At 36.3% G+C, this 72089-nt stretch overlaps 1 protein-coding gene and 2 pseudogenes across 1 annotated transcript; 2 read left to right on the forward strand and 1 right to left on the reverse strand.

Moving 5' to 3' along the window:
* Nucleotides 1–24634: 24634 nt before the first annotated feature.
* Nucleotides 24635–50399, forward strand: LOC149246276 (cytochrome P450 709B1-like; annotated as a pseudogene).
* On the forward strand, nucleotides 34669–47543 carry LOC149246277 (adenosylhomocysteinase 2 pseudogene; annotated as a pseudogene).
* A 2062-nt stretch (nucleotides 50400–52461) lies between the features above and the next one.
* LOC149246278 (cytochrome P450 709B1-like) lies at nucleotides 52462–55039 on the reverse strand. Its single transcript, XM_089455654.1, has 5 exons — nucleotides 54722–55039; nucleotides 54291–54514; nucleotides 53640–53890; nucleotides 52990–53380; nucleotides 52462–52893 (listed from the first exon to the last, which is right to left on the reverse strand). Exons 1-5 carry the CDS (start codon nucleotides 55011–55013, stop codon nucleotides 52462–52464), a joined length of 1590 nt encoding a protein of 529 aa, XP_089311780.1. The 5' UTR covers nucleotides 55014–55039.
* Between the last annotated feature and the right edge of the window lie 17050 nt (nucleotides 55040–72089).

The following is a 72089-nucleotide window of genomic DNA, read 5'->3' on the forward strand; positions in this document are numbered from 1 at the left end:
ACTCCCCTCCTGGGATATATCCCGACCATTGTTCGCCTCATGAACAATTGGTACAGTTTTCATTTTCTTCGGGTCCGCGATTTGGAGATTATCCTTGCTATTCCATGGGTTCGGGACAAGAGTTTTCTAGCTTTACACAGATGGTTTATTGGTTTCAATCCCCTTCGATGCACTCCCCAAAACAACTATATCTGGCTTAAGCTGCCGGGCTTACCAATTGAACTTTGGACTAAGGAATCCCTGGCGAAAATTGGTAATGCTATTGGCCGTTTTATTTATGTTGATCCAAAATGCATCGGGGCCAAGGATAAGCGGGTTGCTTGGATCCTTATTGAAAAAGAATATAGAGGCGGCTTCCCAGAACTCATTGACCTTTCATGGGATATGTCAAACATTCAGCAGAGACTGGATTATTGGGGTGTTCCGTTTAGATGCTCTGCTTGTCATAAAACCGGCCATCTCATATCTCAATGTCCTTGCCGTCATGGTGGTAGACACAAATTAAAGAATCAATTTGAAAATATTATTGATTTGGCTACTAGGATTGTAGCTGAAAACCAGAATTGCTATAATCATTCGGAGTATTATCGTGGTCCTAATTTTTCAACTGCCCATATATCAATGCCTCGAGGAAATCCTAGGGGTCAATCTTCTAGTCTGCCTCACACACGCTCACTCTCTGTGGATCCTATCTGTCATCATAGTCCTAATATGGAGTTCAAAAGCCGTCCCCGATCTTCCTCCATCACTAAATCCCCGGACCTGACATATAGCAGCCCTCCCCTTCGATCGACAATTTTCTCCGTTATTCCCGCTCCTCCTGAGCTGGATTCGGAGTCTGCTATTCCTCCCCCTCCCTCTGTTCCCAAGCCCTCTCGAGATTTTCCATCTTCCTCACACATTACATATATTTCCTCATCCCCACAATCTCCCCATTCCCACAACCCCCCTCCCCATAGGATCCCATCTCCCCCCCATAGAATCCCAGGTATGATCCCAAAGGTAAAGCTCCCTGTATATCGATCACCCCTCTAAATTCTCTCGAATCCTCGCCCAAGAACTCTTTTGATTGTGACTTGGATCTCCTTCTCAAACGTGAATCCCTGAAACTTCAGCCATTGACTGTCCATAGACCGAACCGATCTCCATCCCCTATTATTAGCCCAAATTCGGCTGGTAATATCACTGTCAGGCGTAAACAAAATCGGGGAACTAGGCATTTCAGGGGAAGGAGAGGTAGGCAGGATGTGTCTATTCGGGACCTTTCCCTTGTTGACATTCCTATCTCAGAAATTGCTGTTGAAGAAGTCTCTGATATGGGGCCCCTTAGAGCAAGCAGGCTTGGGGTGGTGCAAAAATGATCGGTATTCTATCGATGAACATCCGGGGTCTCGGGGCAGGCCCAAAATTTCTGGCCCTCAAGGAACTTTTTCACTCTTCAAATTCAAAGATGCTCCTTATCCAAGAGACTATGCATGATAGTCTTGAATCAATTACATACTTTAGACGTATGTTCCCTTCATGGCATATGGTTGCGACAAATGCGGTTGGTCTATCTGGGGGTCTGGCAGTTTTATGGGATCCGAAATGGATCTCAGCGGTGGCTTTTCAGTGTTTTGTTGGCATCCTCCTACTTGCCCACTTTCGGGGTTCTCCGGGACCTGTTCATATATTAAATGTCTATGCTAGTCGCCAAGTGTTTATTCTCCCAACTCTGCCCACCAAATTTGATATATCTATCTTGTTACTAGTTGGATACAAAGATCGATCTCCTTTCTGGGATCTATTTCTTTCATCGGAGTTTCTCGAACTTGATTCCCTATTGATCGGTGGGGATTTAAATTGTACTCTGTGCAACGATGAAATATGGGGAAGCGGCAGGAAAAATGACCCAGTGGGGGTCTGATTCGTGATGCTATCATTCAGCATAACTTTGTCGATGTTCTACCAATAAATATCGAACCCACGTGGGACAATGGGAGAATGAATGATGTTTTTCTTGCAAAGAGACTTGACAGATTTCTCCTTCATGATAGATTGATTGAAAGATTCAGATCCCCATCTGTGAAGATTATTCCTTCCTTCATTTCAGATCATAGACCCATTTCCATACATTGGAACCATATTGGTCACAGATATGGTTATCCTTTCAAATTTAATCACACATGGCTTGAAGATGAACATTTCAACAAATTCATTCATGAATCATGGCTCTCTTCATCTCTTTCGGTTCATAATGATCACCCTCGACCATTCTTGGACCGTTTGTCTGCCCTTTGGATGGGGGTCAAAAGGTGGCAACGTGAAAAATCGATTTCTAATAGGCTGGCTTTGCAGGATATTTGCAAGAAATTGGAAAAATTATCTATGCATTTTAAAGCTCCCAGTATACCTCTTGCTATTCGTTCTCAAATATGGGAATTGGAGAAAAGAAAACAAAAATATTATCAATTGAGGAAGCTTCCTGGCGACTTAAAAGCCGAGCTTTATGGCTCAAGGAGGGTGACAAAAATACGAAATTTTTCCATAGATTTGCTAATAAGAGGCGGGAAGCAAATTCTATTTGGGAAATTAAGAATGAGGATGGCATATCATTTACATCTCAGGAGAAGATCTCTGAAGAAGTTGTTAAATATTTCAGACAGGCTTACAGTAGGAATGCTGGTTGTGATATTGATGACATATTTTGGGGCATTGATCCGTATCCTTCCATGTTTGATGCAAATCAGAACAGACTTCTATTTTCTGCAGTCACTGAGGAGGAGTTATTGGCTACTATGAAATCTTTTCAAAAAGATAAGTGCCCTGGTCCGAACAGGTGGTCTATAGACTTTTTCATACATTTTTTTGACCTTTTTAAATTGGATCTCCTGAATATGGTTGAGGAATCTAGGATTCATGGTCATATCAGTCGATACATTTCCTCCACATTTATAGCATTAATACCAAAAAAGAAGGATACCCTCACATTTATGGACTTCAGGCCCATTTCCCTGTGCAACATTCTATATAAGATCATCTCTAAAATTATTGTTGTCCGGCTGAGGAATATCTTATCTATTCACTTGACCCTTGAACAACATGGATTCCTTAAGGATCGGAACATATTGGAGGCTGTGGCTCTCACACAAGAATGTCTTCATTCCATGCATTCCAGGAAGACTGACGCTGCATTATTAAAAATTGATCTAAAAAAGCATATGATTGTGTAGACTGGGGATTTATAAGATGCCTCCTTGCTAAGATTGGTCTTGATGGCAATTGTTCCAGATGGATTATGGCATGTGTGGTCGATGTTAATTACGTTGTTCTTATTAATGGTATCCCAACTCCTTTTTTCACGGCTGCCAGGGGTTTGCGGCAGGGCTGTTCCTTGTCGCCACTGCTTTTCATTCTCGTCATGGACTCTTTGAGTCTTCACATAAAAAGGGCGATTCAAGAAAATAGATGCCGTCCTCTCCCTATTAGCAGAAGCATATTCATATCTCATAGTTTATTTGTAGATGACATCCTTCTATCGGCGATGCTTTGCAAAGCATCATGGTTATGTTTACATGGAATTTTGGGGAGGTTTCAAAAGGCTACCGGGATGTGTGTCAATGAGGGCAAATCGACCTTTCATGTTGAGAATATTCATGGGGATCTTATTTCCTTCCTTTCTCAACTTTTCAATATTAAAGCTATTCCTATCAAGCATGGGCTGAAATACCTTGGCTATAATCTAAAATCTGTTGGCTATTCCGTTGTTGATTGGTCATGGATTCCCGATCGATTTTACAAGAAAATCGCTGGATGGGAATTCAAATGCCTGTCCATGGGTGGTCATGTGATATTGACCCAGGTTGTGCTGGTTCAAATTATGGTCTACTGGGCGCATCTCTTCTACATTCCTGCATCCATTATCAACAGTCTTAACAGATTGACTGCTAACTTCATTTGGGGAGGTCACAAAGAACAGAAAAAATATCATTTAACAAAGCTCGCGATGCTGGCTCGCCCAAAAAAGATGGGGGGCTAGGGCATCATGGACTTAAATTTGTTCTGAAAAGCACTTCTTTGTAAATCCATGTGGAAGGCTGTATTGGGGGATTCTCTTTGGAGCAATGCCATCAGGTCTAAGTATATGGATAATAAAGACATCACTTTCTGGTTCAGGCAAGGCACCATTGGGTCCCCTCGGGGCTCTGCCATTTGGAGAAGTTTTCGGAAAATAGAACACTTCTTTCTTCAAAACCTGATTTGGAAATTCCAGTCCGGGAAAAAAATAATTATTGGGCTGGATGCCATCGCAGGTGGGGAAGGGTCAATTCCCATTTCTCATCAGTTGCTAGGGGCATTGCACAGTAGGGGCATTATTTTCTGGGACAAGGCCATTCGAAAATGGGAAGGTGCCATTCCTATATGGAAATCGGCATGTGAATTGGGTCTTAATGATGCTCTGGGATTTCAATGGAACTTGATCACATCAGCTATGCGGGACAGAGGTATCTTTCGTACAGCGGACGAGGACTTCCTTATATGGAAGGGGATTGGTGGCAGATCTTCTGTATATGTTAGGCACATCTATCAACTTCTCCTTCTTACTGAATCTGAACAAATGTCTCACATCTTCCCACTCTCATTATGGAAAACAGGCTGCCCCCTTAAGATCATATTATTTGCTTGGTTAGTCTTCCACAACAAGAATCTCACATGGGAAAACCTCCAAAAGAGGAATTGGAGTGGGCCCGCCATTTGTCCCCTTTGCAGATCAAACATAGAGAACAATCTCCATATTTTTCTTCTCTGTCCCCAATCACAGATGATATGGCAGCTTTTGGCTGCCCACTTCGGCCTCAACAGAATCTCTTTCCCCTCCATTACAGAAGCTTTTAGATGGTGGGGCGACATGAATATTGACTGGAGGCCCATCCCATTGCTGTCCATTTGGGCCATATGGAAATGGCGGAATGCGGCTATATTTCACTCAAAAATGGAAAATTATTTCACAATTTTTGAATCTATCCTCTATCTGCACAACGCACTAAATCTTCCCAAACATATCCGGGACAGAAGCGGGAGGAAGACTCTATCAAAGGATCCTACGGGCGTTCCGCGTGCCTATTTTGATGGGGCAACACAACACGGATTTTGTGCATGCGGAGTTTATATCATTCCTGTAGAAGGACAGCAGATCGAAATATATTGGAATGGAGGTGTTGGATCCAATAATAAAGCGGAGGTTATGGCTCTTGCTGGACTTCTATCCTTCTGTGATTTTCTCAACATTCAAGAGCTGCAAATTTTTGGGGATTCCAAAGTGATTATTGATCATGTTCAGTCTAAACATGTCATAAAAAACATCAACTTATCGGGATGGCTGAACAGGATTGAGGCAATATGGAACAACAGAAAGGATTACTCGATAGACCATATTGACAGGGAAAAAAACAAGGTGGTGGATGCTCTATCGAAGAAAGGACTTTCATCTCAACATGAAGTCTGGATGATGAGTATCACAGTGGACAACCAATCTTTCCAGATTCAGGAATTTAACATGCCGGGTACATAACTCTCATATCTCATTGCCATAAATCTGGTATGCATCTGGCCCCTACAATTTAGAATTTCTTTTTTGGATGATTTTTCTACAATATCCTGCCATGTCTATCTGATTGATGCCACATATTTTGCTTGATCTGATGCTGAACATTATGAACGTCCTGATGAAGGTCTGTTAGTCTCGGCATTACTTTGAACATCCCATAGATTTTGGCTTGATTTGCATATTTTAGCTTTATCATGCAATCTCCATATAATCTTATGTTGTACTTTTTTTCCGCAATATGGAATTTTAATGGAAATATAGCTTTTTTCGTGCTGAAAAATAGTTATGAAACTAACTTAAATTAATTTACCAATTATTTAATTAAAATATAAGTCCTTTCGGTAACTAATTAATTCCTATTAATTTAATATATATAACTAACTTACTAACTAATTTTATTTTTCCTATCCCTATCCCTTGGTCTAGTCTTGTTAGCTATTTCCCAGTCAAATATAGCCGTTAGAAAGTCTAGTTGTCGAGTCCAATATAGTCGTTGCCTTGTCTAATATAGTTGTTGGATGATCTGATCTTTTATTTAACTTGCAACTAGGATCTGGTTCTTCAACTTGTCCTACTGATGAACCACACTCGTTGGTTCGAAACGCGTCGACAACAATATTATAATGTGATTTCCACTGAAAAATCTTCTCATTAAAAAATATCATGACTTATCAATACCACATGTCTAATATGACACATGTTGATAGATGTGCATTATGTAGAGAGAAAAAAAAAATCAGTAAATCACCTATATCGTTATCCCTTTACTTTTTTGTTGAGGCATTTGGTTAACTAGAAATAATGATTCCAAAAAAAAATTAAGCATAAAACAAGAGAGAGATTAACGGGATCAACATAAATAGGGATAAGCTTTTGACTTATTTTGACAAGACATCTCAGAGAGAGTCAAATTTATGTTGTGGGGGAGCCATATTATTCCTATCTACAAGTCATTCATTTATTCTCAAAATGGGGCTTGGAGCTGGATCTAATAACTATGCAGAATTAAAGAGCCTCAATTTTATGTAAAAAGGAGTTCATTAGATACATATATTGCTCATTGTCAACTGGGTTAAAGAACTTTATAGATGTCACCATTTAGCTCTAATTCCTTTGGTAAACGAAGTTATTATATTAAAAGATGTTTTTAATCACTTCATTATTTCTCATATTTATAGGGAGCTCAATAGAGATGTAGACAATCTTTCCAAAGAAGACCTGCACTTGGGTTATGCACCTTGGTTGATAAGAGAGCATCATAGTGACCAATTCTATGAGTTCTATCATCCTCCTTTTATTGAAGACCTGCACTTGGGCTATGGGCCTTGGTTGATAAGAGAGCATCATAAGGACCAATTTTGTGAGTTCTATCATCATCCTTTTATTGAACTAGTTGAAGACTGAAGAAAAAAACAAAACAACTCTTTTTGAACATATATGATGTTTATTTTACAACATATATCTATATTGATACGTATATGGACTATATTTAATTTATTGTGGATAGTTCAAACAATTGTCTATGGATGATTTTATCACTGACTTTTGCATTTTGTTTAATGTCATTTTTGGAGATCATATCCATTTTATGCATTTTTTTTAGAATACATGCAAGACATATATGTACAAAACATGATTTTATACTTAAATAAAATTAAATCTTTTTGGGAAAAAATGACACATGTTGATATGACATTTTCTTTAATTAATATGAAATAAACTACTTAAAATAGAATAATTAAATTAAACATAAATCTTAATTTTTGATATATGAATATTATTATGAATATTGAAAGATATTTATTATTCATATTGAGAGATATTTTAAAACCACATTTATCAACTTAATTAAAAGTAATATTTATTATAATAAAATACAAAACTCGACCCAAAATATTAACACAAATATTAAAAATAATATTTAGTTTAATTAGATAAAAATTTGGTTTTAAAATAAATATTTAATTTATTAAGAAAATATAATAATGAAGTGGCGGCAGTTGAGCCATTGGGCTCTCAGTGGTTTTCAATACCACTAGGACCCTTCTCATTCCGCTTATGGTTTTGTACAATACCATGAGATGACGTCAGCGCGGGTAGTTGATCTATGGGTGGCAAGTGGTTTCCAATACCACTAGTACCCTCCGCCTTCCACTTATGGTTTTTTTACAATACATGTTACAACGTCAGCGCGGCCCAATGTTGTGAGAGTGGTGGAGCGGTAAGCCATTAAAAGTAAGACATGTGTTTTGTGGATCTTGTTTGTGTTTTGTGGATCTTGTTTGCAGATGGGATATCTGGGAGATACCATGAAGCATAAATCTGGAAGAAAATAAGAGAATCTCTTATTCTGTGCATCTTATGGGCTGGCATTTCGACAAAATCATTTCAATATCTATTTTTATCGGTAACCTGCAATGTTCTTCGTGATGGGATGTAATATCCTGACACAACGTTAAATATTTTTCCAAATATAACTATTCTAACTTAATTAACGTTACATATGGTTAAATCAAGAAGTGGTTAGAGTTATATTTCTTGGTAATTTTTTAAAAAGAGAATTTATATATATTATGAATATAGAGGATTTACTACATTATTTTCCTAAAAATGAGAGCTTATATATATTTTACTACATCTAGAAAGAGATTGCTATTTTGCTTGTTTTTATATAACATTGCATATGCTTTTTATGTAAGAAAAGATAGGATGCATGCTCTTTTTCTAAAAATGGATTTCCTACTGGTGTTTGAAACTATGATAAATCTAAGTTATCTTATTGGAAGTGAATATAACTTAAAAAGTGTAATTGGTGAAATATTTTTATGGGTGGCGAAAGATAAAAGAGAAAAGTTAATTAGATTATTTTTCTTGGAAAGTGGGATTTCCTTTGAAAAGTGTGGTTTTAATAACTACCTTACTTGTTTATAAGACAAGTCTTTGTTGAAAATAAATAAATAAATAACTATGACCTTTTGCTTAATTAGAATAAACAAATTTTGTGGTGTTCTTGAAAAGAACACAATGATTTTGTGGTTAATCATGGTACAATATTTTCATAATGTTGGAAAAGATTAGTTATTTAATAAATCCATAAGAAAGATTCTCATCGATTCTCATGCGTAAGAGAATTCTTTTAAAAAAGAATACTTAGTTATGAGAAAATATAATAATCTATGCATAGATGAAATGCACAGAGATAATATAAGTCATAGGAATCTTCTTTGGAAAGAATATGTTTTTCTTGTGCGTGAAAGATAAGTCAATTGTGTTAATTCCTTTGCAAGAGTTTGCAAAAGTTACATGTTTTGGTGACTAAAAAGGTAAATGATTTGTGTGGTTGCATATTGGATAGTTTGATTTAGTTGCATGGTTTAATGCATAAATGGTCACCATTATTATTATTATCTTAGTTCTTATGCCCAAAAGAAATGTCGATTATGATGTTTTCTTGAAAACAAATAAATGAGAACTTTTTTATGATATTTTTTTAGAAACAAATGCATAATAACTTTGTACATAAATGATAGAGAAACTATGTTGGGTTCTTGAAAATAACCATGTGAAAAGAACACATATGCAGAAGCATAGAAACAATAGTTGATTACATGTATAAAGATATAACTATTGTGTTAGATCCAATGTTTTACAACTCGGACTCGGACTCGGACTCGGCCGAGGATCGACTCCGACTCGGACTCCGACTCGGTAATGACTCGGCCGGCTCGATTTCAATGACTCGGTCGTTGTAAAAAATACATTAAATATTTATTTTTTTAATTAAAAAACATAATTTTAAAGATTTTCATTCATGTTTCCAAACACACAGCATTATAATATAGATGGAACTTGGAAGACAACTTTGTATCCATCTGGCCCACATTTGCCAAAAGAAACCTAGCTGCAGGCACCGAGGGTATCAAACACTATTACAAGCTTTAAAGGGGACATTTACCCTTGACGCTGGGGGTTTAATAGATTTATTGTTGTTAATCATATATATTGATATTTTATTTACAGGCCTAGAGATGAATTTTTGAGGGATTGGTGTGAGTTTACATTGAGAATTTGTCATTTGTGACTATCCCTGTTGATTTACAGTGGCGCATGTTTTGCTGCCTCCTTTAGAAACTCTTTGTACTGTAGAAGAAACGAGTGTGAGAGATAAAGCTGTGGATTCACTATGCCGAATTGGATCCCAAATGAAAGAAGGTGACCTATTGGACTGGTTTTCTCCACTTGTGAGGGTAAAGTATCTAAGTTCAGTTTCACAAGTTGGCATTCCATTATATTTGTGTGGTTATGAATTGAATTTTTTTGTGAGTGTTGGTTTGATTTTGCTAATCGAGGTGTAATTTTCTTGGTCCTATTATTTGTCACAAATGCTTTTATGTTGTTTGATTTGTGAAACATTATATGATCTTATGTTTTAATTTTTTTTGTTCTTCTATGTTTCCGAAGGGTAGTACCTGGAATATAAAAAAATGCTTCTATCCTGCCATAGTGTGGAGGGGTATCCACAGTTATTCATGCACTGACTATGAATTTCAAGTTATGTTGTCATATCATCTATTCACAACTGGTATTCATGTATTGATAGTGGCTTCGTAGATTTGCTTTATTGTTAATATCTGCACATTAGTATTACTATTGACTTCACATTATTCCCTGCGTCACGCACTGTAAAACTGTTTATTTTCTGCATTTCACCTGGTATTCTTGTTACAATAGTTGCCTAGCTTCATTGTTGATATTCACTCATTACTGTTGACTTTGTTTGTTCCTTACATCACAAGCTGTATGAACTCTGTTTCTTGTTTTCTTTTACAAGTATAAACTTAGAGCTTATAATGTAGTAGGCCTTCAGTTTTCATTTTCATATGTATTTCATATCTATATGCTGAAGGGAAGAGAACAGCCCTTATGATTGTTAGTCTTTTATTTACATTATGATAGTATTGGAAATGATTTTTGGAAGCTCCAGACATTATTTCGAATAATTCAATCCTAGCCCTAAATCCAGCAACTGATAATAGCAAAGGGATCTGCATGCATGAATTTTTTTATCATTTAAATTTTACGCTGCCCAGCCGTCCGAACAGTGACTCGGCCAGCTACCCGGCCGGGTTGACCGAGTCACATATGACTCGGCCGAGTCATTGGATGACTCGGCTGAGTCATATGTGACTCGGTCAACCGAACCGGGTAGCTGGCCGAGTCACTCCCCAGGCCTTTGACTCGGTTCGACTCGGCCGAGTCGGAGTTGATTCGGCCGTTTTGTAAAACAATGGTTAGATCTTTTAAAGAGAAACATGGATTTGTAGAATTATTGTGTGTTCAAGAAGAAGACAAATGCAAAAGGAAAGGTGGAGAAATACAAAGCTTGGTTGGTAGAAAAATGTTATTCCGAGGTGTCGAGAATTGATTTTGGTGATATTTTTTCTCCTCTTGCCAAGGTAGCTTATATTAGATTAATTTTATCTATTGGTGTTGCTTTTGATTTTGAGGTAGAACAGATGGATGCGAAGACAACATTTCTCCACGGGGATCTGGAAGAGGAGATCTACATGAAGAAACCTGAAGGCTTTGCGGTGAAGGGTAAGAAAGAACTAGTATGCAAGTTAAAGATTCAAGTCTTTCTATGGGCTAAAACAGTCACCAAGGATGCGTTATCAGAAATTTGATACATTTATACGGGGACTTGGCTTCACCAAAAGAAAAGAATATCACTGCATGTATTTTAAATTAATTGGTGACCATTTTATTTATCTGGTCTTGTATGTGGATGACATGTTGTTGGTTGGAAATAACAAAGAAATTATTCAGGATTTGAAGACCCAATTTCCCTCCAAATTCGACATGAAAGATCGATCTTGGTGCTACAAACTATATTTTGGGCATGGAAATTAAAAGAGATCGGGTAAAGAGGAAGCTCTGGGTAAACCAGAGGAAGTATGTCGAGACAATATTGCAGAGGTTTAATATGCAGGATAGTAAACTGGTAAAGGTTCCTATACCTATAGGTGTAAATTTATATGCTGAACAGTGTCCCAAGACACAAGAAGAGGAAGAGGACATGTCCCGTGTCCCTTATGCAAGTGTAGTCAGTAGAATGATGTATGTGATGGTCTGTACTAGACCAGACCTTGCACATGCAATGGGAGTATTGAGCAGGTTTATGTCAAAACTAGGGAAGAAACATTGGACAGTAGTGAAGCGGGTTTTTAAGCATTTGTGTGGCACTAGTGATTATGGTTTGTGCTACCAAGGAAGACAAGGATTGGACAGAGTTTTGGATATTTGTGGCTTTGTTGATGCAGACTGGGCTGGAGATCTGGATCAAAGAATATCTACAAGTGGGTATTTTTTTAACCTATTTGGAGGTGCATTCAGTTGGATGAGTAAGAAACAATCTATAATGGAACTATCAATTACAGAGGGATAATACATGGCAGCCACTCATGCAAGCAAGGAAGTAGTTTGGTTGTATAGATTGTGTTCAAGTATGGAGTTAGTACAGGGAGCTATAAGGATACACTGTGACAGCCAAAGTGCAATTTTCTTAGCAAAGAACACTGCTTACCATTCAAAGACAAAGCACATTGATGTTCAGTATCACTTTTTGTGAGGGATATGATAGAAGTCAAAAAGGTGTTGTTGGTAAAGGTGGAAACTTCGAAGCATATTGTAGATGCATTGAAAAAATCTGCGAGCTCTGAGAAGTTCTCTTGGTGTAGAGAAACAATGGGCGTTGCAGGGCTGCATAAATGACTAAGCTCTCCTGTGGCCCCCTGTGGAAAGAAAAAAACAAGTGGGAGAACGTGGGGTTGTGTTATATTCTTTCCACGACTAGCCCCCTTAGTTAACTAAGGGGTTAGAGGGGGGGTGGATCCCCCCCTTCGTTGCGCTGATTGTGCAGTGGGGGGGTCACAAGGGGGGCGGCAGCCCCTCCTATCCAGGGGGTTTGAGGGGGGCGGGTAGCCCCCTCTACGGGGTCCGAAAATGCAGAAAGGAAGGGCACTACAAAAGGGATTGCAAATCTAAAGATCTTGACAAAGGAAAGGGATCTGATGATGCTCCTTCTGTGGAGGCAAAAACCACCTCAGATGAAGGTGGGAATGTGTACTTGGCTTCTTCAAGTAACCATGTAGATCATGAGGCATGGTTGATTGACTGAGGTACATCCTTTCACTTCACTCCCCATAGAGAGTGGTTCTGCGAGTATGAGAAATATGATGGTGGTGATGTCTTCTTAGGGGATGATAAGAAGGCTAAAATCGTTCGTCGTGGAAAATTAAAGTTGAAGTTGCAAGGTGGAAGGGTTAGAACACTTCTAGGTGTTCTGCATATTCTTGCATTGGCCAGAAATATGATTTATATAAGCAAGATGGATGATGCAGGTGTAAAAACAGTGTTCGAGAAAGATACCTACAAGATGGTTCAGGGAGCATTGGTATTGATGCGGGGAGTTCGGATTGGAACTCTGTACAAGCTACAAGGTATCACTATTATTGATGGGTGCAACACTTTTGTGGTTCCTGAAAGTGGAGTAGAAATTTTGGTGGTCTCTCGAGAAAAGACCATGCTATGGCATCAAAGGCTTGGACATATTGGAGAGAAGGGCCTTCGAATACTTCATGGTAAAAGTATGGTAGAAGGTATGACTAATAACTCTCTGGATTTTGATTTCTGTGAAAATTGTGTATATGGGAAGTAGAATCGAGTGAGTTTCCCCTCTGGTGGTAAGAGGGCGAAACATATATTAGAGTGTGTGCACAGTGATGTGCTTGGACCTGTGAAGGTTCCATCACTGGGTAAGTTTGTGTACTATGTATCATTTACAGATGACTTCTCAAGGAATACATGGATATATTTCCTCAAGAATAAATCTCAAGTCTTTGAGAGGTTTAAAGAATTTAAGGCTCTAGTGGAAAACCAGACAATGAAGAAGATAAAGGTACTAAGGATAGATAACGGTGGAGAGTTTTGCAGCAAGGAATTTGAAGAATTTTGTAAGAAGTGTGGTATAGCATGATAGAAGACTACTCCATACACACCTGAGCAAAATGGAGTTGTAGAAAGAATGAACAAGACATTGATGGAAAGGGCAAGAAGCATGCTCAACAGTGACGGGTTAGGACAGGAATTCTGGGGAGAGGCGGTGGAGACAGAATGTTACCTGGTCAACAGATCACCCTCATTAGCGATGGAGGATAAGACTCCACAAGAGGTATGGACTGGTACGAAACCCTCTCTTTCACATCTGAGGTTATTTAGATGTGATGCATATGTACATGTTCCAAAGGAGAAAATGACAAAGTTGGATAGTAAATCTGAAAAGTGCATCTATATTGGTATATGGATGGTTTAAAGGGTTATAAGCTTTGGAACCCAGTAACAAGGAAGGTTGTGTACAACTAAGATGTGGTGTTTAGAGAGGTGAAAAATGTTATTAAACATGAAGTCCCATCAAAGGAACCTAAGAAGATAGAGTTTTAGCTAAAGGCGGAAGAATCAAACTCTACAGCAAAAGAGGAATAAGAAGATGAAGAGCCACAAACTTCGGTTGTGAGAAGATCAGTTCGAGAAAGAAGGTAGCCAGAAAGGTATAGTCCATTTTCTTTCTATTCAGATATTTCTTTATCTATTACTGATGATGATCCCAAAACTATGAAGGAAATAGTAGATTCAGAGGATGGAAAACTCTTGAAAGAGGCCATGGTTGATGAAATGGCATCTTTGCACAAAAATGAGGCTTCGGATCTAGTGGAGTTGTTGGCTAGAAGGAAACCCATTGATCGCAAATGGGTGTTCAAGAAGGAGACAACTGAAGAAGGAAAGGTGGGGAAATACAAAGCTCAGTTGGTAACAAAAGGTTATTCCCAGGTGCCGGGAATTGATTTTGGTGATATTTTTTCTCCTCTTGCTAAAGTAGCTTCTATTAGATTACTTTTATTTGTCACTGCTACTTTTGATTTTGAGGCAAAACAGATGGATGTGAAGACAACATTTCTCCACTGGGATCTGGAAGAGGAGATCTACATGAAGCAACATGAAGGCTTTGCAGTGAAGGGTAAGAAATAACTAGTATGCAAATTAAAGAAGTCTCTGTATGGGCTAAAACAGTCACCAAGGATGTGGTATCAGAAATTTGATACATTTATACAAGGACTTGGCTTCACCAGAAGCAATGCAGATCACTACGTGTATTTTAAATTAATTGGTGACCATGTTATTTATCTGGTCTTGTATGTGGATGGAATGTTGTTGGTTGGAAATGACAAAGAAATTATCTAGGATTTGAAGACCCAATTGTCCTCCAAATTCGACATGAATGATATTGGTGTTGCAAACTATAGTTTGGGCATGGAAATTAAAAGAGGCCAGGCAAAGAGGAAGCTCTGGGTAAACCAGAGGAAGTATGCCGAGACAATATTGCAGAGCTTTAATACGCAGGATAGTAAACCAGTGAAGGTTCCTATTCCTGTAGGTGTAAAGTTATCTGCTTAACAGTGTTCCAAGACACAAGAAGAGGAAGAGGACATGTCCCGTGTCCCATATACAAGTGTAGTCGGTAGCCTGATGTATGCAATGGTCTGTACTAGACCAGACATTGCACATGCATTGGGAGTATTGAGCAAGTTAATGTCAAAACCAGGGAAGGAGCATTGGACAACAGTGAAGCGGGTTTTCAGGTATTTGCGTGGCACTAGTGATTATGTTTTGTGCTACCAAGGAAGACCAGAATTGGACAGAGTTTTAGATATTCATGGCTTTGTTGATGCAAACTAGGATGGATATCTCGATTAGAGAAGATATACAAGTTGGTATGTGTTTAACCTATTTGGAGGTGCAGTTAGTTGGATGAGTAAGAAACAATCTGTAGTGGCACTATCAACTACAGTAGTAGAATACATGGCAGCCACTCATGCAAGAAAGGAATCAGTTTGGTTGCAGAGATTGTGTTCAAGTATGGGGTTAGTATAGGGATCTATAAGGATAGATTGTGATAGCCAAAGTGAAATTTTCTTGGCAAAGAACCCTGCTTACCATTCATAGACAAAGTGCATTGATGTTCAGTATCACTTTGTGAGGGATATGATAGAAGACAAAAAGGTGTTGCTGGTAAAGGTGGATACTTTGAAGAATATTGCAAATGCATTGACAAAATTTGTGAGTTTTAAGAAGTTCTCTCAAAGCAATGGGGCAGTGCCCCGGGGAATTTTTTTTTGGACCCTATATTAGGTTGGGTGAACCTACCTATGGTTTTGTGCATGGTTTTTGCACATGGTTTTTGGCACGATGGTTTTTGGTCCATGGTATTGGATGCTTTGACATGTATATATGTATTGTAATATTGAAAGGAACATAATGAAAAATCAATCTGGTAGTCCCAGTTTTGGGATCCAGGGGAAAATCTCTGCGTATATGTGTTTTATGTGTTATGTTCTTGCATTGTTTATTTTCTGTGTTTTAGAATTCATATTCAGGTAATTTCTGTACAGGGTGAAAACCTACATTTTCTTTCTCTGGTTAAATCAGTTAGAGCTAGCTTCCATCGGTTGAACATTTTTAAAGGCCTAATGTGTTTTGTATAAGGGGGGAGGAGAATGATTGAAGAGAAAGAAATACATTGTTTTGTAAAGCTTTGCCTCAAAAGACATTAATAATGAGGTGTATGAGATTTGAATTTATATTTTGAACCTCAATACATAATTTCGGTTTAGCATTAATTTCTCTGTGAATTATTATGGTGTTCTTTCATCTCTAACAATATTGAATTAGTTTAAACTTTTTCTCCAAGAGTGGAAAGGGCCAACCACCACCTGGAAACAAGTTTTGTAGATAGTTTTGATCATAGGAATTGTATTTGCACAGTGAATTTTGTCTAACTTTGCTTAGATATTTGAATTGTTTCATTTAATTCCTCTCCTATTGAAGGTCTTGAATTCTATCACTGCAAGCCTTTGACATAGTTGGCAATTTATGTCACCACAATTTAAATTTTGTATAGTTTCACAAAAACCATCACCAACTTCATAAGATTTTGCATTAACCTAAGAAAAAGTAGTTTACTATTTAAATGGAAATTAATATTTTTATTAATAATCTATTCTGCATGAGGAAATATTTGAAAGGTAATGATCCATTTCAATATATGTTTTATTAATATTGAGAGTACCACCAACATTGAACTGGTGATATTTGCGACAAAGATTAAAGTTGTTTTTTTTTAATCACAATTATAAGATGTGTTTGAATTTAAAGTCATTTATGAATATTAAATTTTGTTCAAAGCCGTTACTACTTTTTTTTTTAAATGAGAACATCCTTTTTGACAAAGACAATATTTCCATTTGAAAACAATGCTTAAAATCTGGTATTCAATGACCTTGCTCTTGCTCTGCCTTGTAATATTTGAAGTTGGATGTCGTAGATTTCATTACTTAATCATCAAACAATAAGCAAGGATTGCACTGAGAAATGATCTATGATACATAAATGATTCTTTTGGTATAAATTCATAGCATGGAACAATGAAGATGCAATGTTAATCACTGTGTCACAAGTATAGAAATGAATCGATTATACTATGTTTACTTCCTATACATTACCAAGTTTTGCAGCGTTATGATTCTGTGGTAAAATGCTCAGGAAAATAGTAAAATAAATATTGGTTACTGATTGAGATTGCAGCTTAATTCTCAAGTTTAGTATAATCGTAATGAGATTGGATTGAAAACTGTAAGTGAATGCTTTTCCGTAGGAATGAGTTTCTGAGTTTATTTGCAGCAATTTTAAATTAGAAATAAACTTTAATCTTTGATCTTTAAATCTGAGTGTGTTAATTTAGGTAGCGTAAAAATATTAATTTGAAACTGTCATTTAATCTCTTTTGAAGCCTATCCAGAATTGAAGGTGTGAGCTAGATAAGATCAATAAATTAGTTGAAGTGCTTATTGACTTGTGTGATCTCGGGAATTATATTAGTTACAATTTTATTTGAATTGTTTATTGCCTTAGCTTGACATCATTTGAAGTGATTGAAAGTTAGTATAAGTTTGATTCCTTTTAAATTAGTTTCAATTGATTTTGTATTTAAGAAGCTCTTATCATTGATTTGAGCTTCCTATCATTCAAAGCGAGAGTAGATAATAAAGTGATTTGTTTTGAGCTGTATATTTCAATTCAAGTTGTTTTTAAGTACTGAATCAGAGTGCCTAAGTTGTGATAAAGTATGTCTCAGGTCATGGTTAAAGTAGAATAGTAATTGGAGTTTTGAATTGAACATAGATTTAAAATAGAATAGTGATCTGTGTTTTGAATGAGATAGATTGGATTACAGTAAAATAGGTTTCTTCATTATGTATTTCATGATGTTAGTTTAGGCTAGACGCTCTGATCCTGCATTACCTGCGCTTGTGCCTCGAAGCTTACGAGTCTCAGATTGATAATTTAAATGTTGGAATTATAACACATAATTTCCCCAACATAGATTGAGCGATGCATAAGTTTTGGTCTACGTTCATCCTCTGAGTTTGCATCGTTGCTCCTTGATCAGACCCTCAAGCAAGAAGAAAGTATGCTTACATGTTGATGCCATTGCTTTTCACCAAAACTCCATTGTTGCTCGATCAACATGCATGTTATGTTGAACCCCTAGGTAAGAAGAAAGCATGCCCGCATTTTGATGCCATAACTTATGACCAAGACACCATTGTCTTAGTTTTTTCCACCAAAAGAAGAGAAACCAATGATTGCATCATGTATTTCAGATTAAAGTTTTTAGTTGACTTTCGTCAATAAAAACAAGGAAAGGAAGAGATACAGGAACTCCTGGCACATGCATGGTTGTGCATTTGTAATCATGAAATGCATTCTTCTCCTCCTCGAGGATGGAAGCATTGCATGTGGGGGAGGATGGAAGCATTGCATGTGGGAATAGGAGGGCATACTTGAGTTTCAACACAGTGTTCGTAGTCGTTCAATGAGGTTACTTTTTTGCATAAATTTCTTAGTCAAATTTAATATAATTTTAATAAAAAATAAATAAATAAGTTTTGGAGTTTTTATAATATTGATGTTTTGAAATAATTGTCACTGTTAAATTAAACAAACTCAGAAACTCAGTTACTCACCTCCTCACACCCATAAAGTCACCTCCTTAAACTACTCCTTGTGCCTAGAGTGTAATTAAATTGCTCCATTATTGGGTTTTTCGTTCCATGGTTTTGTGAGAATATATTGTCATCCATTTCTCCGGAAATATCACATCTAAAGTTTCAAGTGATATAACTGTCTTATAGTTATAAATTTAATGGATTCTAAGATGGTTAAAATCCTAAAACACAATTGCACCTTTGACAAAACTGTTACCTTAAAAAATCTATAGATAGAACCTAGATGCAAACTTGATTTTTCCTATTAAAACAAGTGAATTCCTTGATGATTGATACAAAATAATATAATTAAGTGTTATGATAATTTGTTTGTCAGCTTCTTCATGTGTATATAATGGAGTTATTAGTTCCACCATTGGTTTATATTCGAAAGTTCTAACCGTCTACATTATTAATAATCTCCTCAATGTAATTTTGTCATCATTATTACAGCTTATTGTTATTTCAAGTCCTGTTGATGGCTCTAATATTGAGAATCGCAGGAAATGGCATGGATTTGAACCAACATATCCGAAATATGCAATCCACTTGAAACTTTCCAACCATTCATCCAGGAGTTTGCAAACTTGATTTTTCCTATTAAAACAAGTGAATTCCTCGATGATTGATACAAATAATATAATTAAGTGTTATGATAATTTGTTTGTCAGCTTCTTCATGTGTATATAATGGAGTTATTAGTTCCACCATTGGTTTATATTCGAAAGTTCTAACCATCTACATTATTAATAATCTCCTCAATATAATTTTGTCATCATTATTACAGCTTATTGTTATTTCAAGTCCTATTGATGGCTCTAATATTGAGAATCGCAGGAAATGACATGGATTTGAACCAACATATCCGAAATATGCAATCCACTTGAAACTTTCCAACCATTCATCCAGGAGTTTGCAGTTGCATTGGAGACCACGTCGCTGAAATCAAAAGAAGGGTTGTCGAAAGGAAACAAAGGTTATAAAAAACAAAGAATTGAAAAAAGGGGAAGAATCCATACCTATGATGCCTTCAAGATTACATTCTAAGACAAAACAGAGGCATGTCACACGTAAAAATGAGGGTTCAACCAAAACCAAACTCCATTGCAAATACAGTTCCAGATGCCTCAAGTTCCCATGCACTTTCAACATTAATACTTGAGCATTCCTATGATTTTTCTAATCCCAACCACACCTCAGATTACAATCTGCTCTCAATAAACAAAAATAAAACTTGTAATCAACAAAACAAGAAGTCCATCAAAATCTATGGAGATCCAGAGAAGGCAAACAATAACATGATCCAACAAAAGGAAATAACAACTCTGAATTAAGAAAGAGCATACCTAGTTGAACAAAACAGAGGCATGTGGCTCGTAAAAACGAGGGTTCAACCAAAACCAAACTCCGTTGCAAATATAGTATAGTTTGTGTGTTCCCTTCTTAAAAGAATTAATTGAATTTCTCTGCCATTGGTTGTGACTGCCTCAAGTTCCCATGCACTTTCAACATTAATACTTGAGTATTATTGTGATGTTTCTGATCCCAACCACACCTCATATTATAATCTGCTCTCAATCGGTAGAAATAAAACTTGCAATCAACAAAACAAGAAATCCATCAAAATCCATGGAGATCTAGAGAAGGAAAACATTAAAATGGTCCAAGAAAAGGAAATAACAACTCTAAATTCAGAAAGAGCATACATGGTTGAACATTAAAAAAAAGCTCCAAACCCACAAAAGAGGGTTACAAAAATATTGACAGGGACAAATGATGGAAAGTGGCAGCTAAGGGAGTTCTTCTCAAAGGGGAATGCCTTATGGCGTAATAATTGTCTATGTTCAAGAGTGTTATGAAGTTAACACTGAAATTTCTTTATTTTTATTATTTTATTTATTAAACAATATGGTTATGTAAGTTGTGAGTTGCGTTCAAACACACTCAATGTTTTCAAAACTAGTTTTATGAAATTTGATTATATCTACGTTGTAAATTTATATGTGGACGAAATTGGGGATGAACATATTAGTAGAATTAAATTTAGGTGTGCTAGCTTAATAGTATACACATTTTTTTTCCATTTTAATTTAATTTAGAAGTTAAAAATAATGTCACATGAAGAAGTGTCATAAGAATTCACTTATGGTTTTTATAGCATGTGGTAATGATAAGATGTGATATTGCACATTATATTGTAAGAAATTTCCATGATAAAGTAGTGATAAATCTCCATGGCTAATAATCTTGTTACATGTTTCTTTTAAAATCTATATATGTTTAACACTTATTATGTTCAAATAAGCTAATATTATAATTTAGTTACTTATGACTTAGTAAAGCAAGTTTGTTAGATATCTAAAACATTAATTACACCAATACACATAATAAAAAATAGATTTTTACATATACAAGGTTCCAACCATTGAATTTGAATTTTTCTGAATCCAACTACACTTCAGATTACAATTTACTCTCAATCGGCAGAAATAAAACTTGCATTCAGCAAAACAAGAAATCCATCGAAATCCATGGAGATCCAAAGAAGAAAAACACTAATATGATCCAAAATAACAAATCTGAAATCCATGGAGATCCAAAGAAGAAAAACACTAATATGATCCAAAATAACAAATCTGAATTCAAAGAGCATAACTGGCTGTACAAAACAAAAAACTCCAAAGCCACAAAAAAATTGATCCACACAGTGCCAAGAAGGTATACCACAACAAAAATTCTCAAATTAAAGAAATGTACTAAATTAATATGACTTGAATATGATTAAAGAAATGTACTAAATTAATATGACTTGAATAAGAACATATTCATATTTATTTTTTATGACTAAGATCACCTTCATGTTCATTTTTTAATCTCAAATGTATTCGATATTTTAATTCAAAAATATAATATATAATTTTTTTAATTTAAAATATAGTAAGAATTTATACTTGTATTTTAAGTGACCTATATCTTTGAATTATAAACATTTCTTATATTTTTATTTTTATTTTTATTTTTATTTTTATTTTTATTTTTATTTTTATTTTTATTTTTTTATTTTTTATTTTTTAATTTAAAAACATAATTATAGTTTGAGTGGGAATTAATTTATATTCATCTATATTAATTTTTCAATCTTAAACTTAAAATTCTAACTATGCACATTATTTTACTAATATATATATATATATTTGAATTTAAACAATTTAATACTAACGATTTAACATTTAAATATTCATAATTATCTTTCAACCTTAATTTCTAAATCTATATTTTTATTTAAAAATATATAAAATACAAAACTTTTAATTTGGAAAACTTAATGTGAACTTTTAAAATGTGATGTAAATATCCATAATCATTTTTCAACCTTAACTTTTAAATTATAATTTTGAATAGAAATACATTTATAATATTTATTATTTAAAAATCTATATTTAAAAGTAAAATAAAATAATTTTAAAAACTTAATATTATTTAAAAATCTATATTTAAAAGTAAAATAAAATAATTTTAAAAACTTAATAACAATTTTAACTTAAATGTTGTTCAAGTATCTCTTATAAATATACCTATTGGTTAAATTGAGTGGTTAGGATAATCACCTGTCATCCCTTTCTCTTAGGCTCTTCCTCTTAGAAATATGTTTGACCCTTCTGATAAAGTTTAAGGAATAAACTCCCTCCACCTTTCAATATCATCCTAAGGAGCTGCTCAATTCCTATCAGGGATATGTTTGGCCCTTCGGAATAGACTCCCCCCACCTTATTTATATTGATAAAAAAGAAACCCCATACAAATCAATTAATTTATCTCTAATAAATTCAAAAACCAACATTATGGAAACATTTTCACGTTAATACATTCTTTTATGGAAACATGTACACATTAATAAATTCATTTCATATTTGTTATCAAATGAATGATGTTAGGTTAGGATTAAAACATCCAAAAAAAACCATCCATATTTGTAGCTTACCAACCTTAAATTCGTACATCACACGACCATTTCATAGGTTACTTGGTTGAAACCTCTAATATGATTTTCTAATGAGTTTTTATCCACAAGCAATCTCATATATCATGGTTTGATGTGCTAGTTTAAAGTCGGTAAGTTCCTTATATATAGTCCCAAGGATGTGGTCCAATGGTTAGGTGGGGAGGTTTGGTCCTCATAGGTCTTGTGGTCCAATCTTGGGCAAGAAAATGTATGCGTGTGAGTTGTTCCATAGCAAACAAAGTCAATGCAACCTAGCAAACTCTTTAATTTATTAAAAGTCAATGCAACGTCAATGCAACCTAACAAACTCTCTAACTCTCTAACACTCTATAGGCGTTGAGCATATTCCCTTGAGAATCAATCTAGGCTCTCAATTAAAAAAATAAAAATAGAAACCTAACAAACTCAAGCATTCAAATGAAGCACATGTTGAGCATATTTTGAGAATCAATCTAGGCATTCACATGAAGCATGAGCATATTTTGAGCATATTTTGAGAATCAATTGAATCAATCTAGGCATTTAGATGAAGCATATGTTGAGAAGATTCCCTTGAGAATCAATTAAAAAAATAAAATAAAAAAGTATTAAAAAAATAAAAAACTTAACAAACTCTGTAACACACTAAAAATAAAAATAAAAAGTCACTCTCAATGCAACCTAACAAACTCTCTTGATAAGAATCAATCTAGGCATTAAGATGAAGCATATGCTAAGAAGATTTCTTTGAGAATCAATTAAAAAAATAAAATAAAAAAGTATTAAAAAAATAAAAACTTAACAAACAATCTAACAAACTTTGTAACACACTAAAAATAAAAATAAAAGTCACTCTCAATGCAACCTAACAAACTCTGTTGATAAGTATTCAGATAAAAACAAATAAAAGTGAAAACCTAACAAACTCAAAAATAAAATAAAAAAGTATTAAAAAAATAAAAACTTAACAAACAATCTAACAAACCCTGTAACACACTAAAAATTAACTCACTCTCAATGCAATCTAACAAACTATGTTGATAAGTATTGCGAATCAATCTGGGCATTCAGATGAAGCATATGCTAAGAAGATTCCCTTGAGAATCAATTAAAAAAATAAAATAAAATAATATTAAAAAAATAAAAACTTAACAAACAATCTAACAAACTCTATAACACACTAAAAAAAAAAAGAGTCACTCTCAATGCAACCTAACAAACTCTATTAATAAGTATTAGATAAAATAAAAATAAAAATAAAAACCTAACAAACTAAAAAATAAAATAAAAAAGTATTAAAAAAATAAAAACTTAACAAACAATCTAACAAAGTTTGTAACACACTAAAATTAAAAAATATCACTCTCAGTGCAACCTAACAAACTCTATTGATAAGTATTGAGAATCAATCTAGGCATTCAGATGAAGCATATGCTAAGAATATTCCCTTGAAAATCAATTAAAAAGATAAAATAAAAAAGTATTAAAAATTTAAAAACTTAACAAACAATCTAACAAACTCTATAACACACTAAAAATTAAAAAAAGTCACTCTCAATGCAACCTAACAAACTCTGTTGATAAGTATTCAGATAAAAATAAATAAAAATAAAAACCTAACAAACTCTTCTCTAGGGGTTGATAAGCATATGAAGCATATGTTGAGCATATTCTCTTGAGAATCAATCTAGACTGTCATTAAAAAAAAAAAAAAGTCAATTGAGGCTCACCCATCTTAAGTTGAAATAGGAAGTCTTGGGCAACATAAGTTGAAATAAGAAGTCTTAGGCAACCTTAAGTTGAAATAAGAAGTCTTTCGCAATTAGCAAGTTGAGGCTACCATTTAATCTAAGGGTTATTAGTGTGGCACTTTAGAGTACAGAGTAGCTGTGTAAGGTTTGGATAATGGATATTGACATTATAAGCAGTGTTGAAGCATTGGCTGCTATTTTAGTTGTTTTGTTTGGGATCATAGTTGTCAATCTCCTTAGAGATCTCATATGGAGGCCTGATGTGTTCCACAAGGCCTACACGAGCCAAGGAATAAGAGGTCTACCTTACCAGATCGGGAGCAAGCCAAAAGAGACAGAGCTTCTCATGGAAGCTTATTCACAGCCTATGCAGAATATTTCTCATGACATTTTTCCTAGAGTCATGCCACACTACCATAAGTGGTGTCAGATATATGGTTATCTCTGTTATTCATTCTCTTTTCTTTAGAGACTTCTTTTACTTTCATATGTTGCTCTGGTAGTTATTGGCCTGCTAGAATCTACAACATATACTTGCTGCTAGTCGTTTGGAGTTTTGCAATAGTGTCAATGTTGACACAGGGATTGCTAAACAGTTTGAAATCGATGTCTGATTGGGTAATTTGTTTGTGTTCAGGAGAGACCTTTTTCTACTGGTATGGAATCCGTTCAATCCTCTACATTGCAGAACCAGAACTAATGAAAGAAGTTTTATCAAACAAGTCCGGGCACTATGACAGTTGGAATCCGGCTAGGTCTCTTATACTGGTTCTGCTCGGTCAGGAACTGGTCACCATAAATGGATTGAAGTGGGTTCATCACAGGAGGATTGTAAACCCTGATTTCAATATTGATAAACTTAAGGTTTGGACTCTTGAAACGTCCTGCAATCACTGTAGCAGTATAATAAGATTTGCAAATAGATGATCAACTATAACAGCTTCTGGAATAATGAATTGAAGATTTTGGCAGTATAAAATCACCCTGTATGTCTAGGATTATTGAACATAGGTATGTTGGTCAGACCTTGCAAACCACCATGAGAACGCGGTGTTTAATAAAGACGGAGTGTCTGAAATTCACAAAAACTGAAAAGACTTAATCAATTGGAGCAATTTTTTTACATGGCCATTTGATATCTTATTTTTAAGTGTTTTCCTCTAGCCTGTCAAATTACATTTGTATCCTGTGAATTTGCCCATCTCTGCCAAACAAGCATTTACATTATCAAGACTATTTGTTAGACTCTCTGAGCGTTGGAGCCTTATAGAGTATGCTACTAACTTCAGTTAAGTTCAAATGAATGACAAACAATGGTGAATAGAATGGCTGGTTGCACTTCAACCATGCTCGAGAATTGGCAAGAGATGGTGGCTCAGGCAGACTCTCATGGCAAAGAAATTGATGTTCATAAAGAATTTATGGCATTAACAGCAGACATCATATCCCATACTGCGTTCGGTAGTAGTTTCAATGAAGGAAGAGAAGTATTTGAATTGCAAAGAGAATTAAAAGAAATGGCTTTTGAACCTGAACGTTTTATCTTCATCCCAGGAAGCCAGCAATTACAGTGTATTTATATTTGAATTATATAGTTTTGCATGTGATTGCAAGTCCATGTGTACTTTTGTTTATGTCTTCTTTTAACATTCTCTGGGTGCTGCGCTTTTATGGGTCAATGCCATAATCCTTAGATTTCTTACTTTCGCATAAAGCTCCACCAAGTGGTATACATAGTTCATAGAGATTTCGCACAAGTATAATGCTTCTTAGTACTTATAATTAAGGATTGTGGACTGACATTCAGTGGGTTTTTTCAGATATATTCCTACAAGAAAGAACAGGTATGCATGGCAGATTGATAGAAGGATTAAAGAAATCCTAAGTTCTATAATTCAAAGAAGGTTGGAGCCCAGAACAACAGCAACCAGTCAGGTTGACTATGGAAATGACCTTCTTGGAATCATGATGAATTGGGTGGCATAGAAAGAAATCTAACGTTAAGTATGGATGAAATCATGGATGAATGCAAACTATTTTTCTTTGCAGGCCATGAGACATCTTCCAATCTGTTAACCTGGACAGTATTCTTGCTTGCAAGTGGACAGTATTCTTGCTTGCAATAAACCTGGATTGGCAGGAAATATTAAGAAAAGAAGTTAACGGTATTTGTGGCACAGATGTACCAGATGCAAGCATGCTTAGCCGTATGAAATCAGTATGTATTCCATCACTTTTCTCAGTTTTGAATGAATCATTCTTTTTATTTCTCATTTTTGTCCTATTTAAGGATAGGAAACATACTAGTCATTGATACCAAGTTAAGGACATCATTGATACCTATTTAAGGATAGGAAACATATTAGTCACTGATACCAAGGCAAGTTCTTGTTTGCCCATCTCAATAAATCAAAACAGTTAAGGACAATTTTCCATTTCATTTTACATATTCCATATTCTTTGGTTTTGTCAATTATTGAAATAATAGCAGAGAAAGAAAGAATAGCAAGAACAAAATGAGAGAAGACCAAGAAATAGAAACTGAATGTGTATGTGTTTTATTCAAGAATGACTTTTCATCTACATGAACTTTCGATATATTCATGTCATTACCGTTACATAACTAAAATCTAAATTGGTTACAAAAACTGTTTAACTACGTTTGTTTAACCAAGTTCGTTGTCAAACTAACAAACTCCACCTTGACAACAACTTTCCCATTCATCATCTTTCCTGCAAGCCAAGAGAAGCTAAACACCACCGCAACTTCTCTACTGTAACTGGCTTTGTGAATATGTCTGCACAATTTTCTCGTGTGTGGACCTTTTTAAGAGCTACTTTTCCACCATCGATCACATGTCTCAGAAAATGATATCTCACATCAATGTGCTTGGTTCTGCTGTGATAGGCAGGGTTTGTGGCCAAGTGAATAGCACTTTGACTGTCACAAAGTACACTCACTTTCTCCTGCGTTCTTCCGATTTCATCGAGCAAACCCTTTAACCAGATTGCTTCTTTACTGGCATCTGAAGCAGCTATATATTCAGCGTCGGTAGTGGACAATGCAACCGTGTCTTGAAGCTTTGACATCCAACTAATTGCTCCACCTGCAAGAGTAAAGACGTAACCTGTAGTAGATCTTCTTTTGTCCAAATCACCTACATAGTCAGCATCTACATATCCGCAGACTGATCCTTCACTACCATTAAAGACGATGCAATGATCACTTGTGCCTCTTAGATATCGAAGCACCCATTTCACCGCTTGCCAATGTTCTTTGCCTGGATTTGCCATGAACCTGCTGACAACTCCAACTGCATGTGAAATGTCAGGTCTTGTAGATACCATCGCATACATTAAGTTGCCTACAGCGTTTGCATATGGTATGTGAGACATATACTGCTTTTCTTCATCAGCTCTAGGACTCAAAACCGAAGAAAGCTTAAAATGGGAAGCTAAAGGAACATTAACAGGTTTCACATTATTTATAGAGAACTTTTCAAGTACCTTCTCCACATACTTCTGCTGTGATAACCAAAGCTTACCATTTTTCCTGTCTCTGTGTATCTCCATGCCCAAGATATGTTTTGCTGCTCCAAGATCCTTCATATCAAACGCCCTAGAGAGTTGAGCCTTTAACCTGTTGATCTCTTCCATGCTTTTGCTTGCAATAAGCATATCGTCAACATACAAAGCTAAGATAATGAATATGCCATTAAAACTTTTGAAGTACACACAATGATCATACTCACTTCTTATAAAGTTCTGGCTCACCATGAAGGAATCAAACTTCTTGTACCATTGTCTGGGAGACTGCCTCAGACCATACAATGATTTCCTGAGCTTGCAAACTAATCTTCTGCTGCGACCTCGTACAAAACCTTCTGGTTGTTCCATATATATCTCTTCGTTCAAATCACCATGTAGAAAAGCTGTTTTAACATCTAATTGTTCTAACTCAAGATTAAGCAACGCAGTTAGTGCCAACACAGTACGTATAGAAACAAGTTTTACAACTGGAGAAAAAATCTCATGAAAGTATATACCTTCAACCTGAGAATACCCTTTTGCTACCAGTCTCGCCTTATACCTCTCGATACTACCATCAACTTTCCGTTTCAGCTTGAAGACCCATTTACATCCAACAACACTTCTCCCTTCAGGAAGCTCTACAAGATCCCAGGTATTGTTCTTGGCTAAGGAGTCCATTTCTTCTTCCATAGCCTTTTTCCATTTCTCGCTATCTGTATCATCTATCGCTTCCTGATAACAAGACGGTTCCCCATCTTCAGTAACCAAAGCAAAAGATGAAGCAGAATCTTCATACCTTTTGGGAGTTTTCCTCGTCCTTGTAGACCTTCTCAGAGCGACTGGTTGCTGAACTGGTTCAGAAACTTGCACTGGTTCAGAAGCTTCAACGGCTTCCTTTGTGTCTTCAACACCTTTGTCTCTAGAAGTCTCTCCTTCCTTTCGACTGTCACCGAAAGATCTAGCCTCCAACTGAACTCGTTGACTCGGCGATACCTGTTCCTGTTCAATTCTTTCAACATTTGATTTTAACAAAGAGGATTCATCAAATGTTACATCTCTACTAATGACTATCTTCCGCAATGTAGGATCCCACAACCTATATCCTTTCACTGCATAGTCATACCCAACAAAGACATAACATTTTGACTTTGGATCTAATTTTGAACGCTGATTTTTCGGAATAAGAGAATAAGCATCACAGCCAAATATCCTCAAATGAGAATAGTCACAAGACTGACCTGTCCAGACTTCTTCAGGAATTTTACAATCAATTGCTACTGAAGGTGATCTGTTAACCAAATAACAAGCAGTAGATACTGCTTCTGCCCACAACTCCTTTTGCAAGTTAGCATTGCTGATCATGCTTCTGGCTCTTTCCATAAGAGTCCGATTCATACGCTCAACAACACCATTTTGTTGAGGAGTATAAACAGCAGTTTTGTGTCTAACAATGCCCTCATCCTTACAGTATTGTTCAAATTCAACAGAAGTGAACTCACCACCATTGTCAGTTCTTAGACATTTAATAGATTTGCCTGTTCTTTTCTCTACCATTACTTTAAATTGTTTAAAGACATTGAATACATCAGCTTTCCTTTTTAGCAGATAGACCCAAACTTTACGAGAGTAATCATCAATGAACGTTACAAAATACAAAGCACCTCCATATGACATAACAGGGGAAGGCCCCCACAGATCAGAATGAATGTAGTCTAAAACATCTTTACTATTATGATTACCAACTTTAAATCTCTGTTTACACTGTTTTCCGTACACACAATGTTTACAGAAATCTAAATTCAAGGATTTCAGACCAGGAAGAGATTTACGTTTCATCAGTATGTGAAGACCTTTCTCGCTCATATGACCCAAACGCTGATGCCACAGACGAGTACCTGCTTCTTCCTTTTCTGACGCAACCGCTACTTCACCGACCTGAGTACTTCCTTTTAACCTGTAAAGATTCCCGACCTTTTCTGCCTTCATAACCACAAGAGCACCTTTGAAGACTTTCAAGACGCCATCCTGACCTGTAAACTTATAACCATCTGAATCCAACACTCCCAAAGAGATTAAATTTTTCTTCAAATCAGGTACATGTCTAACACTAGTTAATGTTCTAACTGTGTTATCATACATCTTAATCCTGATATCTCCCATCCCAACAGTCTGACATGACATATTGTTACCCATAAACACAGAACTACCGTTTACATTTTCATACGAAGTAAACCAATTTCTATGTGGGCACATATGATGCGAAGCACTAGAGTCTAACAGCCAGCTATCAAAACTCTGAGAGACATTACATTCAGGTGAAGTTTCATCTATCATACACAATTCTTCAGTAGATAAAACTTCGTCTACAATACCTGAATCAGCCTGATTCGCTTCGTTCTTCAGGTTTTCGGATTCCTTCCGTTTCCAACAGTCCTTCTTCAAGTGTCCAACTCTGTTGGTTAATGATTTTGTCATACAAAGGTTTTCAAGTTTTTCCCACAAACCTGACGCCGTAGTCTCTTCAACGATGTTGAAGAGAACTTCATCCGCTAGACATAACCGGATGGTACTGAGAGCTCGGGCATCCAAGTCCTCCCAGTCTGAAGTAGTCATGGTTGTGGGTTTCTTAGTAACCCCATCCAATGCCTTGTGCAACCCTTGTTGCACAAGCAGATCCTTAACCTTCAGTTTCCAAAGAGCAAAATTGCTCTTTCCGGTGAATTTCTCCACCTCGAATCTTGCATTCGACATCTTGGCCATTTTCCCTCCTTCCTAGGATTTCAGGCTTTAAAAAAAAAAATAACTTCCCCAATTCAAACAGAAAGACAAGTTTCAAATCCTTTGATTTCTTGCAAACCCTTTTGTTTTTCTAGTTTCATAACATTCGTGCAAATCCCTTGCAAACTTGTTCTTCTACAATATTTAAAAAAAAACAACAACACCCTTTTCAATCTCTGCTGCTATCTTTAAAATCTGAACAACCTTTGCTGCTATCTTTAAAATTTTATGAAAATCACAACAACAACCTTTGCTACTATCTTTAAAAAAACTGAACAACCTCTACTGCTATTTTTTTTTATAAAAAAATTCTGCTCTGCTGCTATCTTTAAAAAATTCTGCAAACCCGTCTCTTTTTAAAAAAAAAAAAAAAATTCTGCTAAAAAAAAACAATACCCGTCCACAGGGCCGTCCTCAGGGATAAAATTCTGCAAACCCTTTTTTTTTTTTTAAATTCTGCCAAAAAAACAGTACCCGGATTCTTCAAACCTCACAACGCTATCCAGCCGTCCTCAGGAATTCTATCTTCAGCGTAAACCTCACAACGCTGTCCAGCCGTCCTCAGGAATTCTGGCCGTCCTCAGGGATTCAGCAGCCTCACAACGATGCACAGCAGACACAGCAGCGATCTCTCACGCACAGCAGACAACAGCAATCTACAGCTTCAATGCACAGCCGCAATCTCAGCAATAATCAACAGCTTCACTGCAGCAGAATTCTTCACGCCGTCCACAGCAGCATTCTTCACGCACAGGAGTTCGTCCAGGCTCTGATACCACTTATTGAAATAATAGCAGAGAAAGAAAGAATAGCAAGAACAAAATGAGAGAAGACCAAGAAATAGAAACTGAATGTGTATGTGTTTTATTCAAGAATGACTTTTCATCTACATGAACTTTCGATATATTCATGTCATTACCGTTACATAACTAAAATCTAAATTGGTTACAAAAACTGTTTAACTACGTTTGTTTAACCAAGTTCGTTGTCAAACTAACAAAATTGTTGGGTATACGAACAAAGTCCCACATTGATTAGAAGTGGTAGAAGTGGGAAGGATCATGGGTATATAAGGATGAACAAATATCTCCATTGGAATGAGGCCTTTTGGGGTAGAGCCCAAAAACAAACCCATGAGGGCTTAGGCCCAAAGTGGACAATATTATACCATTGTGGAGATATGTGGTGTCCAGAGTCCCAACAAGTGGTATCAGAGCCAAGTTCGAGGTTACCCAAGTGGATGAATCCTCGGAATGCCGAACAAAGATGGTGAGCCCCCGTAAGCCTGTGGATGAGCTCGGTTAAACAGGCGGTGTGCTTCGGATTCTTCATGGACGTGTCTTGTTCTCCAACACGGTGAAGAGGAGTTGACCTGGGATGGAGCAAGCTCTCGAGACAGGTGGTGCTACCATGTAAGGCGTGCGCTTCCAACGCATTGGAGCGGAGAATCCTGGTTGGTAGAGAGGGGAGAATCCTGCGAATGGTTTGAGGGGAGGCTCGATGGTCCTTTGTTCGAGGGGAGGATTGTTGGGTATACGAACAAAGTCCCACATTGATTAGAAGTGGTAGAAGTGGGAAGGATCATGGGTATATAAGGATGAACAAATATCTCCATTGGAATGAGGCCTTTTGGGGTAAAGCCCAAAAACAAACCCATGAGGGCTTAGGCCCAAAGTGGACAATATCATACCATTGTGGAGATATGTGGTGTCCAGAGTCCCAACATCAATCAACAAAACTTCAGCAATCATTTTTGTTCGTAAGAGTCATCATTTAATATATGTGAATCAACAATGATATATCATGGAACCAAAGCGTAGCCACACGAGTGTTAGCTCCCTGCATAACCAAGGAGAGGAAGCATGTCTGCTTTGTTCCCTAGCTCAAAAGTATCTACATCTTTCCTGAAATTGTCCTTCTGGTTTAGATCTTTATACTATATAGCCAGCTGTGATTTAAAAGCTATAACTTTTCTGGTATAGATCTATATAATATATAGCCAGTTTTCATTTGAAAGCTAAAACTTTTCCCAACATCAATGGATAAAAGTGTCCTGATTTACTAAAATAAAATGTATTTTAATAAATAAATGGACTCAACTTTTTAACCTTGACCATTAATTTGAAACTTTGTAAATTAGAGAACTTAAACTTTAATTCTTAGAAATTTCTACCAAATTTCAAACAAAATTTAATTAGAATATTGTATTTTACCAAATTCAAAGTCAAATCTCACCCTTCCGGGTTCTGGAATCATTTTCCAAGCGAGCTTGGTAACTTTGATTTCAACCCTACCAACTAAGCGTCACTAGGTAGTACAACGGTATCAAGTACACGATAAACTGATCGACTCTGTAGGTATTATTTCTCATTTAAGCGTCACTAGGTAGTACAACGGTATCAAGTACATGAATCCATTCTGGGTTCAGGAATGATTATTTCTGATTTAAGCTAGCCTAGTGACGGTTGTCTGGTTTTTCTGGCTGGCAGATGACTATGGTTATAAATGAATCTCTACGGCTATATCCACCTGCGCATTCGATAACAAGAGAAGCAAACAAGGAGATGAAGCTCGGCCCATTCTCACTCCCAAAAGGCGCACTCTTGAGTTTCTCATATTTGGGACTGCATCACAGTGAGAAGTTCTGGGGCCAGATGCAAACATGTTTAAGCCCGAAAGATTTGCAGATGGTCCTACAAAGGCAGTTATTTTTTTGCAAGGAAATTCCAAATACACTGTCACATTAGTTTAGTGGTTGCCATTTATTAATATAAGTATGCAATTGGGGAATGGAAATGGCATCCAAAGTAGAGACCATGAAATTAACAAACCTTGGACTTCGTGTGAGATCACTCCCTTATACCCTAATTTTCTTAGTAGTTTCTCCTATGATATGGTGAAGCATGTATCCCAACATAGACTAAATTAAATTAACACCCAGTTTTTCACTAGTGTAGATATTATATCTTGTACCAAATGGAAGTACTTCATAGTCATGGCCCTCCATATCAACATTTTCTTCAATAAATATCTTAGGCTTGAAGGTAAATGGGCTCTTCCATATAGTTATGTCTTTAAAAACGGCTTGCATATTTACATGTATATTAGATCCATTAGATATATTATGACAACCAATCGTAAATATTTTATGTTTTTCTATGCAAAATCATTAGAGAAGTGGGTGGACATGCAAAGGGCCTTCTTTGTGATATATTAATTAATTATAGATGATGAAAATCAATGTCACTCATCACTTTATCTAGTTTGTCTTGTGATAAAAATATAAACATACCATTCCATAGATAAAAATATTAATAAGACCCCTAGAGGAGCTATTAATGAAGATGATCCCAAATAAACACAATACGTTTTGTCAAAAATATCTTCATCCCAACATGATGCTCACACTACTATGTGATATTGTCTATATTTCTTTTATTTTTGCTTAATCTTATGTCACTCCAAACTTAATATATCCTCCTAAGAACATTTCAATCCTTGCATATAAATCTTAATATTAAATATGCATTAACCTTTACTATAATAATAATGGATATAAATAATACAACCTCAAAAATTCGAATTCTTAAAAAAAAAAAAAAAAAAACTAATTTTAACTTTAACACCCTTTATATATATCTAACCTTTTATATATTATACACGATAAAAAATTATTTTGTTTCAAACTCTTTTTCAAGTCGCCTAAATGTATTTTCCTATAATAGTTTTGTGCTTATTATCTTAATATTAAATGAAATAGTAATAAATATAAAAAAAAAAAAATCGGGTTGTTCTTAGTTTCCCATACCCGGTTCGATTTCCTATTCTTTCGACTAGTTCAATTGATTCTACAAGGGAGCCCATAACTAAAGGGGAAAAATGGAGAGCGGTGTGGAGATTGCTAGGAGCCACAGAACTGTTGTCCCTCCTCACCATGACACTACTAGCGGGGCCGCAGGATTTACTCTCAGCATCCATGGGGTGCAGAGTCTGGATCGAAGTGCTCACGCAAAAATACCAAAAGCTCAGGTCCCGTGCACTCCTTTCTCTCATTTTTTGCTCTTCAAACACATCAAATACTTAAATCTTTCTAAATGTATGGATCAATTGTAGGACCAAGATATCCAGTTGGCCTCCAAATCCCTTAAAAACCTAGTTAGGGAACCTTGACCAACCACAGGAATGTATTTCAAATCTAGGGTTTGTGAATAAATGTACTTTGTTGAAGGATGTTGCCACTTTGATACCAAATTTGCAGGATTTAGGTATTAAGGCCTTGACTAGGGTTTGCAAAAGCTTAGCCCTATTTATAGCAGGAAAATCCTCAAGTTTTCCTACTTGTTCTCCTTCTCATACCTTGACTACACTTTGTAGTCTTGTATGCAGCTCCTCAACACATAAGCCCCTCAATACATCCGAATTACCCTCTAATGGTAGCGATTTCCAGTGGAATTTGGTCACAACCCTTTGTATTTTCTTCTCGGATTCTCAACGAAAGTGTGAAATTCCACATTTAGCACAACCGTCACCTTGTGAGCAGATAATGTAACGTTGGGACTATCAAGAATGCACCAGCGACAAACACTCTGCTTATGTTGTAGTAATCTGCAAGCTGCAATGGTGTTTTGGAATGCATGTAGGAAACACCATTCACTGCATAACATTGTTTGCCATTGATGATGGGGGCTTAGTTTGAGAGGATTATTGTTCGATTAATGTTGATTTTCCCGTAGTGGAAAGATTCCTGTGGATTGGGACGAGCCGCACTCGCTGTCAAGTTCCATCTGTACAACAATAGCCATTCAAATTTTGAGAACATGTTGACTCCAAACTTTGCCCCCAACCTGGATGTAGGCAATCTCCTTTAGGTCCTTTCCTAGGTTAGCCCTAATGCATACTTGACATTGTGGTCTAGGGTTAAAAAGCCTAATTAGTTTGTCACAGATGAAACTCCTAATAGGAGCTGAAATTTGCACCAGGAACCCCCAAAATTACTTGGAAGCCCAAAAAGATTAACCTAAATAGGGAAGGACAGTTGAGTGGTTTGTTTTGCAGAGAAATCTTCCTCCTAGGGATACAACATCACCATTGTTTCAGCATAACCAAGGGCCCTGAGCACAGTGGGTTTTCTCTTTAAAAGAGAACAAGGAATAACCCTTTGTTAGGTTATGGGTGGCTGAACTGTGCCAATTGTAAGGCTCCCAGACTTCCTTTACATAGGGCTTTATGATGGTCTTGGGTAGGATCTAGCTCCACAAAATAGTCCAACAAAGTAAAGTGTTTGAATTTATCACAGAGAACAAAATGTTCGTTATCAGGAATTCCATTCTCATGAATGTCATTACCTTTGTCAATTTTGTGGAAGAATAAAATGAAAGAAGATAAATTACAAAACGTAGAAAGAAAAGTAAATAATAAAATAGAAGAAGAGGGAAAATGTAGAATTTCAAACAGGATTATTTTTTCCCTAACAAAGTTAAAGTTTTCACATTGGTATGATTTGAATCTTAATCAATATACGTTTGTTTTCTAAATACTTTCTTTGATGCTATCTGTTTGAATTGATTATGCAACTATTTTAATTGAATGGTTTATAATTATTTTTTCATTCAAGTAATAGTTCTGATTCTTGAATTTTTGTTAAGTGTCTTTATTTTCTATAGTACCTAGTGGTATCTTTAATGTGGTAGTGATTTTCAACTTGAGACCTAGATGTAGGAAATTGATTGTGTTTGTTTTCAACTGGCTTATTCTTAAGGTCATGGTTGTCTGTTTTTTTCTGGTTTGTTTATTATGTTGTCTAGTTTTTTTTAGATACTCGCCAAACCTTAAAGAAATTAAGGTTGTGAAACACAAGAAAGTTCGGAGAGCAAGACTGTATTACTTAAGAGAAAAAGTCCCGAGGATTTCAACCTTCAAATAATGATTCTAGGACTTCGAAATCTAACTCCATCCATTCTTATGAATGCTAGTTGCTTATGTAGGTAAGTAGATGATTGACCAATACAATCCAATATATGTAAACGGAAGGTGGCAAATGTGGGCATTGCAAATGTTGGCCACCATATGTTATAAAAAAATTTGGGACATCTTTGTTTGAAGTTGAATTTTTTTTTCCTCCCATACATGTGACCAACAAATTACATGAATTTATTTACATCTTATTTTGTATGGCACTCTGTTTGATGAATGACAAGATATTTTTTCTGATTAGTTATGAATGTGGAATAAAAATCCTTCAGTTTTAGAAGCTTTGAGGAAGAGGTTTTGATTTTTTTTTGCTCTTTGATATTTGTACATACTTCTTCTGCTCCTTGTTCTTATCTCTGTTCATTGTGCACATTTTATGCTTAATACCAAGGCATGTTCTCAACAAAAAGTGTGCAACAATATCATAAACGAAGGATATAGAGAAGACCTTCCCTATTGTGTGTCGGATTCAAAGTGAGTGGTAAACCCTAAACGATGAAGTTCATGGTTGTCTATTTTTTTTCTTTTCTGGTTTGTCTTTTTTTTTTGTCTGGTTTGTTTCAGATACTCGCCAAACCTTAAAGAAATTAAGGTTGTGAAACACAAGAAAGTTCAGAGAGCAAGACTGTATTACCTAAGAGAAAAACTCCCAAGTTTTTCAACCTTCAAATAATGATTCTAGGACTTCAAAATCTGACTCCATTCATTGTTATGAATGCTAGTTTCTTATGTAGGTAAGTAGATGATTGACCAATGCAGTCCAATATATGTAAATGGAAGGTGGAAAATGTGGGCATTGCAAATGTTGGCTACCATATGATATAAAAAAAAATTGGGACATCATTATTTGAAGTTGATTTTTTTCTTTTCTTTTGAATCAAACCCATACATGTGACCAACAAATTACATGAATTTATTTACATCTTATTTTGTATGGCACTCTCTGTTTGATGAATGACAAGATATTTTTTCTGATTAGTTATGAATGTGGAATAAAAATCCTTCAGTTTTAGAAGCTTTGAGGAAGAGGTTTTGATTTTTTTTTTGCTCTTTGATATTTGTACATACTTCTACTCCTTGTTCTTATCTTTGTTCATTATACACATTTTATGTTTAATACCAAGGCACGTTCTCAATAAAAAGTGTGCAACAATATCATAAACGAGGGATATAGAGAAAACCTTCCCTATTGTGTGTCAGATTCAAAGTGAGTGATAAACCCTAAACAATGAAGTTAGCAAATACATCTTTTAAATCACTGTTTGAATGTTTTCAAAACCGATATTTGAAAGAAGAATTGTTGGTGGTCAAACTGTTTTTTATAATATGTTCCTACCGCAACTGGCTTTTAGCATAAGAGAGTTTTGACTCTGGCAATTCATACCTATTTAGACCTCCATGTTATATATGTAGGCTAATCGGGAATTCCTTGTTCATTATTCTCTCTGTGTAGATTTTTTAATATTTTTTAATCTACATGTCTAGCGCAATATTGTAATTACCTAAGAGAAAAACTCCTGAGGTTTTCAACCTTCAAATAATGATTCTAGGACTTCGAAATCTGACTCCATTCATTGTTATGAATGCTAGTTGCTTATGTAGGTAAGTAGATGATTGACCAATGCAGTCCAATATATGTAAATGGAAGGTGGAAAATGTGGGCATTGCAAATGTTGGCCACCATATGATATTAAAAAAATTGGGACATCATTGTTTGAAGTTGATTTTTTTTTCTTTTGAATTGAACCCATACAAGTGATCAACAAATTACATGAATTTATTTACATCTTATTTTGTATGGCACTCTCTGTTTGATGAATGACAAGATATTTTTTTCTGATTAGTTATGAATGTGGAATAAAAATCCTTCAGTTTTAGAAGCTTTGAGGTACAGGTTTTGATTTTTTTTTGCTCTTTGATATTTGTACATACTTCTGCTCCTTGTTCTTATCTCTGTTCATTGTACACATTTTATGTTTAATACCAAGGCATGTTCTCAACAAAAAGTGTGCAACAATATCATAAACGAAGGATATAGAGAAGACCTTCCCTATTGTGTGTTAGATTCAAAGTGAGTGGTAAACCCTAAACGATGAAGTTAGCAAATACATATTTTAAATCATTGTTTGAATGTTTTTGAAACCGATATTTGAAAGAAGAATTGGTGGTCAAACTGTTTTTTTACTCAAACATAATATGTTCCTACCACAATTGGCTTTTAGCGTAAGAGAGTTTTGACTCTGGCAATTCATAGCTATTTAGACTTCCATGTTATATATGTAGGGTAATCAGGAATTCCTTGTTCATTATTCTCTCTGTGTAGATTTTTTCATTTTTTTTAATCTACATGTCTAGCAAAATATTGTAAATAGAGAGCTTGAGTCTCAGGGTTGTTGAAAAGTGTAACTAGGTTCAGTTTTCATAATGACATGTGTAATTGTGATTTTATGTAATTGATGTAAAGAAGAAAATAAAATTATTTTTGTAATGCCTGAATCATGGGTTTCATGATCAAGAAATTTTATTTTAGTTAAGGTTCCCATTGTGAGCCTATAGGTTTTGTCATGAAGTCATAAAAGTCAAATTGAGTCAATGTCATGTATGAATGACCCTTCTTGGGCATGTTACATTTGTATATGAGTCAATGAAAAAGTAAAAAAGCCCTCTAAGACCAAGCTCAAGCTCCTCCAAGAAGTCGGCCTCAAGATGATCTCCAAAACGCATGTCGGCCTAGTCTCCAAATCAAGTTGGCTTATTTACATGAGAAAACTACTATAAATAGGGCAGCTCAGCCTCATTTGAGATAGATTTTCGGTGAAGGTCTGAAGCAAGGAAGAAGTGTGAAAAGGTCAAGGAAGATAGCCTCATAGCCAATGAGAATAAGGAAGGAAAAGCGAAGTTGTTTGGGTTTGTTTTAGGGCTGAAATCCTCCACACGTGCGAAGAATCTATGTTGTCAAAACTGTAGAAAGAGCCGAAGTATCACAGTCATACTTGAAGGTCGAATCTAGGAGGAAGTTAAGGTGAATCTCAAGTAGAGCTTGAAAAAAAGATGTCTCCTTCTAGAGCAAAGAAGATTAAGGGTCAAAGTTGGTAAAATCACATGTGCTAGGGTTTCTGAAATAGGGCCTAGAAGTGCAGTGTTGAACCAAGGGGTTAGGAATAGTTTGCGGAGTGCCAGTGAGGGATGGCCCAAGGAAAGGATAGGCTCTGGTGTCTATCTATTGCCCTTGCGAAGCAATCCGAGAAGCGTGGGAGTGTTGAGAAATATAAGCAATTGAAACCCACTAAGAAAAGTTCAAATTCAGGGACAAAGCACTAGAAGGATTTAAACAATTGCAATGTTAAATCAATTTCAAGAGGTAGGAGGATCGAAGAATTGTACTGTGAATCCTCAATCTAGGGGAATTTTTACCAATTCTGTTAGGAAGATGCCAATTTCACTTCATGAGCTCCATTATACTGCCAATAGGGCACAATATGAGGAGTTGAAGAAAAAATCCTTTTTTTCCTTATAGACAGGGCTTTTTTCCTTATAGACAGGGTCTTCTTGGGTATTTGGGCTTCATGTCTAAAGGTTCTCCCCAAAATGTGGATCTGGAGCAGGGCACAATGCCCATTCTTAGTAATGAATGGTTTGTGCCTATTTTCTTTTGTAATTTCCAGATTGAAAATTTGTTTCCAAGTCTTTTTATGTTTTCATTTATGTGCAAGCCATTCAAGGCCAGTGGATTTTTATTTCTTGAAAATATGGCAATTAGGCCACATAGAATAAGGTAACATTTGACCTGCAATATTCATTTCAGGTGCTGCTACTAGATAGACAATGTGTGGAGCTTGGTTAAAATGAGGACTACTGAAGATCCTGCTGCTAGAACAGTGGGGAAGTTGTCAAAATCTATCATTTTTAAGAAATTCAGAGGTAATGATGTGCAGTGTGTTGAAAGATAAAACTTGTGAAGGAAATCTAGGAGAGAAATCAAAGCTACTGATTGGTAGCATGAGATTTCCATTCATTGGAGAAACTCTCGAAAATATTTCTCCACTCAAGACCTTCGATGGTGGTCCCTTCCTTCAAAAAATAATTTCAAGGTATCAAATTTAGTTCTCCGTAGTTCTGCATTGTTGCACCCATATTAGCTTTTTTGTTTTTCAATTTATTTATTCATGCTACTGTGCGTTTGAGATATAATGAAAATATTTCTTCGGTGTTGAATTAATGAACATGTATGGAAACATATTCAAAATCCACATATTTGGGAATCCTACCATCATAATGGCTAGTGTAGTGTAGTGTAGTGACTATAGTTTGCAATAAAATTAGCTATCCATCCTTACTTCCTTGGAGGCGTGTGTTGTGACTTTATATCCCAACTTCATTAGAGACCTACATTGTGACTTCATATATTGCACATTTGTAGTAGTGGAAAGTAATCATAGGAAGAAGGAGAAGGTTATTAATGTGGAATGGACTCCCAACATAGGGATACTGCATTGTAGTAGTAAGACCTGCAATTCTTATGAGCATCACATAGGTAACAACCACAAACCAAAGAGGGCCCACAAGGCATGACACCAAAAGCACTTAGTGATGTTAATGGTAGAGTGAAGGAGGATGCTATAACATTGGGGACCTGCACTCCAAAGGAATGGAATTACATCTAAGCGTCTTAACGAAAGATTGTGCAAATCTAGATGTATGATTTAGATCTCATGCACTGGTCCTACTTGTGCTTGTGGCGGGGAGGAGGCTAATTCGATTTAGCAAAAGCTTTGCAACGTCACAATTGCATTTTCCCTGAGAAAGGATTGTGCAAAGCTAAATGTAGGATCTAGATCTGATGCAATTTCCCTAGCTGCTTATGTGAAGGGAGATAGCTATTTCGATTTAGCAATAGCTCTACAGCATCAAAATGCATTTTCCTTTAGAAAATATTGTGGGGAACTAGATGTAGGATCTAGATCTGATGCACTTGCTCTACTTGCTTATTTGGTATTTTGCAGGAGAGAAGGCTATTTGATTAAGAGAAGGCTTCTTGATTTTGCAATGGCTCTGCAAGATCACAAGTGCATCCAATATCAGTTTTTGGAAAAAGAAAATAAAAATTAAAGAGTTAAAACTATACACCCAATAGAGGGATGCAAGTGAGTCTGCTTCTGGCTAAAGCCCAAAATTGGGAAGCAAGTATGGGAGGAAAAAATCATAAACCCAATACACGGAATGGAGAAACGTATAACGAAAACACACCTCAACATGAAAAAGACTAGTATTAGAGTTAATAACATAAATCCAATATAGAGAATAGAAAACCCAATATAGAGAAGCTAAAACCATAAACCCAACACAGAATGGCACAGAAATCACAAAAACAACACCAGGAAGGCATCTAGGAAGGCCAAGGGGAAGTCTTGGCAAGGAACCCAAGAAGGCTTAAATAGAAAATGTTTATGCAAATTTCCACAGTATCATACAGGGGAGGGAGTTTCCTAGTCTAATCTCAAGTAGAAAAAATGTGTGGAATTGTCCAACTAATAGCTGGGAAGTAGCAAAGACTGTTAATAATAATCATAAAGTGGACCTTAAAACTATGAAAAGGAAAAGTAGGTAGAAGGTGGTGCACAAGGAGCCGGTGTAGTTTAGCCATTAAACTGTTTGCAAGCTTATTATTATTATTTTTTTTGGGGTATATACCCATTATAAACTTTCTTCATAAGATTAATCTGCTTATTTATAAACTTTCTTCATAGGATTAATCTGCTTATTTATTTATAGGAAGCTAGGCAAGAGGAAACTCATGTGTTTTGTGTATATGGAATACCTGGCGTTGGAAAGACGGCGTTGCTAAAACAGGTCTACAATTTCTGGAAGCCTTTCCAAAGTTGGATTGAAGATGTGATTTGGCTCACAGCCTCTCGAACCTATCAAATTTCAGACTTACACAGTCAGATTGCTAAGACAATCAATTTAGACCTCTCGGGCTTTTCTAGTCATAATACCCAGAAGATGATATTCTCTCAAACACTTTTCATAGAAAATTTCTTTTGATATTAGATGACGTGTGGACTCCCCTAGATCTACTGGAAGAGTTAGGTGTCAGGGAAGGTTGTCGTCGTAGCATAGTTTTATTCTCTACACGCAACAGAGATTTGGCATTAATGGAGGCATACAGGACACTGGAATTGGAGCCCTTGTCTATGGAAGAAGGTTAGGAACTGTTTGAGAGAGTAGCTTTCAAAGGCAGCGATGTTCCAGAGGAGTTAAAGGAGTGTGCCCAAAATATTGCAGACAAGTGCGAAGGTTTTCCCTTAGCCATAACTGTATTGGCTAAATCAACGATTGGGAAAACAACTGTAGATGAGTGGAATAATTATGTATCTCTGATAAAAAGTGAGGATCCTTTTTTTCGAGATATTCATCCCCATGTTCATAAAGATCTGTATCTGCCACTAAAATGGAGCTATGACGATTTGTCCAATTCAAGCTTGCAAAATTGTTTTCTCTACTGTGCCATGTTTTCAGAAGATGAAGAAATTGATGTGGATATCTTGATGAGAATGTGGATTGTTGAAGGCCTTGTCAAGAGAAGATAGGCTACCTATTCAATGGACATGGTCACCGTGCACAGCTACTCAAGGCATCTTATAGATCGTGGTTTGTTCGTTGATAAGCAGCTCATTGGCAATGTTAAAAAACCAAAGAATGTGTGGAAACTGAAGCACATAAGAGTGCCACATGTTATTCTTTACAGATGCACAAAGTTGGGATTGCAAGAGAATATTTCTACGCCAGAATCAAATTGAAGATCTGCCAAATGATTTCGGTGGCTCAAAAGTTGTAAGTTTAAACTTGTCCAAAAATCCATTATCTGGTCATGTTCCACAAAGCTTTTTCCACGGCCTCACATATCTGCAGGTTCTTGATCTCTCCAACACTAGTATGGTGTCAGTGCCAACATCTCTTAGTCAACTCACATGTCTAGAGTTTCTCTCATTGAGTCGTACTCACATTTGCGATTTCCCTCCAGCCATATGCAATCTTCCACGGCTTCAATTTTTAGATCTTTCCTTCTGCTATATAAGATCCCTGCCTCCCACCATATGCAATATTTCAAGGCTTCAAGATTTTAACCTACTGGGCTTAGAAAACTTGGTGATTCCACAGGTGAGGGACCTCACAGAAAGGCCAAATGGATTTCCAATGCTAGAGAGGGTGGATTTGGTATCCATGTCCTACTTACAAAGTATGGTGGGGTCATTCACTACCTTTCGTTTCCGTAAGATTAAGGATTGCCCAATGTTGAGGAGGTTAGCTATGGACATGCAGAGCTTAGGGAATTTAACGGTATTAATGGGGGAACGTGATTGGTGGGAACAAACAATTTGGGACGATTATGGAATGACAAGAGCACGCCTGGAACAAATATTTAGAGTTTTGTGAACCTCTAATATTGTGATGTTTTATTTGTCTTTAGAGCTTTGCTAATATTGTGATGTTTTATTTGTATTTACATCTTTGTGAACTGGTAATATTTTTGAGAAGAATTTATTTGTATCTAAAGCTAAGTTCTGAACTGATAATATTATTGTGATGCTTTATTACTGGACTATGCAAATTTTGGCCTGAGTGGGTGCAAAATTCTTGGCATGTGTCACTTTGTTGATGCCCAACCATGTATACACTGAGAATTGAACCTGGGTTAGTTGGGGTAGACTCACATCAAGCTTCTGCTAGACCACAACCCAACCTACATAAACTGAAGCACACTTACTAGAGGTCATGTCTGTTGTTACTGAAATTGATGTTGCATGAAGATGGAAGCTAAACTTATATGGGAAGTGGTGGACATATCTAGTTTAGCTGGAATTTTATTTAGAGATTATAGATCCAAATCAGCTCATGTCTTTCTTTGTTCCAAGATTTTAGTTGAGTGAATTTTCCATGCAACCTCCTCCTACCATAACATCATAATGCACTTGTTAGTTAGGCTTCATCATTTTGCTTCATTGCTTCTGTATTGTGCTATCTTTCTACTTGTACAATGTATGAATTGCATTAAAGAATAACCTCCCTTACAATTAACAAGGATTTTTTGGGGCTCCATTTTAGACATTAATAGAATTTATATGCTCTTGATTTTGTAGGTCAAACATGTTGCCGTTTCACTACCAGAGAGGTTTGGTGTGCCTCAGTGCGCTGTAAGATACTCTGAATTTTGCATTATGAATGTCAAATTAGAATAGTTATTTGGACATTTTCTTTTTACATTTGAATTTTCTATAATCTCTCACATGAAAACTAAGTTTGCAAAGCCTACATTTATGGTTTTATATATTCTTTGATATCTGGCAGAATTGCTTTCTATTTTTCAAATATAGATTAAAAATGTTTTGACTTGTTTTCTTGTATGGCCATTAGTAGAAACCCTCCTATCTTGACACCAACTCTTGCAAGTACCCCTTTAATTACAAATGACAGGCCTTGAAACTTTCTCGGGTGTTAAGAAGATTACCATCAAGCCTTAGACTGATAGGTGGGTGTTCCCTGACACCAACAGTGGCATCATTGTTCTTGCAGAGGGATGTCTGATGAACTTGGGTTGTGCAACTGGCCACCCAAGTTTTGTCATGTCTTGCTCCTTTACAAACCAGGTAAATATTTCTAATGCCCTGCAACCATTGCTTGTACATACTAGATTGCTCAGGCATACCAATCCCTTGATTATATTGTTGCGTATGATCCATTGCTATTTGCCAGAAATCCCCATTCCCTGTACCTAGCCCCGTTACATTAAAACTCATGCAACATATGGTGGAGTGGGTCATGCATGTCATAGTAGTGTCCAATTTCACCAATTAATGTCATAGCCATGCTCTCTGTGCTTTTTCATAAACATTATGTTGTTTTTTAATAGATGTTTTCAGGTGGGCGTGGTGGGGATGTTGAGATCTCGTCTAGAGTTTTTGAAATGGGATCTTTCTTATATGTTGTGATTTGGATTTGGATTCTTGCCTCATTTCTTTGTCGCTTGTTGTTTTTTAATAGATGTTTTTAGGTAGATGCGTGATTTTTGAGATCTGGTCAGGGTGCTTTGAAGTAGGATCTTGTCTAGGTGTTGTGGTTTGGATTTGAAATTTGTTCTCATTTATTTTGAACTCACACTTTTCTGGTGGGTTTGTTGTTGTTTAGATCTTGTCAGGGTGTTTGAGATGTGGAATCTTGATTAGTTGTTGTGTTTTTGGTTCTAACAATGAGTTTTGTGTTTGTTTTAAAGCAGTTAGGATCTCATCATCAAACTGTTATACAAATTTATAGTATAATATGGTAAATTTCAGACCGCTATTTATCAGTTTTGACAGTATTATCTTATATCTGTTTAGAGCATTAGGAAGTATCTTAATCTTAATGCTAATATTAATCATGCGATACCAGCTTCTTGATGTTGGATCTGATATGGCCTTGGGGGCATTTTGGTCTCATTCATGATGTTATGAGTTGCACTTCTCTTGTTAGTTGCCTTGATTCTTCAGTGTCATTAAGATCACATCATGATGCTTTTGGTATAGTTAGCTTGCATTGCATTACATTTTAGGATTCACTAGTTTCCACTACATTAAAAAAAAAATCAATTTTTAGGGTGCCAAATCAATGTGAGTTCATGGTGAGTGTACAAGCATCTTCATATTTGAAATCAAGGACCTTTACATATATTCAATTATCTAGCTATGATGGGTCAATATTAGCTAAGGTTTTGAAAGCTAATTGGACTTGTATTGAAGTTTTGAATTATTGTGAAATTATAGATCCAGGGCCAGATTTCTTAGATTTTTTTTTCTTCAAAATTTTTCTATTTGCGATTCAATTTGTGTTGATTCTGATTCTCTTTCTTCTTTTGCAATTTGACAACTTGCATGGATGTAGGCACTCTCTCCCATACAGTCTTATGAGAGCCACATATGTCATGATTGCTCGTAAGGTTGTTGTTGTTTGTGGGTTTGGAGATGTTGGCAAGGGTTGTGCTGCAACCTTGAAAGTCGCTGGAGCTAGGGTCATTGTTACAGAGATTGATCCTATCTGTTCCCTGCAAACACTTATGGAAGGCTTTCCTGTTTTCACCCTTGAGGATGTAGTTAGCACTGCTGATATCTTTGTGACAACCACTAGCAACAAGGACATCATCATGGTAGATCACATGAGGAAAATGAAGAACAATGCCATTGTTTGTAACATCGGTCACTTTGACAACGAGATTGATATGCAAGGCCTTGAAACTTTCCCTCGTGTTAAGAAGATTACCATCAAGCCTCAAACTGATAGGTGAGTTTTCCCTGACACCAATAGTGGCATCATTGTTCTTGCAGAGGGACGTCTCATGAACTTGGGTTGTGCAATTGGTCACCCAAGTTTTTTCATGTCTTGCTCCTTTACAAACTAGGTAAATATTTCTAATGCCCTGCAACCATTGCTTGTACATACTAGATTTCTCAGGCATACCAATCCCTTGATTATATTGTTGTGTATGATCCATTGCTACATAGGTGTATGTTCCATAAATGGTGCATAATATCTACCTTTTGCTGCAGGTCATTGCTCAGTTAGAGCTCTGGAATGAGAAGAAATCAGGGAAGTATGAGAAGAAGGTTTATGTGTTGCCTAAGCATCTAGATGAGAAGGTGGTTACTCTACACTTGCCCAAGTTGGGTGCCAAGATAACAAAGCTTTCTCCTGATCAGGAAGAGTATATCAATGTGCCTGTTGAGGGACCTTACAAGCCTGCTCACTATTGATACTGAAAAGATCTGACATTTGGGATGGCTTGTTGGATGAGTAGCAAATGTCCTCGTTGTTTGCAAATAAAAGAAATTGTAGCATTTATTTTTGGTAGCTCCGTTGTTTTAAGGGACCTTACAAGCCCCTCCTCACTACATACTGAAGAGATGACATTTTGGGTGAGACCTACTCGGTGAGTATCAAGTAGCAATGCTCCTTGACATTTAAAGATCTGGCCTCTCTTTGTCAGCATCTCCATTGTCTCGGTAGAATTATAATAAAATTTTGCTATTGCTTGTATGCGTGGCTGCTAAATTTCTTGCAGCATCACATCAAGCATCTGTTTTTAAGGAAGCATGGGCTTGCAACACCCAAAAACCAAAAACCCATGCACCTTTCTCGGGACCTACTTGTATGCTAAGTCTTACAGTTATGTTTTTAATAAATCATTTTACATACTCTTGTTGTTTTTTTGCGCAGTTATAATCCTACTCCTTGTCTTAAAAGTTACTCTGATATTGAGCTCATATTAGCCATGGATTTGCTTCTCCATGCTTCATATCATACTGTTGATTTCTCTATCATGTACCTTATGGTGAGAATTTTGTGTAAGTCATCCAGCCAATAAAGCAATCCAGCCAGCCAGCCATCCCAGCCAGACCAGCCGTACCATCCCCCATCCACCCCAGCTAGTCCATCCATCCCATCCAGCCCGTACAGCCACTCCTTACAGCAAGTAAGCGATCCCATCTGACCAAGCAAGTAGTTACGGGATTATCACTGGGACACGTCACTCGTGCTGCTATTGCGCTGGTTACCTCGTGAAACACCAGCGCGTGGAACCTTTAGCCAACCAAATAGACCAAAGCATACTCATATGGACTGTACAGTTGGTCAAGTCAAGCTAGTAATGACCTAACCCAAGCCACCTTACCTCCCTACCTGAACTGATTTCAACGAACCATACAAGCCATACATCCAAGCTAGTTAACCCCATACCCCCCTATCCATCTCACTAGACCTACTACCAATAGATATTATCCCTACCTACCTCACCCAATCAACCAAACATACACTTAGTTACTGGTACAAGGAGAGCTATAGGTACTAGTACTGGTACAGCTATAGGTGTTACAGCCATACTCCAGCTAACTAATATACAATTTTTTTTATCCGGTCACTTCTTGTTTAGAGGCTCGTTCCCCCCCTATAAAGTAGTTGCCATGAACTAAAAAGTGTATATCAGGACGAGGTCGCAGAAGGGAGAGACGGATGAACGTACCAGCTAGAGGATGTGATAGGCACATACTCAAGGCACCTCCTATAGGCATCTCCTATAGGCATCTCCTATAGGCACTATCCATTAAGGCCCCTAAAGTGTATCAACTCATAGAATGGAGGTGCGGCTGCGCCTTCCTGCCATTTGATATAGCAAGTCATAAGGCAAGTCATATTTCCTGGTACAACAGCTTTCCTGGTACAACCCTTCCTTCGGTAACTATCCTTCCTTAGAGTATCCTCCTTATTTCACTAGATATGATCCTCCTTCCTTAGTCCGTGTTCATTTATTTACCTCTTCTATCTGAAAAGAATTGACTCTTTTATGCTCAGGAATAGGTTTTAGATGTGACCAATCATGCCTCACGTTAATATGCCGTGATGCGCAAGATGACGTGAACGGTGAAGCAGTTCATGAGCTGGACCAACACCCTTTCAAAGAATTGACTTAAAGGTAGCTGGGCCCCTAACCTAGTCTGTAGCACACATTTCCCGTCAATTCCCTCTATTCTGCAGCACACATGCCATTCTCATTCCATTCTGTAGCACACATTCTATTCCCGTTCATTTCATTCCCATTCATTCCTTAGTCCCATCCTTATTCCACGCACTAAAAAATCCTTGCAATCCCCCTATATGGAGCTTCCGAGGGGGAAAAGGCCATAATATTAGGAACCGAGAGCTCAAGAAGGGACACATTAATATGAATGAGGAATCAATGGCTATAAATGTAGTTTTCAGGATTGCCATAACTCTTCACATAATTCTTTAAAGTGTGTTAGCTCAATGGAAGAGCGCCTGCCTTACAAGCAGGAGGTTGGTGGTTTGATTCCACTGTGCATTAACATGAATTAATCGACTATTTTGTAGTTTATTTTTAATTAAATGCTTTTTATATCGATTTATTTCAATGGTGAGATATTTCTAGATTCATTGTTTTATATTGTCTCTAGAGAGACAAAAATAAAATTGTCTCAAGAGAGACAATAATTCTTGTGTTATATATTGTCTTTATAGAGAATTTTTTAAGACAATAATTTTTAAGACAATAATCTTTAAGACAATAATTTTTGAGACACCCGCTTAAAGACAATATTTAAGACAATACACAAGTTTTTTTTTTTGTCTCAAGTTAAGACAATATACCCAAAAAATGTCTCAAATATTGTCTTAAAACCCCCCATTATGTAGTAGTGTATCCACTTGCGCATTCAATAACAAGAGAAGCAAACAAGGAGATGAAGCTCGGCCCGTTCTCACTCCCAAAAGGCACACTCTTGAGTTTCTCATATTTGGGACTGCATCACAGTGAGAAGTTCTGGGGGCCAGATGCAAACATGTTTAAGCCCGAAAGATTTGCAGATGGTCCTTCAAAGGCAGCCACTCACCCAAATGCCTTTTTACCATTTGGTATGGGTCCAAGAACATGTATTGGCCAAAATTTTGGCTTGTTGGAGGCCAAGACTGCATTAGCTATGATTTTACAGAGATTCTCATTCACTCTTTCATCGGCATACAAGCATGCTCCCATCGCCATGGTTACAATACAGCCTCAGCATGGCATGCAGATTATATTCAAACGTATCGAAGTGTAAACATAATGATTTGTTCTTGTTGTGTCACTAGATGCTTATGTAGCAAACCAATCCTCCAACAAACATTTCATAACTGTACCCATATATGGAGTACATGACCTTAGTGTTGTTACATTTCTTCCATTTGCATGGTTATTTGATGGGTAATTTCTTCCTTTCCCATTGTTATTTGATGAAATATGTATATGTTTTTTAAATTTATTTATTTTTATTTTATTTTATATTTATATTTATATTATTATTATGTAGATAAGTATATTTTTCAATTTAAGATGAATGTATCTTAAATGCCAACTGTGATTTTGTCCATGTTTTTAAAGTAAAAATAAAATATTTTATAAATAAAAACAATGTCAACTATAATTAAAAAAAAACTAATATACATGTTTAGATAGCTTTATTAAAAATATTATAATCTTGTATGATGGAGATGTGACAATATTTAATTATCTATTTGTTATTGATATAATAACTCAAATGTGGTAAAAATATTTGCCCTCCACTCTTTACAATAAAAAAAATATGTCAATGTCCATTTAAAGTAACTTAATTTTATACAACTTTAGAGAAAAATAATATAATGAAAAAAAACACTTTATATTTTGACCTTTGTGTGTGATAAAGATGGATAGTTATTATACTTCTTAAAAATATTTAATGTAAAACTTATATAAACTATTTGAATATCCATGTTAACTAATTTATTTCAATATCAACTTCATATATATTTTTTTCTGTGTGCTTCATGGACATTAAGGTCGGCCAATTGATACAAATATTCACCCAAAGGAAGGGTGGACATTAAGGTTGGCCAATTGATACAAATATTCACCCAAAGGAAGGGGAGCCTGACCCTAGAGTTGAACCCTTGACCTCTCAATAGCAAAGGTGTTTTAACTATGAAGACTTGAGCAATCAAGCTAACCCTCGGGGCTATCAATTTCATATATATGTATCCATAGTTAATAATAAAAAAATATTTATGGTTAAAACATTTATAAGTCTTATTCTTCTACATTTTGACCACTTTTTAGGTATATTTTTTAGTCAATTTTGTCTAAGGTGTAGTAAACATATGTAGAATTGTAATTTAAATTGTGTAGTCTACATAATCCAAGTGCCCAATTAGATTTTGAAGTCATTGGATCCATTTATGCATTCAAAAGTAAAATTTAAAAATACACACATGATCAAATCTCTAAGAGTATAGAGGATTTACATGTTTTGCACTCTAAGAAATTTGATCAAATCTCTAAGAATAAAAACTATTTACAAGTTTTGCACTTTAAAAAATTTGATCCCTCTCAACACTTACTAAATTCGTAATTAAGATAGATCTATCTTTTATGTATATATATATAAATATATATTCTTAAATAATTTTTTATATACTTACATTATTATTATATATACTTATAAATATATATAGTTGTTTCTTCTTAAATAACATTTCTTAATTAAATTGATAACTCCTAAAAAAAAATTAATTATCATATTGTTTTCCTATTTAATTTTTCATGAAAAACAATTTTTATCTAACATTTAACATTATTTTTATTTTTATTATTTTTTCTGAAATATTTTTTTATATACTTACATTTTTATTATATATAATTGGTTTCTCTTAAATAACTTAATTATCATATTATTTTCCTATTTCATTTTTCATGAAAAACAATTTTTATCTAACCTTTAACATTATTTTTATTTTTATTATTTTTTCTGAAATATTTTTTTATACACTTACATTTTTATTATATATATTTATATATAATTGGTTTCTCTTAAATAACATACCTTAATAGAATTGATAATTTCTATAGTGTTTCCCTATTCATAATAATAATATAAAAAAAAATTAAAAAATAAAAAATGCACCACTAAAAATGAATAAACTTAAAAAAGCACCACTAGAAATTACATATCAAATAACCATGGAAAGGGAAAAAATGGAACAGCAAAAGGTCATGTCCTCCATATTTGGGTACGCGGTTTTGAAATGTCTATGGGAGTATTGGTTTGCTACATAAGCATCTAGTGCTACATGAAGGAATCATTATGTTTACACTTGGATACGTTTAAATATGATCTGCATGCCATGTTGAGGCTGTATGGTAACCATAGCGATGGGAGCATGCCTGTATGCAGGTGAAAGACTGAATGAGAATCTCTGCAAAATCATAGCTAACACAGTCTTGGCCTCCAACATGGCAAAGTTTTGGCCAATACATGTTCTTGGACCCATTGAAAATGGTAAAAAGGCATTCGGGTCAGTAGCTGCCTTTGAAGGACCATCTGCAAATCTTTCGGGCTTAAACATGTTTGCATCTGGCCCCCAATACTTCTCACTGTGATGCACTCCCAAAATTGAGAAACTCAGGAGTGCGCCTTTTGGAAGTGAAAACGGGCCGAGCTTCATCTCCTTGTATGCTTCTCTTATTATCGAATGCGCAGGTGGGTATAGCCGTAGAGATTCATTTAACACCATAGTCATCTGCCAGCCAGAAAAAAAAAACAGACAACAGTCACTAGGCTACCTTAAATGAGAAATAATCAACAAATCGAATGAGAAAAGTGATGGAATACATACTGATTTCATCCTGCTAAGCATGTCTGCATCTGGTATGCCCGTGCCACAAATACTGTTAACTTCTTTTCTTAATATTTCCTGCCAATCCAGGTTTATTGCAAGCAAGAATACTGTCCAGGTTAACAGATTGGAAGATGTCTCATGGCCTGCAAAGAAAAATAGTTTGCATTCATCCATAATTTCATCCATACTTAACGTTAGATTTCTTTGAATGCCACCCAATTCCTTCTTGTTGGCAGCCATCATGATTCCAAGAAGGTCATTTCCATAGTCAACCTGACTGGTTACTGTTGTTCTGGGCTCCAACCTTCTTTGAATTATAGAATTTAGGATTTCTCTAATCCTTCTATCAATCTGCCATGCATACCTGTTCTTGCTTGTAGGAATATATCTGAAAAAACCCACCGAATGTCAGTCCACAATCCTTAATTATAAGTACTAAGAAGCATTATACTTGTGCGAAAGCTCTATTGACTAAGTGTACCACTTGGTAGACCCTTGTGCAAAAGTAAGAGATCTAAGGATTATGGCACTGACCCATAAAAGAGCAGCACCCAAAGAATGTTAAAAGAAGACATAAGCAGAAGTACACATGAACTTGCAGTCACATGCAAAACTATATAATTCAAAGATAAATATATTGTAATTACTGGCTTCCAGGGATCAAGATAGAATGTTCAGCTTCAATAGCCATTTTTTGTAATTCTCTCTGCAATTGAAATACTTCTTTTCCTTCATTGAAACTGCTACCGAACGCAGTATGGGATATGATATCTGCTGTTAGTGCTATAAATTCTTTATGAACATCAATTTCTTTGCCATGAGAGTCTGCCTGAGCCACCATCTCTTGCCAATTATTGAGCATGGTTGAAGTGCAACCAGCCATTCTCTTCACCATTGTCTGTCATTCATTTGAACTATATAAGGCTCCAACGCTCAGAGAATCTCTAACAAACAGTCTAGCTAATGCAAATCCTTGATTAGTAGAGATGGGCAAATTCACAGCATATAAAATGTAATTTGACAGGCTAGAGGAAAACACTTAAAAATAAGATATCAAATGGCCATGTATAAAATTTTCTCCAATTGATAAGTCTTTTCAGTTTCAGTCAATTTTAGATTTCTTAACTCCGTCCTTATTAGACACCACGTTCTCATGGTGGCCTGCAAGATCTGACCAACATACCTATGTTCAATAATCCTAAACATATAAGGTGATTCTCTATTGCCAAAATCTTCAATCCATTATCAAATCTTATTATACTGCTACTGTGTTTGCAGGACGTTTCAAGAGTCCAAACCTTAAGTTTATCAATATTGAAGGCAGGGTTTACAATCCTCCTGTGGTGAACCCACTTCAATCCCTTTATGCTGGCCAGTCCCTGACCGAGCAGAGCCAGTATAAGAGGCCTGAGTGTCCGCTTCTCATAGTGCCCGAACTTGTTTGATAGAACTTCTTTCATTAGTTCTGGTTCTGCAATGTAGAGGATTGAACGGATTCCATACCAGTAGAAAAAGGTATCTCCTGAAGACAAACAAATTACCCAATCAAACATGGATTTCAAACCGTTTAGCAATCCCTGTGTCAACCTTGACACTATTGTAAAACTCTAGCAGGCCAATAACTAGCGGAAAGTATATGTTGTAGATTTTAGCAGGCCAATAACTACCAGAGCAACATATGAAAGTAAAAGAAGTCTCTAAGGAAAAGAGAATGAATAAATTAGAGAACCATATATTTGACACCACGTATGGTAGTGTGGCATGACTATAGGAACAATATCATGAGAAATATTCTGCATAGGCTGTGCATGAGCCTCCCTGAGAAGCTTCCTCTGCTCTGGCCCGCTCCCAATGAGTATCCGGTAAGGCCGACCTCTTATTCCTTGGTCTGTATAAGCTTTTTTAAATCCATAAGGCTTCCATATGAGGTCTCTAAAGAGGTTAACCAGTAAGATCCCAAACAAAACAACTAAAATAGCAACCAATGCTTCAACACTGCTTTTAATCTCAATATCCATCATCAAAACCTCACACAACTACTCTGTACTATTACAGGGCTATTTGACTAGGCTTTACCTATAGTTCTCTATATCAATGAAAGACACTTCAAATTTATAGAACTATATCGATGAAAGACACTTAAGTGCACCACCTGTTCTAAACGGTATATAAAACTGACAGTCTTCCATAATTGTCGTTGCATGTCCCTCCGAGAAGATCAGTCATTAAAAAATATCCAATAATAATAGTGTATTCGATAACATTAATGTGTCTATATTCATTTCCCTCCTTCGAGAAGACCAGTCTAACAGATTTTATGAATTCAATGTTATAATTTAAAAACTAAGGTTGAAAGATAATTATGAATATTTAAATCATATTTTAAAAATTCTCATCAAGTTTTTTAAATGAAAAAAATTGTATTTTATATTTTTTTTAAATAAAAATTTAGATTTAGAAGTGAAAGGTGAAAAATGACTATGAATATTTAACTTATAATCTAGAAGTTAGTAATAAATTTTTTAAATTAAAAGTTTTGTATTTTTTATTTTTTCAAGTAAAAATATTAGTGTATAATTAAAAATTATGTTTAGAATTGAAAGATGTATATAGATGTGTTCTCATTCAAAGTATAATTATGTTTTAAATTAAAAATATAAGAAATTTATGTATTCAAGCTTTTGTGATCTATAATGAATTAAGCAAAGTCTTTTTGTAGAATACATTAAAGATTAAAAAATGAATATGAATTTTATTTAACTAAGTCATATTCTAGAAGTTAAAAAAAGTCTTTTTGTAGAATACATTAAAGATTAAAAAATGAATATGAATTTTATTTTAACTAAGTCATATTCTAGAAGTTAGTATAATGTTTTAAAATTAAAGAATTTTTATTTTATATTTTTAAATTAAAACGATGTTCATACATAAAAGATAAAAGACAAAATTTAGCATTGAAACATAAATATGAAGAATTTAATATTTTTTTACTTATATTATAAATATGATAATAGTGTATATATAGTCTTACTTAAATTACAAGTTAGTATTAGGTTTTAAATTAAAAATTTTACATGATAGGTTTTTTAATTAAAATATAAAATACAATTGAATGTGATCTCACTCCACTGATATTCTAGAAGTTAGTACCATGTTTGAAAATTAAAGATTTTGTATTTTATATTTTTAAATTAAAATATATTTGTATACATAAAAGACCACAAACAAACTTTAAGGAAAATGATATAATTTTTAAGTTGTTTTATTTTATTTTTCTAAATCATACTATAAAAAAAATTATTCTATTCAATTAAGGGTTTAGCTTTTGATAAAACAAATTTTACAAATTTAAATTTAAGTTGAATAAATAAAATTACTAAGTTGATAAAATAAAATTGCTATTAAATTTTGAGATACATTTTAGGTATGATAATGATATTTTAATTTTGTTTCTAAATCAAATCAAAGTATATTTTTTTTATTCCACTTAATTAAGGGTTTACCATTTTATACTTTTTATTTTACAATTTAAATTCAAGTTGATTGAATAAAAAATGTTATTAGATAGAAAGAGCTCAATGAAGAATTAAGCTAGGCTAATGAAATTAATCATGGGTCAAATCTCCTAGTTGTGACCTCGTTTATGGAGAGGTAGTTATATGTCAAGTAAAATATCCATAAGAAACATAGAGAAATTCGTAAGTTCATTGATCCACATTTTGTTGTATTTTCCAAAAATGGAGATAGTGCGAGCTATAAAAAGCTGCAAGAGAGATGATATTTCTGACTACCCCATGAAGCCAAATACCAAAAAACGTAACTAATCTAGTTATGTGTCAAGTGAAATATCCAAAAGAAACATAGAGAAACTCGTAAGTTCATTGATCCATATTTTGTTGTATTTTCCAAAAATGGAAATAGTGTGAGCTATACAAAGGTGTAAGAGAGATAGTATTTCAGACTACCCATGAATCATTCTTTTTATTTTTCATTTTTGTCCTATTTAAAGATATAAAACATATTAGTTATTGATACCAAGTTCTTGTTTGCCCATCTCAATAAATCAAGACAGTTAAGGACAATTTTCCATTTCATTTTACATATTCCATATTCTTGAGTTCTGTCAATCAACAAAACTTCAGCAACCATTTTTGTTCGTAAGAGTCATCATTTAATACTGAATATATATGTGAATCAACAATGATATATCATGGAACCACGTGGATCCTCTTCGCGATGAAAATTTTTGTTATGAGGCCAAACTACCCCTATCGAGAATTGAACACAGGACCTCACATAGACCAAGTAAGACCTTCGTCAATTCCACTACAATGTTACTTGACATAGATAGAAGAGCATATGTATTTAAATTTTAACGTTGCCATTGTTGGGGGTAGGGACGGGGCGAAGCCCCAGCCCTGGTCACCGCACCCAAGAGGACCAAAGGGTGGGACCATGGGCCAGGGCTTAGCCCTAGCCCCATGGTCACGACGCCCACCACGAACCATACACCAGAGAAAACCCGGGGTGCTCGAGCTAGGTTTAGGCTGAATTGGAGGATGGTTGGCAACCGAATTGGGAGAAATGGAGAAACACACATATTTTACTCAATTTATGGCCAAAAGGAGGTGCAGAAAGAACCAAAATAGGGGTTTTTGACAGTGCTCAATCCCTTGGAGAAATCAGTTCTGCTATTTGAGTTGTGTAAAGCATGTAAACACACTTTTGAGCATTTTTAATTAAAGAGGCCCTGCATTGGAAGCTGGACCAAGAGATGTAGCCCGAGAGAGGGGTGACCTCCTTTATCATGCTTTGTGTTATGTGTTTCAGATATGCTTATTTCTCTCTGTTTGGCTGTAAAATTTGGTTAAAATTTACTTGTATATGTGTTTAATAAACTAATCCTCTACCCAAAACACATATAAATTTAACTTGCAAATTGTTAAAAATCTTTAACTTTACACATTTAGATACGTGAACTATGATGCATTGTGTATGCCAAGAAAATCCATTTACTACTACTCCAGGTTATGAATTTCTAGCGGGAGATATTGACTGCAAGGTAGGGGTTGTAGGACACTTTTGGTAGAGTCATTATACTAGACTATTTTGACAATGATAATATATCTAGTCCAACCAACATAGGAAGCCTCTCTGTTATAACCCCCAATTGGAAAACGTAAGAAATGTGGGAAAGAAAAAACTAATCTAATCTAGTTGCCATATGAAGCCACTTTGTTGTAACCCTTAGTTGGATGAAAATAGGAAAACAAACCTAATTTAACCCAACTCGAATAGGAAGCCTCTATACTATAACCCTTGGTTGGAAAAAGAAAAAAAGTAAATTCCAACTTGTTTGCATGAAAGAAATGACACACACACACGAAATGGAAAATGCATGAAAGTAAAATCTAATTGGTGATTATGTTTACAAGTATGTTCTAACCCTTCACCATATGAATATATTGTAACTCTACGTACAATTAATCATTAATCACATTCATGTTGTTGTAAACTAAGAGAACAGAGACAATTGTGCCACTAAATATAAATGTAATCAAATTATATCATAAATACAAATATGAGCATGAATTGGAATTGCTATAATAGGAAGTTAATTAGGCTTGCAGAAAGAAATAAATAATGAAATATCTTGCATACAGATAGGAACTTAGTTGAAATGGACAAATACTAACCTAAACTATTTTATAGTAGTAACTAGCTAAGGAGGGGCCCTACATCCTTAGCTAAGGTATTGGGCAAAAGTTATAGTAGCAACTAGAACTTAAATCAACATTTAGTCATGGAAACAAAGTGCATAGGAAAATAAAAAATGTATTCTTTATTAATTAGAAACAAAGTATCAAAATTGCATTCACAATCTTCCTCCCCTACCCACATTGAGCATAGTATTTATAGAATTCTTTGATTTCCTATCTTAACATAGAGAGTTGAGGATAGCCATGAGAATCTATGATTCTTAGGCTATCTCATTCTCATTACAACAACTCATTAAAGATAGAAAAAAATGACAATCAAAAGCTAGGAATCCACATCATCTGGTCACGATGTTGGTTAATATGTGTTGGAGCAATCTTGGTCAATTGGTGTGGTTAAGTTGTCCCAAACTAACAACCTTGTCATTTTCCAAACCATGCATCATCCACTTGGTAGGTCATCATATCATATGTAAAAACCTAATGATGTAACAACAATGAAAATTGATGATGAAAATTATGTGACGATGGTGCAACATCTCATGATTCCTTTAATTAGCAAGCACCAAAAGGCTAGTTCTCCCCTAAACACACTAGTATAATTGCTTGAAATGAAATAATTCATGAGAAAATGTACATTGGAAAAAATGTATTATTCAAAGTCAAGGTAGGCTTTAGGATAATAGTATGATGAATAAAAGTGGTCAATAAAGGAGGTAAATATGTGTGGAAAATATGGCATTTTAAGTGCCATCATATCCCCCCAGCTAAAATTGTTGCATGTTCTCATGCAACCAAGTAGTTAATCCAAATCTGAATTTGAGTAGGAGCACCTAGCATGGAGGTTTCTAATGTTGTAGTCAGCTTGACCATGGTCATATGCTATGTAAAATCCTCCCGTGGATTCAATCCCTTGCCAATAGATAGCCTCACTTATGGCTTCTATGTTGCAATCACTTTGGTACTCTGGTGAAGGAAGCCAAATCAAGGGAAAATGGAACCAAAGTCTAATCTATTTATTCCCACGTCTCCTTCTACACTGAACATACTTGTTGATCCTATGGGTGGTTACTTGGAGGTTCATAAAATTAAGTGCATTTGTTTTCCTTATATCCTCTATAGCCTACTTCCATATTTTTTTACATCCTTCCAAGTATTTTATCTTCAAAAATTCAAATTTCCTAATGCATCGATTAATGGATTCCATTCTTGTAAAGGATATCAGTTCTACTTGTAGGGGAGATTTAGCCAATTGATAATGCCAATGGATGATAGCTCTTGGCTAATGAAATTCACCTCTAACTGAAAGGTGACAATCTTGATTCTTCTGAATGATGAATAGGGAAATTCTCTACTGAGCATGAGTATTTAATAAAGAAGTAAAAACTTTGGGTTGAACATCACCCAAAAATGGTTAGGTTTCTACCTAAGATCATGATGCAGTAGTATACTATGTTCATACAATTCTCACAACAAGATTTTATCCCCATTGCTACACTTATAGTAGGCTTCCAGAATTATAGAGGTCACCTTGTAGGATTTCCTCTGAGCAATTTCCATGAATTGAGATAACAAATACTTCTCACATAAAAAAAAAAATTATATACAAGAGAAGGAATTATGAAACTAAATATAGATTCCATAAATATGCCAAGTTTTTTCTTTTGTGCCTCTAAGGTTTCTACTTTTTTTGTAGTTTAAAGGTCTTCTCTCACTCTTTCTTTAACCTTCTTTCTGTTAGTGTCAGTCTTGTTAGCCTGTCACCTAGATCAAATGTGCTTTTACTAAGCTTGTCAGGACTATCAAAATCAAATTTTTCATGTCACTAGGTTTACATAGTAAAATTTGGTCACTGTTTGGTTAGTATAGAAATGAGTTCAGTCTTTTGAAAAATCACTCACGCTGGTCACCTATCACATTTCTATGAAGGTGTCATAATAAAAGCAAGTCAGTCATCATCATCATTTCATTCAGTTTCAGGTCATCCATTATGTCGCTAGGGTTTCCAAGGTCCATCATTATCATGAATAAATCCAACAGTGAATAGAGCATGACAAGCAGCTCTTTTACATTGATTTGTTGAGTTGTCACAAATTCATCATGCTTTCAGTTTGAAAACCTCTAGAATAAGAAGTTCCAGTGCTCAGGAAAGTGAAAACATAGCTTAGGTTTCAACCTTAAAGGTGACTCTATTTTCAAAAGTGAAAAAATTAGTGTTTCAAAGGTTTGTGGGTCCCATTTATTTTTTAAAGGAGAAGTTAAGTTTCCTATGTAAACTCAAAAGCCCCAAACTTGTCTTATTTACCTCTCATTCACTCTTGTGTATCGAGCTCTCCTACCCAAAAGAGAGAAAATCTCATTTCCATAGGCGAAATTGGAAAAAACCTCAAGGTGTTGTGCTCAGGAAGACTGCGTTGCACTTGGAGGCCTAGCGCTTCGCTCAGGAAACTGCGGTGCGCTCAGGCTAACTGCGATGTGCTTGGGCCAGAGTGTCTAGAAAATGCCTAAATATCTCCCAAAACTGATTTTAAATCTTTCTAATCCAATTTCATTGCATCCTAAGCTAGGCTACAAGTAAATACATCATTCCACTTGCTTCTTTGTCTTTCAAAATCATTTCATGCAAAAGATTTCTCCAATTAGGATTTTGTAGTGAGTTTTTCATGAAAAATGATAGGGTTGATAATGGCCATTTTCATTTCTCGATTTTTAGCATGTAAAATATTTCCCTACACCTTTATACATGTTAGTTAAAGTATGTAAACCACTATATCAACCTCAAAATATAAGTTTACCTCATTAAAAGTGAAACCCTAGTTCATTCTTGGGGGTTTTGGGCACTTTCACTAAAAACTCTATTCTTTCCTTCTCATAAGAATAGCATTCCTCCATTGCTTTTTCATTCATTTTCATCAGTTGTCCATAGCTCATATCCACCTCTTTCAAACCTTGTTTACCATTTCATCAAACATAACCTACCCATCATTCCACTTTCCACTCATACCTCACAGTTTTTCTCATTTTCCTGTTGTTAGGGTTTCTGTCATCATGGAAGCAAAATATTCACCAGAGAGGAAGAGACATCACAAGGGAGGGAAAATCCTCAGATATGAGCCATCAAATTGAAGAGAAATCAACTCATCTCCCTTTATCAAACAGTGCTTTGAAGATGTGAATTGCTTGGATTTCTGCAAAAGGGTGAGTGAAGTAGGATTCAATGAGCAGTTAACACATTAAGTGGCAACTCATTTGAAAGGTGCAAATGTTGTTATTGTTGGTGTTGAACTCACTTTTTCAGTGTCCTCCATTTCACTTGCTATTGGGCTACCAGACAATGGTGAATATTGGTTCAAGCGGATGAGCCTAGATATTAAGTATTATATACCCTTCTTGAAAACATCATACAGGGAAAAACATGCTCATGTTATGCCTTTCAGGTACTTATTGGAGAAGTATGCCCCCTTGATGAAGATTGTCATGAATTTCTTTACATGTGAAGGAAGATTATCTAGATTGTATGCTTATCATATTCGCCTCCTAATGCACTTTACCTCTCAAAACCCACTCAATATGTGCAACTACCTACGTAGGATCATTTCCAAAATGTCAGAGAGGATTCAAATGAAGAACAAGGAGCACTACCCTAGACTATTTCATCATAGTCTGATCAAGATTATAGTAATTCATCAACTTGCAGAGAAAGGTATGACTTGGGAAACTGTTTTGGAAACAACCCTGAAATGGCATGAAGCCAATGTAGCAGCTCAACCCTCTAGCATGCCAACACAACAAATGGAAGTGGGGTCCTCTAGCAAACCAGTTGAAAGAACCAAAGAACCTAAGCCTGAGGTGACTAGGATGTACAAGAGAGGGAAGAGGCTTGTGTTTTCTTCTCATGGTGAGAAAGGGGCCAAGCCTTCTACATCAACAAAATAGGGATCGACAGCGCAAGATAAGGACATGGTTGAACATGAATTTGTGATGGTTTATTTAGAGGCAGAGGATTAGACTTCAAGCATGCAATAGATGATCAAAGATAAAGACTATCAGATCAAAGAGCTCACATTCAACATGGTGAGAGCAAGGTACATCATTTCATTCCTTGAATAGGAGAATAGTCATCTCAAAGTGAAGCAATTGATCATGGAAAAAGAGAAAACCAAATTATTGCAGCAGGTTGGCAAGGGCAAAGTAGTCATAGAGTCAAGTGAGTGTTGGGCAACAAATCAACCTATCATTTTCCTGCGTTTCCACTCCTCTTTTCATCCTTTTTGTATTCATTCACATATATTTACTATGCTAAAACTATGAGGTAATTCCCCTTTCTTCGTCTCTTGGAATATTTAATTAATGAAGTAGAGTCATGAGGGTTTTGCCTATGTGAACCACTAAAACATGTTATGACCACAGATTCTGGAGCATAGGTGTTGACCTCACAACATATCACAGTAGTTCCACGATTCACAGCAGTTGATTGACCACGATGAAACAACATAACCGATTTGCAGTTGTTCTCAACCCGTTTTGGATCATTTTTATTCTTGCGGCACTGGTGCTGTGTTGAACTGATGTATATTTTTGGGCATATAGTTTCCAGGTTTTGGGGAGAGATGTTATTCCCCTTTGTACTGTATAAAAGACGGGTCATTCCTATACGAGGGGTTAGCTAGACCCTGATCTGTATTGTAACAACATTTTTCAGATTAATAAAATACAACCCTTTTTGTTGTTCTATCTTTCACTTTGAGTAACACAACCTTGATCAGAAAGTTGGGTCTGCTTTTCTGATCAGGTGCTACGTGTTTTCCTGTTACATATGTTGTTCATTGTTGCATGTATTTCTTGATTGTTGTTACATATTTCTTTATATTACTATGAATGCCTTTTTAAGTTCTGCAGTTTAGTTTTTATCCCTGTTACAGCAATGCCTTGATTTTGTAATTGCGAACCCTTGGTCAATGACCGATTGTAACCTTGCCCCTACATATACCTTATGTGTTACCTTGAAAAGAATACGCACCCAGATTGATAAGTTAATGTAGGAAATGGGGTGAATAATTTGTTCACACCTGGACACCAATGTTTTGGCACCGTTGTCGGGGAGGCTAACAAGGTGCAAGACACGATCTGTATCAACCAGAGGCTCAATCTCTCATACTGGGGAGAGAACGAGCTTTCTCACTTTGCTCCAGGTCTTGAGCGTAGGTGTTTCTTTTTTTTTGTGATTTTATTGTTTTCATATTTTTTCAATGCTGATCTCTCATCCTGGGGAGGGCGGAGTCCTTTGACACCCTTCTCCAGGACCTGAGCTTAGATTTTTCCAACATCTTTGTTGCTTTCGTTTTGAGAAACCCAATCTCTTGTCCTGGGGAGGGAGGGGTCCTTTGGTGCCCTACTTTAGGTCTTGAAGTGTTAGGTTTTCTTGCGTGTGTGTTCTTTTTCTGTTTGGTTTCTTGTCTTAGGGAGGGAGGAGTCCTTTGATACCCTACTCCAGACCCTGAACCCTAGGTTCCTGTTTTCCTTTCCATTAGCTGTTTTACTTTCAACGTCCCCACTTCCGCCCAAGTGGCATGTGAGCACTCATGGCACATTCATCATTTGTCTCCACTTCCTTCTCTGCCCTTGCTGGCACTGCCTTGGTCTCGTAAGCCTCTCCTTTGCTCTTCTTCCTCGGACATTGGCTTGCATAGTGACCCAGTTCCCCACAATTAAAGAATTTGAACTTGGAGAGGTCCTTCTTCTTCCGTTTCTCCTGCTTTCCCTCAGATTCTACAGCAACATCCTCCTCTTCCTCCTCCTTGATTCTAATCCCCTTACCACTGCTTCCCACCTTGCTTAGCCTTCTGATCTCTTCTTGGTGAAGAGCCACCCACATTTCCTCCCAATTTGGAAGGGTCGCCCTAGCTAGTATGATATGGACAAACACCTCCTAGTCTTCTGAGACTGCGTTCAGGGCTATTCTCACCATCAATTCTTAATCCGATGTGGCTGTATGGAAGTCATCTGATCTCAGATCTCCTTCAATCAACCGAGGGAGGTGTCTATCTTTTACTGCTTCTACATTTGGTATGACCGCAACTGATTTTCTAGTAGCGTCTTCCTCTGCATAGAAGTATGCTAATACAACTTCTTTAGGGCCTTCAACATCTCATTTGTCGTATTCTTCTCGGCAATGTGTGGTACTACATGGTCTTTGATCCCGTCAAGGATGATGCTCTTGGGCCTCTCCATCGCATCCTCATACTTATCATTATCAGTTGGGTCAACTGGGACTGTTATTGTCCTCAAGGCGAAGTGCTTGAGAAGGTTCCCGTCTAAAACGGATAAGATTTTGGCTTTCTAGACTACGAAGTTTGAGGCTCCATCGAGTCTGTCCTGGTATCTTACCCCATTCACTACCATCTCGATGCTCATCTACTTCCCTTTTAGAAGTTCTCGGTGTGACTCCCTCTGAGCCTCAATTTCCCTCCTGGAAACCCCTCAGCCAATGTCAAGATGCCCCCACTCCGATCCTTAGTGCAACTGCACCATTGACCTGGATTTCTTGGCTAGAAATCCTCGGTAGCAACTCCCTCCTCCTTGGTCTTGCCTTGTTAGGTACTGTTCTGACTATAGTACCCCACCAGCTTCACTTTGCAACTTACCCACAGCCTCCTAAGCACCAGCAACTGAAGGTTAGAGCCTCTAGGCTCTGCGCAATCTTGGCACCAGCAAAATCTGAACCTCCTGGCCACGGGCATCAATCCTTCCTGACTAAGAAAGATGACCGACAACTGCGTAGGTCAAGTTTTCCCCTCTGCCAATGCGTTGATCCTCTTCCCGGCTCAAACTTGATGATGCAAGCACTATGTCACCCCTTCCCTGCTGCTTCTCTGCTAGGAACAACATCTGTCTCTCGGGACAACTGTTTTCTACTATTGCTTCTCTGCTTCGCTGATGTCCTCAGTTCTCCTATGATCTGTAACCTCGCTCTGCTACAATGTTGGAATTTCTAAGTCTAACCCATTAGAAACCCTTCATGTACTTTTCTGATTTATTTCTGCCTACTTTTTCTGATTAATTAACAAGTTATTTACCATTTAAATACTAAAAATAAATACAAGTACATGCTCAACACATTACAGATCATCAACTGAAGGAAACAAAAACAAGCACACAAGAGACATCGTTGTTTTTGGACCAATGTCCCCAAAAAAACCAATGCGGGAAAAACGATGCAACTATCTAAGGGTTTTATTATTATGCAGTTTCTGAATACAATCTGGGTGCAAAAACTGTCTTGCCCAAAAAAGAATAATCTCAGCAGTAGTACCTCTCTATTCGGAAGCAGGTATTCCGATTGAAACCCCAACGTCAGCTTCTAGGGATTGTGTCAGCCTTTTCTGGCCCAGTGTCTGCCCAACGTCACCCTAGCTCTCTGTACGTGAGCCTCTGGAGGCATTGCATCAGCCCTTAGAGCCTCAATGTCAGCCACGCTGGCTCTTTGAGGCACTGCGTAGCTCCTGGATGCCTCTGCATGAGCCCTAGCTAGCTCTACATGAACCTCTGGCTGGTTCTGCGTCCCTCTCTCCTGGCTTCTGCGTTGATCCTCTTGGTACTATCTCTGCCTCTCTTCTTCTGTATTCACTGCCCCTCAGCTACAAGTCTGATCACTCTTTCGACTTCCTTAGCAAACCCTACCCCTGAAAATCGAAATCTTCATCAACTGAGTGTGTTCTCCAAGTGACATTCAAGCCTCCTTTTATACTTTTGTTGTTGACAATTCAATGACCAAGATTAAGTGCCTAGTCAACAACTAAGATTAACTCTAGCTTGATCCATGACTTTTGACCCTTCTTACACATTTTTATGTTAATTCACATTAATATTTTATTTTCCCTACATTCAGACTTAGGGACTCCATTAAAAATATTAATTATTTTAATATCTCCCAAACTGTTTAGAATCTGCCCAAACCATTTTAGGGTATTGGAAATCTCATGTGCTTTAGCCTCTCCATCAATTGTTGTGGCTAGATCACATCTGATGCTACCCAAAATCAACATTCACATCAAAAATCTACTTCCCTTTATAATTCCCCTTGTCGATTTTTGACTCAGGGTCAGAACATGCATATGATTTAGAAGCCTTCAGCTCGGCCACCAATGACTCCTTGGCCTGACACTCACTTGTATTGTGAGTGGAGCCCTTATTGAACTCAAACCACTTTCCCATGTCCTTCTTCGACTCCGTGGTCTTGTTCTTTACTTGCAGCTTTGGCGGTTTGTCCTGGGTCACCTTGCCTTGGATTTTTCCTTTGTTCTGTGGTTTGGGGCACCTTTCCCTTGCTTCAGATTCACAGATCCAAAGTCTCACCTTTTTTGTTTAAGCTCCTGCTTAATCTTGACAGCATATTGGTAAGTTGTGCTGAGCGAGGAGATGTCCGGGAACTCCATCTCATCCTGGATGTACCTGTGTAGGTAGCCATGGTACTTGAGTACCAAATGTTTCTCAGAATCCTTGATACCCAACTTCGTGCGAAGGGTATGAAAAACATTGGTATACTTCAACACATCTTGGTCCCTTCCCTGCCACATCATGGTCCACTTTATGCATTTATCCTCATAGCTCCCGACAGGGTAATACTGCTCCTTGATGGCATCCCGGAATGAATTACAAGTGGGTGTGGCTGAAAACAATGGGGGCGTACTTTCATCCTTCTTCTTATAGTAGGTTTATCACCAGTCCTTGATGTGGGGGGCGGCTTTGAGAAGAGAAAAGTAATATTTTCCCAGCTGGAAAAATCATGAACAGAACAATATCCTTCTAGTAGATTTAACCATTTATCTACTGGGTCTGCAGTTATTTGGCCCTCAAATATGGGAATGTCAAAGTTTAATTTTACCTTAAAGGGAGTGATGCCTCCAGAGTGGCTGCTAGATGTGGATGCACCGACAGTGGGCAACCGTTGGAGGATCTGGGCAAAGTTATCCATTATCGCGTTCCTTTGGTTCTCGAGGGCCTCCTCGGGCAATATTTTGATAGGATCTCCTGCTCCCTCATCTTTCTGTTCTTCCCCCATGGGCAGTGGTCGAGGTTTGCAAGGCTGATCTTGTAAAGGTTCAACCAGATCGGGCCCTAACTCCTTATAACCCGACCCCAATGGGGACATGCAAAGAAGGATCGAGAAAGAGAACACTGCTCTAATACCGTTGATTCAAATTTAAATAGGAATGCAAAAAATTACAGATATAATCATAAAAATATAGATGCAGTGTAAATAAAACTTCATTTCATTAATATCAAAGAACTAAAATATGCTTACATACAGAATGGAAATAAACTAGCTCAGATAATGGTAGCTTATCTCTGAGAAGAGATGCAATGACTACATGACTCTTAACTATTTTACAATGCAGCTTGAGGACCTATTTATTATTGAGAAACACTAGAAAACCCCAAACATCCAAAAACCTAACCCTAGGAGATGACACGCCAAATTGTGGGCCCCGTTGGGGTAAATTGGTACATCAACTTCCTATGGTCGTAACTTTGGTATACGATCTCCGTTTGACACACACAATACCTCATTAGAAATATCTATATGAGGACTACAAATGGCGACAATTAATATTGAGTAAAAAACTCAGATCTTCCACCCGTGATTTTCCCAAAAAACATCATTTAGGGCCTCAAAATGGCTTCGGAAGTTTAGGACCCGAAAAACTGCCAAAAATAGTAAATTGTGCTACAATTAAGGAAACTGAAAAAAATGAAAGAAATGATGGTGGGGGTCCAAGTGGAATAGGTGGGTGGCCACCAATATCCATTTGGGTCACAAAGGCTTTGTCAAGAGTGAAGTTCAAATTCCAAAGGTATAGGATAGGGGTGGTTGAAAATCCCTTTCTTGCTAAGAGGGAGTGTTGATAAGTGTAGCAAGAAAGTCTCAATTTGGTTTTGCCTTGGTAAAATTGATAAAATTTGAATTTCCACATCAGTAGAAAACTTGGAGGTTGTTAACTAAGGCAACATGGCTCTTGTCACCCAGCTAGCTCAGTAAATTCTAGTTAGAGGGCTTTGAGTTCAGTTATGCATGTTTGATTGCTAATTTGTAGCAATTGAGTTCAATTTTTTCAATTTAGATACAATTAAACTAGTTCTAACTATTGATAGAACTAGTTGGAGGTTAGTTGTGCAATGGGACAACAATCTAACTCAGTGGTCATCCAGTTAATTGATCAATCAACCTAAAATATCTAGTGCATGCAGAGAATTTGAGTTCCTCAACTGTGGTGGAGATTCCAAGGTAGTGGAATACCAGTTGTAGACTAGTATTGAGTGTACAAGTGTTGCATGCAATCAAAGATCAATCCTTGGGAATTGCGCAATCAATTGGAAGAAAATTCCTAAAAAATAGGGGCCTAATTCCTCACGATTTATGCAAGGAAATAAGAGCTTATGTGGAGGCAGAAATTGACTAACTCTGGGTCAGAGCTCTCATTGACTAGAGAGAAAGGTTATTCACTTGCAGGTTGAGCTAAACATAAGCAAGCAATTGTAATGCATTCTCTATTCATCTAATTAATGCAAGCAGGCTTACGTGGTTTCTACGAGTTGGTTTCCCCTAGATAAATATGTGTACTTGTGTATGTGATTGATGCATGTTTGTGGATGTTTTTCTAAAGTTAATTTGTGCAGAGCAGCAGAGTAGAATCATGTCTCTTGATTTAGATTAAAATTCTTGAGCAGTTGCAATTCTATCACCATATTTCTACAGTCTCAACATTACAACTCATCTCACTGTATACACAAGTATGGCCAATCATCATCCAATTATGTCACTATTCATATAAGAGTTGATCCATGTTTCCACCATAGTAATCCGATGGTCTATGGTCAATCATCATTCCACCTCCATTTATAGTCAAACCACCTCTGTAGTATGATTTAGAGGTTCCAATCCTAGTGGAACCATAAACCAAAACAACATAACCATGAGTAGGATTACAAAACAAGAGTTTATTGCTCTCTAACAAACCACCAAACCAAAATAAAACTAGAAAAATATACTTAGAACCACGAGCCTAGATTTCATTGCTCTCTGAAAAACCATCGAACTAGAACAAACAATGTAACCACAAACACCAAACTTTCTATTTCCAACTAGAGAGCTTGTGTTTCTTGTTATAATCAATGAGTATTTTCTTCCTCCTTGATCCCACAATGTGTGAGGATATATATATATATATATATATATATATATATATATATATATATATATATATATATATATATATATATATATATATTGATGTGTTCCTAGGATTATGGAGGGTCGATCATGGAACTGACATTCGCACTAACATCACTGTAAACTAAACCATATGAATGTTTTGAATGGACCATGTGACCAATGTCAGGACCTAAAGAGACTTAAGCTTGTTCCCTTTCCCATTATGACCATGCCATGTGACGTGTTCCTTAGAGGGCCATGGTCATCCACATAGTGACATCAACATGATGTCATCATGCCATGCGGCATCTTGTGAGAGGTGCTATGTGTCACCCATTTTCAACATTTTCGTTAATCAAAATGTGTTAATTGTTCCTACCACTTGGAAATCACTAGTGTCACTGTGCCACCTTGCTAACTTCATCCAAATGATGTGTCAAGCCATTTCATCATCGCCACTTCATCTTGCTACCACATCATTTCCTTCCAGCTTATAGTTAGTTGCCACATGTCATTATCATTATTGTCATCATGTCCATGTCTTCATCTTTGGTTAATATAAACATGCCACATCACTATTGGACTATCCAACATGGAGGGTCAACCATGGTTAAACCTTGGGCAGATTGATATGACATATGTCATTCAAATTCTCATCTAGTTGTAGAATCCATCTGATCTATGAAAACATGTGATCTAGATCTTGCGAGGGGGGGCAAGATCTAAAAAATTGAAATGTTAGAAGAAAAAGAGGAGAATGCCCAATAAACAAAACCACAAAGAATTATTTTATTAAAGAGGAGAATAACAGTAAAAGCTACATTGTGGCAGACAAACTGTCCTTTTACAAAATGTGACTTGTTATTTATAGTATTTTTCAATTACAATACCACGGGTCAATTCCATGGATGAATGAATACCATGGGTGGATGTCACAATACCATGGGCAAATACCATGGGTGAATGAATACCATGGGTGGATGCCACTTACAATACCATGGGTAAATTCCATGGGTGGATGAATACCATGGGTTGATGCCATTTTCTATTCCTATCATTCCTCCCTCCTTAAGAAGCAATGGTCCCCATTGCGTGAAGTTCCCTCCTGCGAAACTATTGTTGAATATGAAGAGGCACTGAAAATAAGGGTTTTATGTGGTTAACCAATAACCATGATGAACGAAGATCCGAGGATAGAGATACCTTGTAATTCTTATGACAAACTGTGATACTGATAGTGTGCAACCTAGCAAATGGACTTTGATGAAGTGTGGGTTTGTGGCTGACCCATAACCTTGATGAACGAAGGTCTAAGGATAGAGATACCCTGTAATGCTTGTGACCAACTGTGATACTAACAGTGTGCGGCCTAGCAAATGGACTTTGATGACAAGGATTTTGTATGGTTGACCCATAATCGTGATGTTGGTTATTGATGAAGTAGCAAGAGCCTACATAGCTAGGGGTGGGAGGGAATGTCTCCAAAGAACCCAAGTCGAATGTTGTTATGCTGAAACTAATGAATGTGAAGTAGGTGCCTACTAAGCGAGGTGGGAGGGCACGTCTCCAAAAGGAACCCAGTCCTAATGCTTGTCCAGAATTAAAATGGACATAACTTGGTCAATATAACTCAGAATATTTATTATAACATGTTTTTGAAAACAGAAGGACAATTTTTCATCTTCCCATGTGTTGGAAATCCTTATTTGGACACTCTAGAATCTCAAATTTGCGCTTTAACTTTTCCGCCCTCACAGAAGTTTTTAAAAAATAGATGATTTTAAATCAACGACATCTCCCACATCTGAACTCCGATTTGACCCATTTCTTTTTTGAAATTGAACGATTTTTTGAGAGGAGCTGAGATCTAGGATCACTTTTCTAAAATTTTGTACCAAAATTTCAAAAATAGATAGGAGAGCTGTCGTCCACAAATTGACGTCTGAAACATTTCTGTAACATAGCTAATTTTAAATCAGTGATATCTCCCTCATCCGGACTCCAATTTGGTTGATTTGGCTGACTTTTTTTAAATTTTTGTTTATTTGGGTAATTTTTCGCAAGGAATACAGATATGTTACTGTTTTTGCTGTAAATTTTGCACCAAAAATTTCAGATTTGATCTGCAAACTCACTGCCCAAAAACATTCCTACAAAAAATGAAAAAG

The sequence above is a fragment of the Pinus tabuliformis genome, chromosome 7 (assembly GCF_031772625.1).
Source record: "Pinus tabuliformis cultivar Carrire ecotype Pingquan chromosome 7, CPIR1, whole genome shotgun sequence".
NCBI classification, from domain to species: Eukaryota; Viridiplantae; Streptophyta; class Pinopsida; order Pinales; family Pinaceae; genus Pinus; species Pinus tabuliformis.

What these genes read in the sequence shown, in the direction of transcription:
- LOC149246278 (XM_089455654.1), bottom strand. Translation starts at nt 55,013, where the DNA reads ATGATGGATATTGAGATTAAAAGCAGTGTTGAAGCATTGGTTGCTATT. An exon ending in TACGTGGTGTCAAATATATG is followed by an intron (nt 54,515 to 54,721) that starts GTTCTCTAATTT and finishes GTTTGTCTTCAG; the next exon opens with GAGATACCTTTTTCTACTGG. An exon ending in TGCTTAGCAGGATGAAATCA is followed by an intron (nt 52,894 to 52,989) that starts GTATGTATTCCA and finishes TCTGGCTGGCAG; the next exon opens with ATGACTATGGTGTTAAATGA.